Here is a 72,089-nt window from a genome sequence, read left to right as displayed (position 1 = left end):
AAGGTGAAGAAACACAGAAAAGGAATCATTTATTCTACTAATAGAGCTGCAGGGAAAACAAGAAAAGTTACAAACCATATGTCTCAGTTGTGATAACGGCAACACAGACTCTTTAATTCCAATACAGGAAGTATTTACTCATTGTTGCAATGCAACAGAGTCTTCAGCCCTGATTCAGAGCGAATTGGAACGTGTCCAGCTCTTCTTGAAAAGTGAGTTTCACATGATCAAATCTGAAATAGAACAAGACAGCCATAAAAAGCCCCCCTGCACCCTTGGATGTGGTCTGTTTCTCTGCTGCTGTGGAAGAATCTCATGTCTCCAGTTCTGATGATTTGTATGTCTTATTCTAAAGGGATAATTCAACATTTATGTCCATTTTGGGCCTAGAAATGTCAGAATCAAAGATGAGAAAGACAGCACAAAAGTCAAACTGGACTGGATTTTCCAACCCCCAGCAAAGCGAATCTTTTCTTTTTTCCCACCGATACATGTTTTTCATCTGACAGCAGAGACATGCCCCTTGCTATGGCCATTACCTGAGAAGTGTAACCTCTCCTCTCTCCTGGCCAAAATCCACTTTTATACCAACTTATAGCTGATTTTAAGGACTCAATACTATCAAAGAAAAGCTGTAAATGTCCCTTAAGAGCAAATGCCTTTCTGTGACATTTCAGGAGGGCGATTACACCTGGTAAAACAATTTAAAGCCTTGAAGGATCATTGAGCATCAAACGATTCTGGGCCAGGAGTTCATTTTTCCATGCTGGAGGGCCTATAAGGGAAGCTTTCAAACAGCCAGTCCTTCCAGTGCTATCCTGCAAAGCTCATCCCACTTTGAATAGGAAGATGATAGGTTTGAGGGACCGTGGCGTGCTGTGGGTTTGTCTCGTCACAGAGCACAGACCTGTCAAAATCAATGTCTCCCAGACTCAAGTGCTGCAGTGGGAAAACAAGACAAGACAATGACCACACACACACACACACACACACACACACACACACACACACACACACACCATCCCCCAACCTGGTCATGCCTTCTTCACTCCACCATCAAGACATTAAGACGACAGCGGCACCAACATCACCACACCACCACATGAGAAAGAGAGAGGCCTGGTGATTAGCAAAGGTCTCACAGCCCCACCTTGTGTTCAAAGGCAGGAAGTGACCCACACACACACACACACACACATCCACAAACACACACACACACACTCATCAGGGTGGATGAGAAAGAAAGAGAGAGGGAGAGAATGCTATCCCTCACAGAGCCAGAAAAACTGATTGTTCAGGCGATGAATACACAGCAACACATTTACAAGGTAGTAAAGCAGACTGACACACACAAAAATGCACACTCATAAAGCTGCAACAGATGCTTATTGTTATGTTCAAGTAATTTATTTATATTGTGTTTTTTTAGTCTACCTTTTATTTAACACTTATGCCAGTAAAGCATACTGAATTAAATTGAAATGACTTGCTGAGTGACAAGTGCACCTGTTCTGCAAATGATAACTGTTTTCTGCTGGCAGTGCATTGTCAGTCGGTTGGCAATCTCCCATCCTCCATGACGTTCACATTAATGGTTTTAAGTGAAATGTAATGACATTTGCTTCAGGCACTTGTGTTTCCCTCAGGTTGTATTCATCCAACACTCTGGCCTGGTTTACCAAATACCTGAAAAAATGACATTCCCATCAGCCTCAGATGTACTTTTGTGCTAATAACCAACTGTTAATATGCCAATAAATGGTGATTTATTATATTACCTGCTCAACATTACAGCTTTAAACGAGCACTGCACTTCTGTAACATTGTCAAATGAACAATTCTTAAAAAGGATCAAAACTGATGCAGCAGAACCATAAATACCCTCTTCTACTTCATGCATTTTTGCTCCTTGTCAAAATCTGGTGGCTACATTAGCCACAACCATTAATCAGAGATTGTGTTATGCTTATGTAGTGGCTACTGTGGGAGTGTATCTGTATTCCCAAGGTCCTGTTTTCTCCAGTTCAATATTCTGTCAACACACATTTGTGTTCAGGTCAAATGTGACCAGCATCAGATTAAAGTTTCAAGTTCCCTGAAATGTTGGTATGTTATTGGGAGCCATATGCCGGTGCTGGGGAACAGAAAACAAACAAACCCCTTTGATAAGTTCCTGCAATAGCCAATGTCATGCTAAACAAATACAGAGCTGGGGAACATCTTTTCCAGGTTCCAGTTATGCGCTGTGCAGACATGGGGAACACAGGAGCCTTTGTCATGTTCCATTATGTGCCTAACATAGGAATAACTCTGCTAATGTAGCCTTGATCTGTTAGTCTGGTGCACTGTTGAGGAGCAGGATACAGAGATCTGGTAAACTTATTTCTTTCTGACTCCACACCCCCAGATTTTATTTCATTTTCAACCTTGTAGTCTTTAGCTCCAAATGACGCTGACTCAAGTTACGCCACTTAAGACTTTTTATCTTATACTTTGTGCATCCAAGTGCAGCTCCCTCTGGAGCCACAAAAGGCTTCACACAGCTTTTTTCCCATATGCAGAAGTATTCCCTAAGACTGGTAAACAGACACTGATGTGTAAAATCAGTGGAGTTTCCCTGTAACATTGTCACTGTAAGCATTTTAGCATTTAAGCACCGCAAAGCTGCTAACATGGCTGTAACCTCTTGGTCTTGTTTTTTACCGCCTGCTTCTAAAGCAGATCATGTCCTTGGTTTTTTAAAATGTGCCATTAAACAGTAAACAGTCAGTTTTACAGATCATAGCCTGGAAATCAGATTGCACGCTGCTGTGCAGAACAGAGGATGAGATCATGGTGAATCAGCAGAACAGCACAACAGATGAATTCTGCTCTTGGCATGAAAAACATTACAGCAAGCCAAGTGACGTGGAACAGATTTACTTTAATACGAACAGAAAGTATGTATAGTGTGTAGAATGGTATATTTGCTGTGGTCTGATTTTTCGCTCCCTGCAGCAAACGGATCAGGGCAGATTGGGGAGTGACAATAATAAACTTTCCCCTCTCAGGGGAACTCAGGGCGAGTTGATCCCATGATTTTTGACTGAAGCCTGTTTCCATGTTCCCGAGTTGTACTCTCAAGTGAGTCATCTTGGCACCAAGATGATTGGAGCTTATCAAAAATTACATGCTTTTCTTTTTTGTTGTTGTTGGCTGAATTTCAGCACAAAAGTCAATTGCACATGTACCGATCATTCATGCACATTATTACAGATGGATTTCATTCTCTCTCTCTCTGTTTCCTCCCTCCAACCACCCCCCCTTCTCTCTTTCGCTGCAACATCTGTGTCAAATCTAAAGAATACAATGTCACCCCACTCAAGCACACTTCACACTTATCCATCCAATCTGCAGGCAGGTCCAATAACAGGGATCTGCCACGGGACTTGCAGCCTATTGCTTCTGGATTGGAGCAAGGGTGACGGTGGGGCGGGGGGCTAGCGAACATGCAGGACCAGGTTTTGGATTGTTCTAGGGGTTAAACTTTATCCACAGGATTTCCATCACAAAAGCCTCCTCAGCAGTGAGCAGACGTGACCTTGGGGCCTGCCAGGGACAAACTGAGGAAGTGAATTCACTGAAGCGTCCCCCATTCACGTGTAGGCCTAATAGGTCGCTGTCTATCACACCAAGTACCCGACCTTCTCCCCACCTCCCCCTCCTCTTACACTGGCCAGAGTCCCTTTATTATGCTGATCTAATGACTGTGGAGGGTAATCCAAAAGACCTTCATTAGAATGAGGGTGGCGTGTTACGCACTCAGCCAGATCTGAACTGACACTGGACGCTATACCTGCCAACTTGGGTGAGCTTAAAAAGCAGCAGCATTAGTATCAGAACCTTTTTTTAAAAAAATATAATTTTTCAGTTGATTTACTTCAATCTGACAGTGTGAAATTTCTTTATCATCTCCAGAGATACAAACAGAAATCAATATACTGCCCACACAGAAAGACAGAGGCAGTAGCACACAGGAAACATGCGCCGCACAGAGATAACATGTCACTGGAAGGCTGCTTTACAGAAGATGTCTTAGCTGATAAGTATGTATAGCTACTGTAGATTGTTCCTCCCCATTCTGTCTTCAACAACCCTGTGTCTTTTGCCTGTTTTTGTAGAGTTGTTGATCATGGTGCACACTTTCAGACAGCATTTCCTCGAAGGCACTCATGATGTTTCACTTGTTGTGAAAAGTCACAGAAATAGTTGTATGAAGAATGACAAAACACAGAGCTTGAGAGAGGCGTTTAAATCCTGTATTTTTCTCAGCTCCACACAGATCAAATCATTTTGTGAAGTGGGTGTGATTGCCGATCCCAGAAAGTTCCAAAAATTGTCTGAAAGGTGTGAGAGGAGTGGATTTCAGACATTGTTTGATGTTCTGAGAAGCACTTCATTTGAAGCATACTCACACCTTCACACAGTAATTGGGCAGGTGTGTGAAGGTGTGAAAGGACAGGTTTTCCATGTGAGTGCAACACTGTGAATGCCCTCAAGGAGCGACTGTCTCAAACTGTGCACTGTTATCCCTGTTTGTACTATTAGTTTTATCAACACTACAAAGAAAGGAGACAGTGTGATGAAACCAGGAGGCAGCTACGATGGTAGACTTTGTGCATCATCTTCGAGTGTGGCCGTTCAGAAAAGGCAGTTCTTATCGCATCTTGTAATTTTATTTCAAAGTATTTCATTCTGGTTGGTCCATCCACCATTTTGCCCCAGGCTGAAATATCATGACAGCTATTAAATGGGTTTCCCAGACATTTTGAACAAAGATTTCGAACATAATAAAGATTATAAATTAACATGCTAACATTATCTCTGTGTGCATTTAGCTCAAAGCACTGCTGTGTCTCACGGTCCCACTAGCGTAGCTGTAGACTCTTAGTCTTGTTTAATTAATAGTCAGACATCTGCCCTTCACAACTGAGTACTCTCTGAGTGTTAAACCTCTTCAGCATAAAAGACCATGTGGTAGTGTAGGTCTAATATTACAAACTCATGTTGTGCAGACATGAGTTGATGATCAAACCCAGAGCATAATTTTTAATTCTAGTCTAGATCCCAAAGTTTCCCAGAATACCAAATATGTTAGTCTGAATTACAGGGGAATGTGATTTATAATGATGCAGTAGATGTCTAAAATGTTCTGTGTAATGCAATGCTGCAGCCACAAAAACAAATTTTCCCATATTAAGCAGTACATGAAATATCTTATAATATCTTTAAAGGATGAAAACAATAAATAAAGAATATACATGTATTCTATTTGATGTTTTTTACATCTGAGTTATAATTTATTTATATATAAATTCATGGAAATATGAGGTTCCATAGATTTGGTCAGAAAATGGAGGTTTTCTGCCTCTGAGAAATGTCAAATCAGTGAAAAGTGGGGATAAGAGATAAAGTAGAGCTTTATGGGCAGGGCTGTATTATCAGCTGTGCAAAGTTAAACTTCCCCAGAGGTTCCAGACCCTGACAAGTCTTCATATGCATTTGTGGTTGTTTGATTAATTGTCAATTTATCTGTCAATTATGTATGCACCACTCAATCACAGGATTGACTCAAAAGACAAAGCTAAGTCAAAATGTTTCATATTCCTAAATAAATTTTTGCTTCATCAAAGTACCACATACATGGGGTCTTTGAGGGCCCACAGAACATGTTTACCCTGGGGCTGCTATTGTTGTGAAATTAGGCCAAGAAAAATGAGTCAAGTTTGTGATCAAGAGATGTTCTGTGGTGGAAAAGTCCCAGTGTGGCAAAATGAAATACTAATTCTGGCAAAGTATGTGAGCGATCCACATGATGCTGTTTCCATGGTTGTTTGCCACATTTATTTCTTGTGCCAGGACCAGTGATCTGTAAGGACATAAAGTTACTTTAACCTGATGAGTGTCCAATCCCAAACTTTCTCAAAGGAGACTCGAGGCTGGAAAACTTATCTCTCTGAGAAACCATTCATGTTACTTTTTCTTCACCTTCCGCCTCTCTTTACCCACACTTGATCGTTTTCTCAGCTGGCACCCAATCTTTTTCTTGTCTCAAAACCTGCTTTTATATCTTTAAGTGCAGCACTTTAAGTATTTATTCTTAGGCAGTGCATATTTCTGGGTACTGTGGGTTTTTTTCCTCCTGTGCTTCTTGTGTCATTTACTGCATAAAAAGAAGTAAAATGTAAGGGGCTAATGTCACCATTCTTACCACGTTCTGGACTTTGTTTTACAAACATCTACATCAAAATTCTGATTATAGTGTTGAGTTTGGACTAACATGGAGTATGGAACTTATTGTAAACGCACTAAATTACACCTTGTTTAAACAAAACAAATACAAACACACCTTTTACAGCCTCCAACCTGTTGTTGCCACACATTGTCAGACCTTGTAGCAAATTCTCAGGCTATAAATTTCACACGTCTAATAAATCTCTATGTAAACAAATCAAGAATAGCATTCTGCAGTCACAGACAGAGCCGTTATGTGTTTTATTGATCTCTGGAACAATCATTCCACAAGGACTTGAGACTGTGAAGCATATTGAACAATTGTGATTTATTATTTTTCTTTATTTATCTAGTGTTTAAATGAATAATATTTATTTATACTGACATATTCCACTCGGGAGGGCTTAGTTGCACATCATGTGCCGGCTTTGGAGCCAGTTATAGGAAAATATATTCCTTGTAGTTTACGACTGAGTTTCCCCCTCCAGGCACTGCCACAGATCTCGAGTGGATTGACTCTGGAGAAGGCAGAAGAAAAGAACAGTGCTTCCTGTGAGCCATTACCTCTGAATATAGGGTTATTAATCCAGACAATAAAGACTTTAGCTCTCACAGTAACCCATGTTTTACATTTACAGTGTGGGCTTTTAGCTCCAGAGACAGAGTTACAACCATTATGCAGGAAAATGGTTCTGTGTTTTACTCAGAAACAATTTAAGTAACAATGTGTGGTAACTATATATCTTATTAACCACTGGTGGAGAAAGTATTCACATCCTTTACCAGTGGTTTAAAGTGCTGTACTTAAGTACAATTTTGATGCACTTGTATATTTCCAATTATTTGACACTGTGTAACCGCTACCTCCTTTCATCTCAGAGGGAAATGTTGTAATTTTATTTGAAGATTTTGATGACAACACCAAATACATGGATACAAGTTTCACTACCAGTACCATCATATTTTCATAAAAATCTGATATTTCATATGATATTTTATGAGCTCATCATATATTTGTGCGTAAAATCTTCAACTGTGAAGTCACTGAAGCAGTGAGATAAACACAGAGGAGTAAACAGTGCAAGATCATCCATCATTATCACATCAAAGATTCACAAAAGTGCAAGAAAACAGTAACATTTATTATTTCAAATTGTTTACATTTTGCTCTCATTTCCAACAATCATGTGTCGTTAAAGGTGCCAAATTCTTCTGATTTATTTTTTCTGTCTTGTAACCTAAACAACATCTGAACATCTAAAGTGCTTTTACATTCCTCTGCTGTAGTTCAGAGACCCTGTAAAGCACGACTCAATCTGGATTGGCAGTCATATGGTTGCAGTTATCCTTGTTTTAGCTGTTTTGTATTAAGCGTAATAAGGGCCATCAAATGCCAGTAAATGCGAGATACCACTTGTAGCAGACCCTCCGCTGAGGACTATTCACATGTGACAGGATAACAATTACGTGTAAATCAGACTGGTAAGGAATGTAAAAGCTAAAAGAAATGCGCTGGATTAGATCAGAAGAAACTTTAACAATCCCTGTGGGGATATTTGGGCCATTTCATTCGCAAGATGGAGCATCAAAGATTAATACAAGACAAGAAGTAAACACCACTAGAGCACATGTTCGGGGTAGTAGATAGTCAAGATGGTAGTTACAGTTTATTGTTTTCATTTCACACTTTTCTAGCATGAGGTCTGTGTCAGTTTTGAGTAAGTCATTGGCAAATTACAGCATGTTCAGCATGTATAGTGTGTTTATTTTGCTTAATCCATTGTCTGTATTTTTAAATGCGGTAGTAATCATCTGCATTTCAAATCACTCATGTTTAGAAATGGGATTGATAAAAACTTACAAAACTCAAACTGGAAAAAGTGACTTTACTATATCATTTATTATTCAGCAAAGTTGTATTTCCTACACAGATTTTAAACAGGAGACTATTAGGCCATGCATAGTTTTAACAGCCAGTTAACACTATAAAGGTAGCACCTGAAAGCTGTAATTTGATTTAATAATAAGAGATGTGTCTAGTAATTCGCCAGTAAATTGAAGCGTGGAGGTGTGTTTGAACTAAGATTAGACAACAGACACAGATTTTCTGAAGAGTGTAATTATATACACATCACTGTACAGTAGCTTTAAAGTCAGCAAAAGACAAGAATAAACGGCTGCAGACTGGATCTGTTCTCGTTTGGCAGACCATTTAACCCGAAGAAAAGCATGGATTGGAACTGGTGTTAGAGATACAGTAGAGTAAGTGTTTCAGCGTTTTGTGAGCACTTGGCTGAATGGATGAGAGAGTGTACACACAGTTTCAGAGCGAGTGAGACTACACTTAGTTTAAATATTCCATGAAAGTGCTGCAGCAGCACAGTGTTATTTGAACTAAGAGAATCATTGAACAAAGTATTTAATTCATGCTCTGACTTTTCCACCACAGTGAAGAAATTCACAGAGATGTTTCTACAGTTCTCCAGCCTCTAGCTGGTCAATAGTGTTGTTTCGCCTTGTGTTTTGTTACACCAAAACAGACAATGTTGTTGTGTTTCAGCACTGCAGGTATTGATGGATGAAGTACTTTAATTGAGTTCAGTGAAAATATCACAAACCACTCTGTCAAAAACACACACATGAACCCCATCCATTGACAGACTTCATTAGTGGGCCATTTAAATTTTGTGCAGATGAGCTCAAGTGTAATGTTTCGTGTTAATGATGTCCTCTGGCTTTTTAAAGCTGATTTTTTTAAGTGACGATTGTCAGGCTGGTAATTACAGTTTCACTGGCACTATGAGGAAATTCAGTTCTCCACACCCTCTGCAAAAGAATAAAAATCACCTCCATGAGGGAGGAGTTTCAGTTCCTCTTTCTAAGTCTCAGGAGGTGTAAAAGGCCTTGAATGTGACTAATTCACAGCCCATGTTTTCTGCGGGCTTTGAACAGTTTTAACAAAGTTTAACACCAGTCATGGAAGAAAAGTAGTCATCTCAACTCAAGGCTTAGTTAATAGATTTTTTCACACCTCACATTTTCTGTAGCTCACAAGTATCTGTGTATGTGTCTCACTCTAGCTGTTTGGAGTTTGCAGCACTGCAGTCTTCTTCACAGCTGGTAAATGAACCTTTGGAGCTTTAGATTGTTTTGTTGGACTTAAACTCCATTTGTTTTCCTCTCGCTCCTGTTACTTCTGCACAATCATGAAGTGGAGCCGAACTCCTCAGAATAAAGCGGTAATTCTTAGTAACACTTGAGACATTTTCAACTCCAGTGGACATATCTTCATGTGAATTGGCCCCATGTAGAGCAAATCTGTTACTGTTTGTTTGCACGCATCCTCAAAGCTCAATGATTTTCACTTCATGTTCAGCCTCAAAGCACATTAAGTCTCAGTGCACATACTGTGGACCTAAGTGCTAAGCATTGATTACCAGTTTCAGATTTGTAAACTCAGTTCATGTCAACATTCAGCTCTGATGGATCCAAGGCTGCACTTAATGATAATAAAGTGCCTGAATACCAAACAAACATGGATGCCTCAAGTCTGCCAAAGTCCCTCATTCAAGGTAAATAAACCCAAATGTAATAGACATAGTGTATATGGACAATATATGACATGAGCGCTTGCAAGTCATAAACATAGGAATCTTTACCATCTCCAGCCATCCATTCTTAAAAGATGAGAGCTTGGCAGTGCAGGAGAGTGTGAACTCATGTTACCTGAACAAGGGAATTTCTGTGGACAGTTCAGTGAATTTCCCCTGTGGGGATCAATAAAGTTTCATCTTATCTTTAGTGTGAGGCTGGTATTTTCACACTGTATGTAGTTCAATGAACTGGGGAGAAATTATTATTTGTTCCCTGTTTATACACTCAATAGAACTAAAGGTTAGTAACATGTATATTTATACTTAATTTTCTCATGCCAGCTTTTTTTTTACAACCCTGCATCACACTGTCATCACTGTTTTAACGTCACAGTGCTGCGCATTGTGTCTGATTCCCTCGAGCAAAGTCTGCAGACTTGTGGACTTCATGGAAAATGTGCGTAAAGGCCATTTCAGCTTCTGACCACACTCACTCACTTTACTGTCATGGCAATACCTCATTCTGACTGACTGTCTTGCATTTTCAGTACCAACTGCAGGGGCAAATTAAACATGTTAAGATGGGATAGGTTAAAAAGAAAAGAGGACGGTTAAAATGTTTCATCACAATGAACTAACTTGTACTTGACATTCGCCATTGTTGGACCATTTGTTTGACATGTTGTCTGACTGCATCAGCTGAGAGTTAAAAGTGTTGTTTTCTGAAGGTGCTGAAGTGAAAAGCTGGAAGTCATAGAATATATTCATGCAATATTGTACTGTGTTACAAAAAGTGACAGAAATAGTTGTGTTATGTTTTCACCAGTGTCTGTTTGCTTTTTTGGTTAGTTGTCAGCAGGATTGTGCAAGAAGTACTGAACCAATTTGTACCAATCTTGGTTCAGAGATGCAGCATGGGTCAGGGAAGAACCCAGTGAATTTTGGCACAGGGGGCCAGATCCAGGAGGTTTTTCTTTTTTCTTTATCACTTTCCTTAACATTGCGAGATCAAGCATTTTTAGATCAAGCAGTTTCTCAGGAAATAATGTTTTGACCTTGGTGTAAAAAATTAGACGAGTTTGGACTTGTGTAGGACTGTTTGGCCTTGGCGGAGCTATGTGCTCTACTGACTGGTTTTCTGAAGCTGTTCTTCAGTCCAGCGAGCAGTTCTGATGTAGTATACTGGTGCCTTAAAGCCCGCTTCCATCAGAAGTGGGTGTCGGATGATTGGAAAGCTTCAGAAACCCCCTCCCCTATACCTTCTTCTACTTCTTAAAGCTGGGCCCATGGTGCCTCTGTGCTTTGTGCATTAGAAGAAGGAGGTAGAAGTAAATGCAGGAGGGGGTTGGGGGGGGCAACATTTCCTGCACATGTGGACCCCATAATTTGTAGCCACGCCCCCTCGTGTGCATTTTATAAACAACGTCAATGTATCTGTAAACAGGATCAACGTTGTTGGTTTTTTTTTATTTTTAGCGGGATATTTTAATTAATTCATTAAGCTATGATTGCCCTGGCCTCGCGCAGGCTACTTCTCCCTACTAATGCAGCCAACGAGCACGAGCGGTGCGCGCAGGTCGGGAGCGCGCATGGAGGCGGTCCGGGGCTGCCTCAGTTTTCTGTAATCGCTTTTCTGCTGCTACCTCCAGTTAAATAGCAAGGACACGGGAGCGAGCAGACGGCCGTGTGAGGATATACTTTTTTCGGTACCTTGGGATTACGACGCGGAATTACAGCATCGACGGCCAGCCGCCAGGTAATATCGACACACGCCTTCGGCCGCCCCTCGTAGATCCGCGAAAAGTAAGTAAATGTCCCGTGAAAAGTGTCGTTTTCCAGTGAAGAAGGAGGAGGAGGAGGTGGAGGAAAAGAGAGAGAGAAGGGGGAGGAGGTGGCGGCGGTGGTGGTGGATGTGTGGGACGAGCCTCCCTTTGTGCCGAGGCAGGGTCACTGCTCTCCACCGCACAATGTGGACACTCCAGAAAACGCCGAGGATCCGCACATTCTCTCCGCCCGCCCCCCTCCCCGGACCTAGCCGCTCCGCTGGCCGCTACCGCTGACCGTCCTCCATCAGCCCCCGCCGTCGGCTGTTTGGGACGAGCCCGGCAGAAACGCCTCCTTCTATGCGTATTTTCACTGAGTTTTAAACACAGAGGCCTGTTCTCCCTCTCCTTTTTCTTCTTTTAAATATCCCCTCGGCGGTAATGTAACGCACCCTACTTTCCGCCACCGACCCCCCGCCCCCGGCCTCGTAACGTTAGCTAGCTCCCCATACTGTTTATGATCGCTTTTGTAGGACGGCTCGGTTTCAGTCCCCGACTCGACCCCTATTGTGTTTTTCATGCCCGCTAATGTTGACCTACCCGGGCTCACCAAGCAATTAAGTGCCGTCTGATAACACACAAACATCTTAACTTGTCCCTGTTGTTATGTTTTTGAGGAGGAGGGGGCTATAATATCTCCGCATCGACTCTGGCATCTCAAACGGTTATTGAACCGGGTACATTTCAGCCGTTGATGTCCTTATCATCACCATGAAACGCCCCCCGGGAAAGGCGAGCTGCCCGCCACTCCACTCCATCGTTTTGATTAACTTCATATCAGATAGCTCAGTATATCTGTATTTCATTTCAAGTGCAACATCTTTATTGTAACCTTGTCTTTGTCGTCTGCAAAAAGGGGGGGTTTGAATTATGTTAAACAAAACCGGGGGTGGGTGGGAGGGGGCAACGCTCTTCTTCACGGATGGTCTCCTCATTTTCAAGTGTCTCTTTCGATCTGTCATGGATTATAAGTTTATTGCTTTTTGACAAAAATCACTGTGCAGGCCTGTTAAGAGCCATTTTATCCATCTGTCGGGTCATAACATTGACCCATTAACGGTATTACTCCCTGTAAAGAAAAGAGAAAATCATGGCACAGGGCAGCAATAAGTCTGCTTTATAAATCAAGGCCAGTAAAGCCGCTCATAAAGTCTTAACCTGTGCTGTACAACCTCTACTAGCTCATTAGGTGAATGTCTTATTATATTCTTTTAAACAAGGGCCCTGTATATCTGTATTCACAGAGCTGTAGGCTTTGACAAATGTCTTTTCATCAGCTCACAGTTTGCACATCCCTGCCCACTCGCAACCCTCATCCTGATCCAGTTTCAGATTTATTAAATTAAACCCTCAAAGAGGTGGCACACGCAAGCCGTTTGATCTTATATTGTCTTTATGAGTCCTCCAGAGTGGAAAACTTTCTTTGGTCATGGTATGCATGACATTGCTTGCCGTTCTCACCTTTGTTTTTCTCCTTTCCTTTTTTTTCCTCAGGGCCCACGATGTCCAGCGAAGTGCAGAGACCGGACGACAGCCCCAGCACCAGCGGGGGAAGCTCAGATATTGAACAAAGGGAATCGGTACCACCTGAGCAGGAGCGAGAGCAAGCACAGCCCAAAAAGAAGGAGACCAAGATCTCGAGTAAAACCGCTGCTAAACTTTCAACTAGTGCCAAGAGGTAAAAAAAAAAAAAAAGAAGAAGAAAACAAAAAACAAAAAAGCCTGATTCTGGCTCTGGAGAGCAGCATTTACACAGGGGTTGTTTGTTAAACTAAAGGCCTCTCCCCTTGTGTCCCGGGGGTGTGAAGTTATATAAAAAGACTATAGTCCCACAGGCATTGTCATTTCAAACATCCACGCTATTCATTGTGACACTAAACCCACAGAAAGGAGGTAACTCACACACAGCTCGGCGCTGGAGTGTCATTGCTGTCATTTGAGAGAGATATTCCCATCCCAGGCTGTTTGTTTGAATGGATTTGCCTCACGCTCCGCAGCGTTCTTCCCTCTCCTACACCGCCAACACCACCACCAACACTTACCTCCACCAGCCTTAGCACTTATTCCCAAAAAAAGACAGGCGATGACAGAATTATGCAACCAGTTGAGTGAAGGGTTGGCTGAGGCCGTCGAGTCTTTTTTTAACAGCGACTGATGTTATGAACATCTCCCTCTTTTTTTTTTGTATGTCTGTGCTTCACTTTAAAAGCAGCAGTCTCTTTGAGTCAACAAGGGCTGTAACATGGAGAGGCTTCGCTGTTGTCTGAAGTACTGTGTTTATGTGAACGTGAGTCTAGTAGCAGCGCTTGCACTCAGTCGCCCTTCACAGTCTGAATCATCATTTTGCATGGTTATCTGCTGCAAATTATCAAAGCTGGCGTATTTTACCCTCATGCTTGATGTTGCTTTTAATTTTGTTTGCGCAACTCAGACACATGACAACAGTGAAACGGATAATACAAAGTTAAAACTTACTCTACTTCATTTATATTACATTTAAACTAAAATCATAAGAAAACAAACTCAAGCCGTGACACCCGTTTGCAACCTGCACTGTTAAAAATTGTATTGTGCCTCACCTCCTCACACTGGCTACATGTGTTTGTTCTTTCTGCTTTTATCTGCCCTTCCAAACATAGGTACTAACCATCAATTCCTTCTCTTTCAGGATTCAGAAAGAGCTTGCAGAAATAACACTAGACCCACCTCCAAACTGCAGGTAAGAAGGTGTTATCTTTTCAAACCATTTCTCTGATAACTCATAAGCCTGTATGTTCAGATGCTGAGTAGTAATGGATGTAGACAGCAGACATGTGCTCCTTTCAAGGTTTTTTGTCTCTTGAAAAAAGGAAAGGGCACGCTGTGATGCGCTCGTTTTGTCTCTGCTCCCATAATGCTGTTGTTTGTGGTGGGTGGGGGTTTTTTGTTTGTTTGTTTAAGATGGTAATCTCAGGTGAATTAGAGCAAACGTAGTCCGTTCTGTCGTGGCTGTTGCTGCATAATGCATGCTGCAGCCGTTTGTTGAAAACGTAGCCATTTAGATTACAGTGTCATTGTTGTGTTGAAATGGTGGAAAATGAGCGGCAGTGTGACTTTAAAACCTGTTTCGGTTCTTGTGTGGTTCCCCCCCCTCCTCGCTCTGCTGGGGATTTACCACAGACAATGGTTATTGTGTGCTACTGCCGCGGCTCTCAGCCCTTTGAGGAAGAGATATGGTCGCGAGCGAGTGGCAGACCACATGTGCATCAGTCTCTCTTGACATGACAAAAGGCATGCCTCTGGGATGTGGTGCAGAAGCCAGCTTTTATTAACTTAAATAATACAAAGTGACACTGTCATTGATTATGACTCTGTTTATTACGATACAATAATTACTCTCTGAATCAGCACTCTGGTGCAATTTAAGAAAGAAAATGGAAGCCAGTCTTTGTGAGATTGAGGACACTTGTGGGAGATGCTGATTTTTTTTTCTGACCATTCGGAATTGGCCATATTCGTTCATAGACACCTGCTTAAAATGATTAAGGAAAACGGCTTTGTATGACTCATCTGGCGATTTCAAATTACTACACCCCAGACAGCCTTGTTTATTGCATGAATTAATCACCCCTGCTGGGTCTCATCAGAGCCCCACCATCATTAACGATAAACATTGAGCTAACCTTTTCATTCCAGCTCACAGCCCAGTTTTGTTATTGTACTGGGGCTAAAAGAGATGTTGTTTTCCTCGAGGACTCTAATCTATTTCAGACCCCCTCCTCCCACCTCCCCAAAAAAACTAGGTTGGCTCACATGAAGGATTTAGCTGGAGGACACGAGTAAGTCATTTGAAAGTAAAATAATCGCTAGCGGAAATTTCACAGTCATCGTCTTAGTGGGGAACTAGTTGCCTGGGAAACAATTAAGCTTCTTCAAGATAATCCTTTTCTGTGTGTGTGTGTGTTCCCTTTTTATACTCTTAACATGATATCAAAATCTAATAATGTGGTTTTCTCTGATGCACCCAAATAGATTAGCTGTCTGCTAACAATGACATGGAAGGGGTGGGGTGGGGGGGTCATATGCATCCTCCACCAAATTTCTCACGCAAAAACGATCACAGCACCATTTCCATTCTCGCATGAATGAGCGCACGCTGCAGCAGCAGCATAGCTAGTGTCGTCATTTGTATGCCACACGCTCCCTGCTCCCGGCCAGGTTAGCCTGAAAGGTTATTCATTTCATCCCCAGCGACAAATGGAGTCACAGACTGTTGGCCCCCTTCAGGAGGCAGACAGAGAGTTGTGTTAAAAGAGATTCACTTCGGTACGTTCAGCAAACGCAGCGCTGGGAGGCCAGTTGATGTATGTCATCTCATCTGTCTCGCGGCTTGAGGAGCCCCCTCAGACTCCCTCGCCACTTTGTCCCGGTCAGAGCGAATTTGCCATCCTCATCATGTAGTTAAAATCTGCAGTCTCCTTCGTATCACCTACAAGTCTCTTCAGTGTAGCCTTCAGGGCTGCGGAAAGGGTTCCTGCTGCGTCTCTCTGTAAAATGGAGAACCCCGATTTGTGTCTTTCATTGTAGATTTGAGCTAAAATTTACCATGTAATGCCATGAAAGTGTTGGGGATCTAATTTAGTGAAACATCAGTGGCAGGAGGTGACCACATGATGAGTCTAATAAAACACCCACGCCTTTTCTTGTAGTATCCATCTAAGGTTACTGTGTTAACCCTCAGCTGTGGTTAAAAGCACAAACTGTTGTTCCAATAACCCATCTGTGTAAATAAATCACTCACTCGCTGATGCTATCTGGCTCTCTGTGACAGGGAAGAGTCTGTAATATTAAAGCTTATGTAGTTTTAAAAAAATCAATTTTCACGCAGTGTGAAGAAAACAGTTCTACTTTTAGTGCTATGTCACTTCTTGGAAAACACAAGCGAGTATTTAAATTCGTCTCCAAGCTTTATCTCATTCTCAGCTTTGTGACAGCTCGCTTGTCACCTTGGCAGTTGTCATGCATTAAACCAACAGGAACATGTTGAAGCCCAAGAGGATTTGACATGGCAATTATTCTCACTGTCATACACTTCAAGTATATTGTACAGGCAGCCTGTGCTTTTACACCAAGCGATGCAAATGAAGTGACTTTTGAAAGGAATAGTGTTTTCCTGCCTCCAAGTTGCACAAATATTGCAATGATCTGACTAGGAAAAAAACATGATAGGCTTATGAGTATTACTGAATTCTTCAGCCCCTGTCATCATCTAAAAGTGTTGTGCTTCTCCATTTACAGTGAATACTGTGTGTGACTCTGAGGGTGTGTCAGTGTAGATAAGAAATTTGTCTTTCTTTGAGTATTTGTCTAGTACCTAGAAAGGTCATCTGGCTGTTGCTCACCTTGCTAAATTTTTCTGATACATTATCTATGGGGAGGCTTTACACTGCAGCAGCCACTGTGTCTGTCTTCACTGTGCTTGTTTTGCTTTGCTTGTCACATTTGGGAAACTGGAAGCAGAAAATTTTGCTTAAAAAAGACTGAAATGATCCCGTGATTATCAAATTACTTGCTGCGGCTCTTCAACTGATGTTTATTTCATTGACCTGCTGTCTATAAGATGTCAGATAATAGTAAAATTATGCCTGTTTTGATTTCTTAAAGCACAAGGTGATGTCCTCAAACTGCTGCTTTTGTTTGATCAGTCGTTTATATTTCCTCTCTCATTATATTTCCTTGCCACTGAATCGCAGGAATTGTTTCAGCTGCATTTGTTATTGCGGTGGTGTGGCTGTGACTGTTGTGAGTTGTTACTATTCTTCCTTCCTTGTAATGTTGATCCACAGACGCCAACGTTTCAAGCAGAAATCCAAACACAGGCACCTTGGCGTTGTTAAAATAAGCCACTGGTGATGTACCTTGCAGTTCTGGAAAACTGTGCTGTTTGACACCTCTCTCCTCTTCTCACAGATGGTCAAACAAACATTACATCTACAATGGAGTGAGAGCAGAACAATGTTCAGCTGTCTAAAACATAATAATAAATGTCAGGTTTTGGTGTCAATCCATTTAAATCCAAAGAGAAGGGCATGGTTTTTTCAAAAGGCTGTGTTCACAGCAGAATTATCTTTTGCAGAAGAGACAGAGATACCAATTTCTTCTCCTGAGGCAGCTCAGATAGATCAAATGCAATGCAGCCGCAAACCCACGGTGCATTTTGAGTAACAAGTTCACCCCCTTCTTCTGTCAGGTTGTCACAAGTCATTCTGCAAAATGTAAGAAACCACTAACTGAAGTGGAAGCAGATATGGCTGAGGCAGAGGTGATACAGAAAGCAAGTAATTTACAAAACTTGATCACAGAATAGTTTCCTGTAGTGTTTGAGCATTACAAACTGAAAGCTCTTTACAGTGAATATTTCAGCCAGCAGCTACTGATCTTTGCTGGCTAAAATGACAGCTGTTACTAGCAGATTTTATCTCTGTTAGCTCCGTGGTTGAAATACATACTGTCTGCGGCTAGCTTTTTGTTTCCAGCTGACTCTATTTAAAACAATAGCCCTGTGAAAGTGCCTTTAAATATCCACCTGACTGATAACTGACAGCTTCATACATCAGCCAAAGAGTCACCATCCACACCAGTTAACAATCCAAGCTGAAGACATGGAAATAAAGCCCTAGCATTATAAGTATGATGACGATTAATATAGGTATTTGCATTTATATTCAGCATCCAAAGCCACTTACAAATGAGGGATAACACTCCAGCTTCACTACAGTAGGAGACCTTGGAGTAAGCACTAAGTATTAAATCTGTGTAAAGAAGTTAAGATATCTTACATACTAGGAAAAATGTAAGCCGTCTAACAGACTGTTGGTCAGACGAAACAAGACATTTGTAGATGCCACCATGTGCTTAAAGACATGATTTTTTTTTATTAATGTCTGAAATAGTCCTCGGTTGCAGTCCTAGTTAAAGCTTTGTCACTTGGTTGGAGGATCGGCCGACTATCAAATGTCAGTCCTCTTTTTAGCATAGCTGTATTACATGGCTGGCCTTTGGAACAAATAGCCTTCTTTGGTCCCCTGAATTTTCCCAGTGTGATGTAATGCCCCCATGATGCCCAAAACAGAGCTGTCACTCCCTGATGATATCATGCGAGCTGTAGGGAAACACTCTTTTCACGACACACACACACACACACACACACACACAGCTGGTCAGTCCATCACATGCTCACTTGGCTTAAAGCCTTGACATGAATATGTATCTCCATCATCATCATCCAGTCTCACTAAGAATCGAAGCTCTCTTCATTGTAGGTTCTGACCTCTAATTCTCTCCTCGCTGATGGGATCATCTTCATGTCTGTGATGGCTGCATATTAGTTTTGTGCCATGCCCCTGGGGGATTACACCCGGCATAATTTTTCACAGTGTTACCATTAAGCACAGCAGGGGAGGGTTATCAATATTCATGAGGGGGCGTGGGGCCAGGGCTGGAGGAAAGGAGGGATGAGCTGCAGGAATACCTCCCGGGCATTTGAATCGATCACTGTATTGAGGCGTAGCAACTTCAATGTATTATCTTGGGCAGCGTCTTTGGGATGTGATGTCAGTTTGAAGCGAGTATAAACAATGACAGCTACATTTGACCTTGGATGAATCAGCCCTAATCGATTTTCTTGTTCCATAATAATCACTGCCTTTATAAATATTGATGAATTATAGGCAGCCATCTGTGTCTGACGCTGGCGTGCTCCTGACCTTTCAGAGAAAGTCCTGTCTGTCGACTGCAGAATCTGAGAACCTTCATGAAGGCACCACTTCAGAATTAGAATCGCTTTGTTCACAGAGACAGCAGAATAAAGAAAACAGGGTCTTCTTGGCAGTGGTGGCGCTAACATTTACATAGGCACAAGGCAGAGGTCAGAGACTAATGAGGGGGCGTGGGCAAAATTGACCTTTTTAAGTTGATGAAATGAAGAATGGGGGGAGCAGATACTAATTGTAAAGAAGTTCTTACAGAATGTAACATTTTTTTTCTGTTAGTCATCATATATACATGGAAGCAAAGAAAGGCTACATTCATTAAAAAATGTAAAGCAAATGAATGCTTAATTACCAAAAATAATTCCGAAAACCTAACTACAATTTAAATATAATTGAATCAAGAGTATTAAAATATTTATTTTTATAATAGGGGCTGCAGCTAATCAGTATTGATTAATCTGTCACTTATTTTTCTCAGTTAATGGAATAATTATTTAGTGTTATTTAGTCACATGTCTTGTTTTTGTTTGTTTAGCAGAGTAAAACAGATGTTTTTCACAATGGAGAAGCTGAAACCAGAGAACATTTTTACTTTTAAAAAAATGACTGTGTTGGTTATTTTTGTTAATTCTCTTATAGCCTTACTTTGAACATTGAAGGAGTGAAAGGAGGTGGACTGGTTGGAGACAGTTGTTTATTTGTCAGCGTGAACTGTAAATGTACGCTCTAGGTAAATAAAAATGCTCTCAATTGGACCACAAGACAGGAAGCAATATGCTGTCTTACCTAAAGATAAATAAAGATGTCTTAAGCCTTGTACTAGAGCAGAAGGAGCATACAGATGGACTATGCCAGACTGGATTCTGCTGATTTGTTATGGCCGGCGTTCTCCTTGTGCACCTATGAAACATCTGCTGAAAATAATTTTCTTACCGAGCAAACCAATCTGCCTCTCATCGTGTTTCTCCTCTCAACCAAGTTTTGAGTGGAAAATAAATAAATTTGCCCCTATAGAACGGCAGCAGCATATGCTCTCCCTCTCTGACACAGGCCTGAGTTTAATTTATCCTTAATGTTTTCCACTGCGGCACTTGTTTGACAGGGAACACGGCCTGCCTTGATTCATGTGTGTCATTGAATTCTCAATGTCCTCATTTGTGAGGTAGTTTTCTGGCAAACATTTGTCCACAGTGTTATTAATGGGTTTGCGGGGAAGCCGAGCATGAAGCACAGCGTGTGGACATTTTGTGGTGGAGCGTTGCCTTTGCAGTGCCTGTTTTCACAGAGAAGCAGCTCAGGTCATAGAGAATGACTGACTGACAATGTGAGGCCGACAGGAGCGCAAACAGAAGAATCTGTTGGCAAGCGAACAAATACAGTAACTCACTCAAGTAAACAATCGCTCTGAGATCCCATTACCCTTGTGACTGGGATCTCAAAATCTAATGGATTTCCCTCTGAAGTCACAAATTATACTGTTGCTCCTGCCAAGACGATTTAAAGTGTCTTAATGACATATTTGCGGTCTGGGGGATGAAATGTTAACACTCCTAACATTCTGTTAAGTGATGAAATGAATAATAACCAGTAAATAACATCCCAGATGAATGCCCTTTTCTCTGTGCTGATTTAACCCAAGGCTTAAAAATCTTGTTACATTTCTCTACCTGCAAAACCTCAGGGCTAATACCATGTCATGGGAATAGACCAACAGAGTATCAGGCTCCACAGCAGATCTGGCAGCTCAGCTTGTTCTGATCACTGACCTTTTGGTAATAAGTCCAATCCCACGGCCATCACAGGGCCAAATGGCTGCCCAGAGTGCTTTTGTGGAGGGAGCAGGGAAGGCTGGGGAGACTGTCTCTAATTATGGCTGAATACACTTTTGGTGCAGGGCTGCAAAATTAAAAGTATTAACATCGTACTCTTGACTAATTTAGTTCATAAATTGCAAGAGGCTGCAGTTTTGTCTTGGAGGCAAATCTGTTTTTTAGGCAGTTTCCTTTCCTGAAGGCAGTTGTTCCTGTGAGTCCCTGGCCTGCAAAACCGATTTACATGTCAGCACAAATTCTAACTTGTTTTATTCAAGCAAAGCAAATGTGTATAATTACCCCTCGACAGACATGCACACACACATATTCTTACTTTTATGTTGCAGAAATAATTAGAAAAAGCTACTGCAAACTACCACATGAACTCTGATTAATATCTAGGACATTATATTCTTCAAATGCTTATTTTCTGCTGAAATTGTGCAACTTTGGATTGAGGGCCATGAGGTCTCTGTTTATGGAACTAAAGTTTTTTTTTTTCACTATTAGTTGTTGTGTCATCCTTCACCCTGGGTACACAGCAATGCTTTGTTAGCTAAGTGATATTTTTATGACTCATGATGTTGCGCTGTTTCCTTTATGCAGTGCCTGTGTATTATGGTAATGATATATGCTCTGCATTATTCATTTTTAGCCAGAGGCAAACATTTGCACTGCATCAGACTCTGGCTGCATGCAGCGGCTCAGATACGGAGGAGAAGAAAAATGCTTACCGCACCAAAATCTCTGCTGTACCTCAGAAGAGTCTTTGCTGAATTAGAAAGGAAGGCTGAGGATAATAAACAGATCCTCTGCTTTATTTACAGCTTTGTTAACATGACTTAAAACCCCAGCGAGGACAAACTTCCTGAGTGAAAAGCCAGTTCTTCAAACCTCTCTTTCAAAGTATACTTCCTCAGTTCAATAGTGACTGCTGTTTACATTGATTGAGCCCAGCATGTGAGGTTGCCTTCCTGTGAGACTAAAATTGTATTATTCCTTTTGACTTGGAAAGCATGCAACCACCTACTCAACCATTTCCCTTGCTGCTGGATAAACCGTCCGGTCAGTAATTGCAGTATTCATTGTACAGATGAACAATAAAAGGCTTGATTAAAAAAAAAACAAACCATGTCATTTGAGACAATAAAGACAAGAGAACAGAGGAAGGAGGTGTCACCTCGCCTGTTGTGCTGCTCAGTAATTGGTCTTGGAGCTCTTTCACGGTCGGGGGGGAAGAAGATTGCTTCATTAACGTTCCTCTTCTGATAACCACAGCAGCCACACTGATAGAAAAGAAGATCTTAACTGAATGACGGTGCCATTAGGAAAAAAAGCACCTGTGGGGAATGAACTGGAACGGCGAAAAATGCAGATAATGGCCTTATTTGTGCTTTGCGGTATTCACAAGCTCCAAAACATACTGATTCACATTCAATTATTGGTTTACTTTCCTGTTTTATTTATCAGCCCCTTGGTGCAGTTTTTGGCTGAGACGGCTTTTTACCTGCTACTGTAAACAGCTCGCTGTGTGACAGGCTGCATTAGGAACACACTGCTTCTGTGTTTGGTGGGACTGTTGAAGTGTTTCCACCACGAACAGTGTGATTGTGGTTATTTTATGTTTGCACATTTTGTTTTCCTGTCTTTTATGTTGTTAGGATAACTGGTATTTTCAAACCTGGGTCTTACTTTCCCATGTTTTGGGGTGTAAATGAGTCGGTACAGCATTAGACATGAACAGGATACCTGGCAACCACAAACAGCTACTGCAATGTAATCCAATGGGCAGTTGTGTCTGACAACATCATGGATGAGATTCCTATAGAGATAGACCTTTTTATTAAAGAATACATTTACCAGGAGAACATCAGTACACATCGCTGCCAGACTCCATGTGACTTTCAGTGGTGAAAGGAGTATTCAGATCCTTCAGTGACAGTACCACACAATAACACAAACAAACTGACCAAGGCAGTAGTATTCCAGCAGTTCCTGTTTTCTACTGTCTAAGTCTGGTAGCAATATAAAGTGATTTTCCTGGTTAAGCAAAAATGATCTTACTCTTTAATTAAAAGCTCTGTCTCTGTAGGAAACCTGCCCATAATGTTGTCAAACACTTATAATAACAATCTGAGCCTGTCAGTGGCAAAAACAAGCAATTACCCATTGGATAACATTGCACCAGCTGCTGTTCCTGCTCTATACTGCACCGATTCCAAAGATTTATGCCCCTATCATTTTTTTACACTGAAAAACATGGGAAAATAAAGCCAAGGTTCAAATAGTTATCAGAGTGCCAGAGTTATCCTTTAAAGTGATATTCTACCCGTTTGATATTTTAAATGTAACCTAATCTTTTGAGTATTAAAGACTCAGTCCCTTTAGACTTGAAAGGTGGCTGTGAAAGAAGTGTGTTGTTTCTCCTTTCATGGAGCACACCAGCTGTGGTCAGCTTGGATTCATGCTGTTTACAATGGATTCCTGACCAGTTTTTATGGCGGTATTAACAAAAGAAATCCATAAAAACTTTTCATACCACTGCTGCAGCCACCGTCCACAGCAGGAACATACTTGGAATATGCCATGCTCAGAACCAAAAATTACTAGATACACTGCTCACAAATAGGTACATCCATTATAGCAATCTTCAGAGATATTTGTCAGTGGCACTAAATTCATCCTAACAGTCTTGTTTGTGAAATCAGTATCAGTACCAGCTGCAAGAGGTGAAGAAAACATTTCTTTGGAAGGGAGTTAATGTTTCTTGACAGTTTTCTGAGAAAAAAGGTGGAAGAACGACATTTTACATCATTTTCACTTTGTGGTTTCCTTATAAGGCCTGAAATTTCACAGATTACCCAACACCAGGAGAACTTCTCACGTGGCTCTGTTGCGTGGTTAGTTTTCTATGACTGAACTACACATAATGATTTAAAAACGAACATCCTCCTCATTTTCCTTACAGTGAAACCTACCCTGAATTGGCTGTTGCCAGTCTGCTTTTAGAGCTTTGGATAGCCTGGCACGAACATGGCAAGCAACAGCGAGGCATGACTGGTCTTTGAAGCCTTACCAGTGTACTCTTAGTTTGGAGCTGTTTCTTTGACAGCGCTTTGCTACCACACACAGTCATTTTTAAGCACACAACACTGTTTGTTCCTGCTGTTTCCCTGCAACTGTGGTTTTGACTCCCGCGTTCTTTAATAGTGGTTGCTTACAGTGTTTTCTTTGATGTAGGAATTTAAGTTTATTCTCGTCTGTCATTTCAATTTGCTCTGGGGTTGCCCAAAGTAAATGGATAGCTGAGATTGTTTAACAGATTTCACATAAAGAAAATATTTATATATATATATATATATATATATATATATATATATATATATATATATATGTGTGTGTGTGTGTGTGTGTGTGTGTGTATGTTTTTTTCCCCTTTAAGTATAATTAGAGTAGACAAATTTGCCTGTGAGAGGCACATCTGATGACTGCATCTCTTTCATCAACTTAACCTGGACCCTGATGTCTGTGGGAATTGGCTCCAGGTGACAATAACTGTGAGATAGGTTAGCGATTTTGTAGAGATTAGCCTAGCTGTCATGCTGCAAGATAAAGGTTATCTTTTGGCATTGGCACCAATCTGCAGATTGCCCCATCTACGAAATAAGGCAATGTGGATGATTAAATGGGCAAAGGACACCCTGGTCTCACATACTGCACTGTATCGTGGGAAGGAAAGGTCATTCAATATATATGGAAATCATTACTGCTGTCTGTGATTATGAGGCACAGCTGGGATAGTTTTCAGGAACTGAGAATGAAAGGTAAAAATGACGAAGTAGGCCTGTGGTACAGTGTCCTCTTTATATTCCACGAAGAAACTGTTTTCTTAATCCTCCTACTCTGAAAACTCAGAGGAGTCTCTGGGTTTTAAGGCGTCCAATCTTTTCTCAGCCCTATGTGCAGTGATGAGGTTTTTGTCGAGGTGAAGCACTGAACAAGGTCAGTGTGAGATGCAATTACTCTCGCTCCCTCACAGGTCCCACAAACACGACTTTATGACTGAATCATGCTGACAATACAAGCTGATGTTGATCCTGCGTTTAGCAAACTGTTATTTCTATTGATAAAAAAACTTCAGAATAAGGAACAAACCTCAGAGAAAGACAGCAGTGCAAATCTGTGGTTAAACACTATTTTGGTGCTCTGTTGCAGAGGAAGCAGCCCAGCTGTCAAAGTGGGTTCCTACATGAGCGTAATGTCGGAGGACAGGGCAGTGGCAAGATTATCACGGACACCCGCACACTAATGTATCCCAGACCCCTGAAACAAATGACCCAAATACTCAGTGAATCAAGGCATTTGGCTGACAGTGCACTGCAGATGTAGTGTTACTTACACAGAGGTTATTATTATTGCAGCCTACAACAAAGCCCATAAGCAGCACTGTTACACCAGTTAACGTCATGTGTTTGTGCAAGAGAGATCTGTCTGCTCAAACAGAAGATTATTTTTCTGAAGGGAGGAAGAAAAAGACAGGAGTGACATGTAATATTTATCTGGCTGTCGCTCTCGGTTTTAGGGCTGGGTGTTGGATTATTGTAGGTTTGCTCTTCTTAACGCCTTCTCTGACTACACATTGATTCAGTAATACTGGTTTATACTAGCAGTTTGCAGCCATGTGTTACCAGACAGAACCTTGACTTGAAGAAATGAGCCTGTTGGTTTTAAGTTGCATTTGCAGAATTGTAAATTTATTATTACCCAATAATGACTATGAATTGAATTTGTCAGCTGCAGAGCATAATATTCAGCAAAGCTATTAACCAGGGTCAAGGAATCATAAGCCATTAGCTCCTGACATTAACTGCACATTAATTAAAGCCTGGTGAATTGGATCTCATGCAAACATTCACTGATAGGAGGAATCCTGCAGATGACTTGGAACGGCTCAGCCCGAGCTCCTTGCGACGGCCACACCGTTCACCTCTCCCAAAAATTAATGGCCGAGTGAGAGACTGTCAGATCCTGAATGAGCTGGCCGTCAACCAGCTGCAACAAAGCACCACAGGAACGCCCAAGCCGGTGGGGGGAGGAGGTCTCCAAGCAACAGCCAGTGGTGGCATGCACATTCAGCTATTGACTTAGCCTTTATCCGCAACCCTTGTGCGGTTGTCAGATCCCCTACAGAAATCTCTCTGCTGAGTGAGGACCTCTGCCATGCCTGCTCATCTCTATCTTTCCCTCATGTCTAAGTTATTATCGCTGCTACAGACTCATCAGCCTCAAAGGAAGTGAGCATCTGCTCCTGTTGGAGATGTTTGGAAATGGAATAGCCGACTCTCCCTTTCACCATAGTGCCAGGGAAGCTTTTGAATAGTGTACAGATAATGGAAGTGTTACCATGAGGTGTGTGTGTAGCACATAAAATGTTCAAAACGTAAGCACAAGTTTCACAGAGGGAAATTGCCTTGAGCAAGGAAAATAAGCTGTCTATATAGTTCTGTCAGCAGCAGGAAATAATAATGGAATAGGAGAATGGTCAGGTTCAGTCATCAGCCACATTTGAAAAGACCTACAGTATCAATCGAACAATCAATCAGTCCAGCTCACACTGCCTAATTACAAGACGAAAAGGACTCGTAATCAAAAGCCACACAGACTCTCAAGTAAAGGAGGGTTATGCTCAAAATGAATGAGTTTGTATGGCGTGTCATCTGACCACATCTGAAGGCAAAAGTGTTTATGGCTCTTCTGAACAGCCTCATTCAAAGACAGAGTGAAAAGCCTGCTTTCACAGAGAGAGATAATTATTTAAATATGGGGATAATATATGGTGCATACTTATGGGACTGTCTTCCTCGAAGACATGCTCCACTTATTTTTAGGTATGAAAAGTAACAAGTCAGATGTAGTTGACACCTTAAGGCTGCCCTGTCTTAGCGAGGATTCGGATCCAAGAACAGCCGTGAATTAAAACAATGCAAAGGGCAGTGTTGGTTGGGGCCGTATGCTTAAAACGTGAGAGAGACATGACAATTATCTGTGATGTCCAGGTTGAGTAGAGGATCCATGAATTTGGAGACTTATTAGGCACCAAAATAATGCACAGCAGTTTACAATACAATACAAGACAGGATTTTTACAGCTCTGGAAAGTTGGCACAGCCACAGCAATTTGATTCAAACTTGATTGAGGTATCAGTAATTATAAAACTCTATATGAAAAGTAGTCACATCTAAGGCTTCTATGCTTTGGTCTTTGATTGACTGCATTCATCTGCAGAAGGACAATAAATACTGAAGCCACATTTGGACAAATTTAGCAGAACCCCTGTGTCTGTTTGTCAGCTGGGAATTTCAAGGACAAGCAATTCGAGTAGGTCATTTAGTGGACAGGCCTTTGGCAGCCTGACATCTTGTGTCAAAACACATCCACTTTCCGTAAATGTACGGTGGATCTATTGAAACCCTCTGCTCTAAAATTTAACTTCTGCTAAATAACACAACAGACGAATGTGGGAACAGCAGCAGTTCATAATGTGGTTTGCCCTCACTTTATATTGTTATGACAGGCTTTCCAAGCACAGGCTGCTGGCTATCAGATGTCAACATCTGTCTCTGTGTGCTTATAAATCCCTTTATTTTGAGGTCATTTCCTTTAGTTGGTTCACATGTTGTTTGGAAGTGAAAGAAAACCTGTAATTTTAGGGTTATTTGGTGCCTTTAGATCATGTACAGGTAGCCTGCCAAAACAAACAAAACCAATGTCCTTAATACCCCGTAATATAAATAAACTTATACGTTTTATGTAAACATGCTCTTTAACACCTTGTCTGCCATCTGTGTCTTTTATACAAGCACTCTCCATGTGTGTGTTGGAAGTTATCAATTACTGTAGTACTGATAGTAAACAGAGATGAATGGCCGGTATGTGGCCCCTTCCTATGCACTAACAATGTCCAGCATTATCCCTCTGTGTGCTTTTCACTCTTACAAAAATAAATATGCACGATTGTCTTTGTGCCTGAAACAACAGAAGTCCAGATTGGCATGTATGAAGTAATTCCCCAGAGAAGAAGTGATCATAATTAGCTAATTAAAGAAGGCTTAAGAGAGGGACAGTGTGAAAGAGTGGCAAAGTAGATTAGTGTAAATTTGCATGTGTTGACACTGAAGAAGGAAGGAAATGTCTTATGTCTGATTTCTATTTATGGGAGAATGATCTGTTGTCAAGGGCATGCTTGGAACCAGATGCAGCTTTTTAACAAGTTTGCTGTCTGAGGCCATCACACAGTCGCTTTCAGGGACTCTCTGTCTCAGACTGTTGGTTCATCTCTTAAGTAAAAGTGAACAGTGATATCACAGCCTTGAGTGAAAGCAAAACCCTGTGTGACTGCCGTTCACATACACACATTTGTAAGCACATCTGCCAGCAGCTAAGGGTTGGCGTTAAACACAATCCCTGGTAATTACACGAAATCAGGGGGATTGTTCATTGTCCTGAGCTTTGTGATCTGGACATTGTCCCGGTCTCTTCCTGGCTCTGTGCCAACTCAGGGTCTTACCACAAACAACAGTGGGGGGAGGGGACCCTTAATAGGGAAATGGCATTAATTACTGGGCCTATACAACAGATGTGACCTTCAGCCTCCTCTCAGCATAAATACTCATCTCATGAAAAAACTGGCTTGAATATGAAATTCATTTTTGCACTGTTGGCTGATAAATATCTTTTCTTATTATGTAAAAGCCTCTCTTATTATTCACATGCTTACACTGGTTCACTGGTGTTTGTCAGTATGTCAGAAATGCTTCAGCAACTCTGCTCCCAGTAGCAGGTAATCTAATCTTCTAATCAAAAAAAATTTAAGTGATAATCTAAATCTCTTTTAAAATAGCCTTGGTCTAAAAACCCTCAAACCTCCACAGCTTCCACATTCCCCAAATCTCCTGTCATTAACTTGTCAGAAGCTAGCATTTACCGCCTCAGCTGCTCTTTTCCCCCAAAATCTGTGTCAGCCCGATGGCAGTTTGAACACCAGGCTGTCGATTCCAGTGTGCTGTGCTGATTAACATATTAAGACGTCTTTTGTTTCAATTTTCTAGCGCCGGTCCCAAAGGAGACAACATCTACGAGTGGAGGTCGACCATCCTGGGACCCCCGGGCTCCGTGTACGAGGGAGGCGTCTTCTTCCTGGACATCGCCTTCACGCCAGACTACCCCTTCAAACCCCCCAAGGTCAGCAGCCAGTAGATGGTTACTGTGAAAGAATTTGAATACTCGCTGATCAAGTATTGACTTTCTAACACAGCCTGGAAAATGGTGGAGAATGTATCTGGGTCATTTAATGATCTGGAAAAGATTGAATTAAAATTGCCCTGTAGTGATAAACACACACATGTGTAGCCACACATTTTCTTTAATTATAGACACACAGTCACTTCATGTTTTATATGTTTTTTGCAGGATAATTTGCAGTTAGATATGACCTTGTGGACTGTCCTTACCAGTAGACACAGAGTGACATGTAGTGTTCATTTGGCGTCATGTTTCAGATCATCTGATGAATCTGGAGTCTCTTTTACCTCTTGAGAAAAACACTCACTATGTTCACCAGCTAGTTGCTAATGTATCTGTCTGCTGTTTGGCGCTGTGCAGGTAGAGTACAGGAAGTAGCTGCCAGCTGCAGCCAAAAATGATGCTGGTGAGAGTGAACCAAAAGACCAGGAAACCAAAACAAGTGTGTGAAAGATGCTAAAACTCTTTGTAAAACTGAGGAGAACAGAGCTGGGTGGTAATTTCTTATGGATTTGTTACAAGGAGAGACCCATTTTACATTTTACAGTGGTGATCTGATCCATTGTTACTATGAAAATACAAGGGGGTGGTTGAAACTACACAAAGACACACATCTGGTGTCTGGTATCCTGGTTTTAGTCATATTCAGGAGGTGGCGTTCACTGGAACATGAGAGACCCAGCGATTCATATTCCTGTATACATGATATTATCCAGGTGTTTGATCATCTGTATGCAGTTGTGTCTTAATTTCTCACCATCTTGAGGTGCTCCTGCTAGCATATCCAGATTTCCCAGAAAACAGGATATGGCATTATTTAACTTTAAACCAAGATACAGAAGCTGGGTCTTTTCTTATTTTTTTTCTTTGTGGGTTCACACACCAGTAAGTTTTGGTCCAGGTGTGATCTCTCTCCCGTCACACACAGAAACCTTGATCTGAGTTAGAAAAGAGCACTCAAACACAAAAACAAAACTTAACCAAAAAAAAAAACAGAACAGAACTTTACTCTTTCATTCAGTCTTTGGTCATGGTTGTTCTGAATCAGCACTGCAGCTTTTTTCCATGGGTTCTTTACACCTTGATTTGCACATTTCTACATTTCTTTTTAACTTTTGTTCGTACTTTTGTTCCATGAAGATCTGTTGTGATTTGAGCTTGAAATCTGGGTCATGCTGAATCCGGACCTGTTCAGTGCTCGGCTGGTAGAGGACTCCTTTTCTTGTTTTATGTGGTGTGTTGTCTGCAGAGTACTTTAGTGATGTTGAGTGGATGTCATTATTGAACACGCAGACTGTCAGGGCCAATCTCCCTTTAGTTTGTGCTGCACCCGATTACCCTTTCACTTGGCCTTCATTTTCTCTCCCCTCTCTCTCTCTCTCTGTTATGCACACCCCTCCCCATGCTCGCTCGCCCTCTTCTCTCCCTCTTTCTCGTTCTTTGTGCTGTGTAACCACCAGCTCTGTGTTTGACAGCAGACTCAAACAAATCCACAGGCTCCGGCCCAGCTTTCTGTAGCCAGAGGGGCTTGAGTGTTTCCGCCCCCTTCAATACCTCCTACCCCTCCAACACACTGTGATCTGCAGCCAGACCCCCACCCCCCACCCCCCGCACATACACACACCAAACTCGTCGGCCTGTAGCTGCCATACACTCCCTTGCTATAGAAACGCTCCAGTGAAGCTCAGTTGCTGAATGCACTCAGACCTCAGGCTTGGGAATTTTGGATCCAGATCCTGACTTGCTTTTAAAATCTCAAAAAAAGGAGGAACAAGAGCCTCTCTCTCTCAGTGACAAGTTCGCCAGGTGGATGTGTTTCTGCTTCTGAACCGGGGCCAGGAGAGGAGCCCTGCGTCTCATGAGGGGCAGTGGGGGCTGGTTATTTATAACGCCCTGCCCTGAGTAATTTTTTTTTTTGGGAATGCCAAGGCTCATTAGAGGTTTCCTCCAGAGGGTCAGGGTCAGGAGGGCCAGATGTTGGTGATTGGAGCAGCGGGGCAGACAGAGGTGTCAAGTGTCAGGACCAAACAGATGTCAAGCTCAAATCCAAACCGAGGCGGACTACATAAACAGCCCAGTGGTGGGATGTTGATTGCTTGTTGAGTGTATTTTAGGAGAGAACAAATCCAGGTAACATTAGAGTGCTCAGGTCACATTTTGAGGCTGTGTGATTAGACGAGGCTGTTTACTCTCACCAGTAGAGGCATTAATTTACACTCGGGTGCTGGAGTCTGATATTCAGTGACAACAGAAGTGTTTGTTTTGTAGTAGTGCTTTGGTTTTATATCATGCTGCCCTCTGTTGGTTAGTGATTCAGTAAAAGCAAACGAATTGTCACAGGAGGTGTTTTCTCTTTAAAATAATAAAACCCAAATAATATCATTCACTGGCTTCAATAAAACGCTAACCTTTTTAGAGCTACTGTATATTTGTAGCTACAGTGTCGAACTGTCCCTCAGCGGAGCAATCAAGCACACTTATTGCACTGGAACTGATGCTGATACATCAGTGTTAATGTGAATGAAGGAGAAATGGGAGGTGAAAGGCTCACAGCAGCTTTTAACTGTCCTCCATGTCTCACCTATTATAACTCCCAGTTATGAAAAGCTTCTCAGCCTGGAAGACTGTACAGCATATTGTCTGTGAGGGCTTTAAAACTCATCTCCTCATCTCCCTTTAACTCATCAACTGCTAACATGTTGTTACAGTATCTGTGGTTGTAACAGATGATTCAAAGCAGTGGTCCTGACCATTGAACTCATTACTGTTGGCCGCTTAAAATGTGTGGAATCAATTAAAGCCTTTTCATCACTGTGTTTATTATAAGCTGCTCTGAAAGGCCATCAGCAAATGGAGAAAAATGTAACTTCACCAAGCCACTTTTTAAAAGATCATATCACCAGACAAATGGGAGGCCATTGTGGTTAAAATGGTGGTAGCTTCTCTGACAAAGTGGAAAAAACATTTGGTTAAAACACCAGCTGAAGCCAAAACTCTGCTGCTGCCCTTTAAAATACACAGAAACACACCTGAACCATTAATCAAGAAAATAGCTACACAGTCAGGGAATAAATTAGAGTTGAAACAATAAGTTAAACAGCTGAAATTAATCAGCAGCCGCCTTGATTATCAAGTAATTGATTAAATCTTTTTTTGCTAAATGCCATTTGGATATCTCATCCTGAGATCCATTTTCCCCAATTTCTGACATTTTATAGACCAAACAATTCATCTATGAATTCAGAAAAGAGATTATTATTTCTTTTTATTATTATTTAATGATTTTTCCCCCTCATGGATTAATCCCATGATTATTTTCTGAATTAATCAGTTTGATTGTTTGGTGTGCAAAATGATTAGAAAATAATCTGCTACACCCTAAAATACTGTAGCTTCTTTTGTCCTGACCAACTGTCCAAAACTCAGTTATTCTCTTTAAAAGACTAAACATAGTGTATGAGACAATGATCTGTCGTCATATAGTATATTAATCATTGAATTTCTTGTCATTTGATAAATCAGTTGACTGGCTAATTGTTTCAGTTGATCATTGATTATATCTTGTGTCTTTTGATTTGTATAATTTGTAAGAGTTGGCCGGGATTGCACAGCAGGAAGATATTTCTGCTGCTGAAATACATTTTAAAATCAATTGCACTGAACTAACTACAGCTAACACATATTTTCATTATGATTCATGATTATTCTTTGTCCATAGTGAATAGTGATGGTTTATAATTTCCCACAAACCATGGGGACATCTTTGTTTGTCCAAACATATTCAGTTTTCTATCATGGGTGGCATCAAATCCTCATATTTAAGAAGCTAGATTAAGCAGAAATTTGACATTTTTGAAGAAATGACAGATAAAGTAACTCAGTTATCTAAATAGTTGTCAGTTAGTTCTGACTGATTAATCAACTAATCGCTGCAGCTCTAATTTCAGCCTGGATGAACAAAGACAAACAGCACTTTTACATGCAGCAGTAGCTCTGTTTGTTTGTCTGTGTGCTGGAGAATCTACGTTAGAAAATGGGAAGCTTTAACCCTGCCTGAACTCTGAAACAACATTTTCACTTCCTCAAAGTTCAAACTCATGGCACAATCACATTATGTGTAAAGCTGGTCTCTTATTAAAGGTCAATAAAGCAGATATGGTTCATTTAATGTCGGGTGAGGACATCACAGGCTTCATTCTTGACTTAAAAGGTCGTCAGCTTCAGGGTCAAACCAGCCAAAGATCAGTGAACTTTGGACTGCAACAATTTCATGGTCATTTTGAGTAAACTGTGACACCAAAGTTAGTGTTACCTTTGATGGCAAAGGTTTGGGTGACAGAGCTGTTTTGTGTCAGTCTTAAATATTAAGCTGAAGCCAGAATGTGGTGGAGGATTTTGTTACCTACCTAATGCTAAGCTAAGCTAACCTTCTGGCTCTAACTAACATAACAGACAGGCATGAGAGTGATATTGATGTTCTCATCTAACTCTTACAAGACAGTAAAATTTTGAACTATTCCTTTAATGTAATAGCTATACAAGACTAAACTGACAGATTCTTTTATCTACTTGTTTCTTGGTCATTTTAAAACATTTATTGGCTCATACAAAGTCATCATTTATGCAGTGTAATATTCCCTTTGTTAGGTTTCTTTTAGGCTACAGCTCTTTTGCTGAATAAATTATAATGCACATCTTAGCAACAAGTCAAATGAGAGAAAATTTAATCTGCAAGTACTTTAGTAATCAATTAGTGATTTAAGTCATGTTTCAAGTGTAAATGCCTAAAGCTCTTGCTTCTCACTTGTGAGGATTTGCTGCATTTTCTATCTGATGTCATAATACTCTAAACAAACAAACAAAACAAGATGTTTGAATACGTCCTCTTAGACTCTGGGATATTTTCCACGGTTTTCTGACATTTCATAGACCAAACTTAACATATTAATCCAGAAAGCAAAAAAAGCAAAAAGCATTTTGTGTCTGTTCCTAAACTGTGTTATTTGTGTGTCTGCAGGTAACATTTCGTACGAGGATCTATCACTGCAACATCAACAGTCAGGGGGTGATCTGTCTGGACATCCTGAAAGACAACTGGAGCCCTGCCCTCACCATCTCCAAGGTGCTGCTGTCCATCTGCTCCCTGCTCACAGACTGTAACCCAGGTACGGCCACCATCTAAATGCTCAGCTGTTTCACATTTGTTTAATGGTATTTATGATGAGATTTGTATGTAAAGTAGACACTGCTGGAGTGACTGAGAAGTAAGTGGGAGCAGTAGTTCTATGTCACAGATCAAACTCCCTTTTGTTTCTCTGCTTTGAATGTAATGTTTATTTTAACTCAAGGCCAAATCTCAAGTTGACACGCAGTCAGAATTTATGTTTCCAGACTATTAACGATGTATTAAGTAAGCAATGACCAATTCAAACTCTCATTGTTTCCCAAGGCCAACTTAATGCTGACAGATCTCTGGCACAGTCTGTGGTTTGAAGTTATAAATAATAAAACCACAGTTTCACAGCAGAGAGGAGCGAGTGACCCACAATGGGTGCAGAGTGAAAAACCTATATTATCATGTAAGATGGAGTAAAAATAACAATACAGATTTGTCATTTACTTTCTTGGCTTGAGAACAAATCGTTGCGCGCTGCTCCTCGCTCTCTCCATCATGAAGCAGTGTGAGTAGTGGAGGAGTTTGAGTGTAGGCGGAAAACAAGAAAACTCAAGACCTGGCAGGGGAACTGTTGGGTCAATAGTCCAGTTTTAAAAAAATGTAAAATGGCTATTTTGTGATGTCTCGCTTGTCGCAGTTTTAAGTTGAATATGATGTATGTGAGCATAATGGAAGTGGGCCAAGTACAGAAAATTAAGCTGCGACGACGGCGGTTTTATAGTCGTTTTACACGTTTCTTCGACTCTGCTCATTGATATGGCTGAAGTTTGAGACCATGTAATTAAGTCTACTGAAGGTCAGTATAATAAAATGGAAGCTACAGCTGTCCCCCAGGCAAATCTTTTTAAAGTCTGAAACATACAGTCTATCAGCCACAGTGAATCTGGTGGACGGCTTTAATGATGTGAAATGAAACGGTTAGTGTGAATAGAAAATGTGGGGAATCACTTGTCAGTTTTAATTCTGGTGCAGTAAAAAGTGAGTGATGACTGAGAGACTTAAGAAACTGTCAAAAGGGAAAATACACAAAGCTCTAACACTTGTAGAAATACTGAGCTGTATGTAAATCCTGATTGTCCATGTATCGTCATCATAATAATCAGCAATTAAGTAACCTTTCAGCCTAAACGACAAATTCAAGCGTGCGTTTCTTGTTTTGGTGCGATGTCGGACTCGCTCGGGCAGATTCACAGGTCAGAGTTCACCTTTGTTCAACTTTAACCAGGCAGATGTGTGTTTGGGTGATAGAAACGCTGCTGCACTGTGTTTGGAAAAGTTACTATTCAAGCATGTTTTAACACTATTATCACATTTTAGTTTGTGATTGCTCTGATCAATATTTATTTATTTGCGACATCAGAAACAAGACATCAGGTCTTTTTCAGGGCAGAGTGTGGGGGTACATTTCTTGAAATGGGAGTGAGAAAAATCCTTGACAATGTGGCCACACTGTGCAGATCAGATCAGATCCAGAATGTGATCCAGCTGATCTGATCACAGTGTGTTCATTTACACATGCACTGACATGTGTTTTCCTTTTCCACATAGAATATCCAGATACAGATCACATTGTGATTACAGGTGTAAATGGGGCCTTAGTGTAATCACAACACAGAATGTCAGCCATCCAGGACCTGGCATCAACACAATCAGTTACAGCAGAACGCCGCCCCAGCCCCGCCCACTGTGCATGTTTGGCTTGTACACAAACTGATGGGTGTATCTCTCTGCCAATACACATAGCAATAGCCCAGGGCCTGTATTTATCAAACTTCTATGAATGACTCTACAAAGTGCTCGAAAATATTAACACAAGAGTAAAAGCAATAAGACATATTTATCAAGCTGCTTCAGAAAAGAGAAAAAAAAGAGTAAAGCTCTCAGGTGAATTGCTCAGAGGAATAACCTCTACACATCATTTTATTGTGTAAAATCTTTTCATCTCCAGGAATAATTAACATGGGAAATTAGAATAGCGCTCAGTAGAGCACAGTCAATCCTACAAATGTCTGTCAGCTTATAATAGAAAATAAAAGGGGAAAAAGGAAGTAGTCTGATAAATGATTTATTTGTCATATCCGCCCCTTTAACTGGATCTGCACCAAAACTTAATAGGTTCCTCCCGGCTCCATGCCCCATCCATCCACCAAGTTTGGTGTAAATCAGTTCTGTTGTTTTTGTGTCATCCTGCTGCTGACATATAAACAAAAAAACAGACACAGCCTCCTTGGCTGAGGTAATGAACAACAATCTAATATATTAATACATTTATTATGATGAAATAAAAGGAAAATGGCTGAAATGGAAACTAAATTCTGCTGTTGGTAGACGAGGTAAACCAGTACCAGATTTATTCTTGTTTGTTTGCACCTCTGATAAATGCCAAAAAAAACCAACTTGTGTCGAGGACTGTTTTTGGTTATGTGTACAAATTGAATAAATTTGCCAGAATAATGACAAACACTGCTGTGTCTTGGCACCGTCGAATAGATCCAGCAGAAATTTGATCCTTTTTTGAGATATGACACGTCCTGTGTTGCACAAACATTTACATAATCAGGGCCAGAGAGGATAAAAATGTTGGGGACACTGCAAACTTTCTCACCAGTCTGTGTTTACAGTAGATACAAGGTTTGTGATTCTACTTAATATCTTACATCTTTCTCTCTCTTTGTACCTTTCAGCCGACCCTCTGGTGGGAAGCATCGCCACACAGTACCTGACCAACAGAACAGAGCATGATAGAATAGCCAAACAATGGACGAAGAGATACGCTACATAGACTCCCTGCCGTGAACCCCACCCCCCTCCTTTACCTCCCTCACCCTTCACTGTACCTCTCTCTACCTCTTCTCTCACCCTTAGTCTGTCAAAGCACATTCACTAAGTGCAACGGTATACCTGCCCTCCTATCACCCTCCTCCTCCTCCTCTTCCTCCCCCCTTCTCCCCCAAACATTTTATCTACCTTTTCTGTGTAAAAAAGAAAAAACAAAAACAAACAAAAAAAAAAGTCAAACAACAACAACAAAAAAATGTCCTCTGTTCCTTGTTGACTTGAAAGCTTCTTTTTTATACAAAGAATAGATTGGGATTTTTATTTTCCAATATCTGAATGTTGGAAGTATTGTATTGGAGAAAAAACACAGAATATTATAATTATCATACGCATTGTCCTCCAGCTCTACAGTATGTATTCTCATTTTCTTAGTGGCACCTGGAACAAACATGCAGAATATATGCTTTGACTTTGTTTTCCTTGTTTTTGTTTTTTTGTTTGTTTTATTTTGTTTTTTTGTATTTGTCATCAATACGTTATCTGCATGGAACAGGAAGGTTTTGCGTCAATGGATCCTTCATGCTTTTTAACTTCCTCTGATTTTGTTTGTACTGTATGTATTTTTTCAAAGGCTTTTGAGGCAGACCACAAAAGTATAGGTCTGCCTGTGAAAGAGGCAGGACTTGTATATTTACTGGCTACCCGCCACCTCTGCAATTGCAGAGTGGTTTGTTGTGCACTTGTATTACTGAAGCACCCAATAAAACACACTGTGGTTGGCTTGTGAGAAAAAAAAAAAAAACGCTCGGCTCTGCCTGGGATTTGTGTTCGGCTGTGTCCTCGGATATTTACACCTTTTCAGTAATCTTCCTCAGTCCCAGGTATCACCTCGGGACTATTTTTATGTCTCACACACACACAATAATAAAACTTTACAGTCAGAAACATCAGCTCAAATATACAGTACATCTTATCAGACACTGTATCTGCTTCACTTGGGTTTGGCCCATTATGGCTCCTGGCCTGCAGCGCCTTGTAGCTTTATTACCTTTATAAAGGAGGTGCAATATTTTCATCTGTCGGTCAACATGATATCTAAGAAACTCGTGAATGGATCTCCATAAAATTTCATGGATGGACAGAGCTTTGGGCCAAGGACGAGGTGATTGTGTTTTGGCAATGATCCGTGCTCGATCACGACTGTGAGGGCGCGTTTACAAGATGATTGTGAAGGGAGTGAGACTTAACAAACTGAAGGGCTTATTACTGTAAACAGCTTTTTAATGTGGTGCCTGAGTACATTTACACTGGTAATTCTTCAGTGTGAGTCTATAGGGATGACGATGTTGACTTAACCACACAAAAATATCTCAACTATTAGATGGACTGCCACAACATTTTGAACATGTATTCATGGTTTCCAGATATCTAGTGACATATCTCAGCATCAACTGGATGCTTTTGTATGAATCTTGGTGCAGATATTCCAGGCTGTAGACTCTTATTCCCATTAAATATTTATTTAAGAAGCAGCAGCAGATATAAACAAGTAAAGACACGAGACAAAATCCCTCCCTGGGTTACAATACACATATACATATACCTGAACATACTGTATATGCAGACACATACATACATATGTCGACATTTATTTAAAATGAAGCTTTAACTTTTTCTGACGTTTTAGACTAAATTTCAGTGTTTTCTGCCTCCCTCCCTTATCCTAAATAAATAATATCCAACCAGGAACGTAACAAATGTCTTTAGACAACATGCAGTATGAGTGTTTCCTCAGAGAAGCAGGCAATTTTTGCTGCTTTGTTGTAACTGTGATAAATTAAGCAAAGAATCATCATTTAGAAGTAGCACAGCTTGGAAACCAGGAACGTTCTTACCTGAAATATTAGATATAATAGATGTAGTAGATATTAGATTCGACTTCTTGGCAAAACCTTGTGATAATAGGTATGAAATGACTAATCTTAGGTAAAATTAGAGTGAAAATTAAGTCTCTCTCTGCTGGTTGAATAAAGGATATTCAGTATTTCACAGGGGAAAAATAATAAGTGCTTGAATAAGAACCTGGTTTTTAAAAGAGTAGGTGATTTTGGGTAAGAATATTAAAAGTATTCAAAACAGAGGGAAATGAAAAGGTGTAAAAAGCCTTTTGTAGTAGGACTTACTCGTACTGGTTTCACTGAACACAACATGTTTTGGCAGTGCGCCATTTTGGCATTATAAATTAGTCATACGACAAAAGCTTTTAAGCCTTTTCAACTGAGTGACAGCTGATTCAGTCCTTCGGCCTGTTAGGATTCTGGAGTAAATAGCATTACAAAAACCTGCTCTAGAATTTAATGAAGGTAGGGATTGGGCAGTGGTGTGCATAAATAATGAGGTGGCCATTAGCCTGTGAAACAGTGGCCAGCAGGACGCTTGCCAAGCTGGCTGACGTTGCCACACCTGCAATGATGGGAGCTGAATTAACAACACTGGATACATATTTGGCAAAGATTAGATGGAGGGATCAGGTTGATAGGTCAGGTTTGTTTAAATGACTTAGCCTTTGCTGGATCTTAAATCTATATTAAGCTGTTCTGTTATGACTTCTTTAGGTGTGTCGCCTTTGAGCAAGACGACACTGATGCTAGATCTGGTCATTTAATTGTGAATCACTCAGCTTCAGTGAAGTGTTGAAGTGTTTTTATAAATTTAAAGAAACTTTAAGGGAAGAGTGTAACGTAAGAAAAAGATTTAGGATTAGCACATGCTACTGTCAAAATATTGACACAGCAGTGTTGACAATCCTTCAAGATCACTATTAACCTTTTCAATACATGTAACTGGCAGTAGGTAACAGTACATGATGTACTACACGCCCCATTTAACTGCTGCAAAGCAGGGTTTCCACCTTACAAATCTCTTAATATGTATGTATTATCAATAATTACATCAGACGCAGTCCAGAAAAGCAGGTTTTAAAATGCTGGTTGCACTTGATGGAAGCAAAGAGTTCAGAGAATTGATGCCATTTAATACAAAACTACAAACCATCCACTTCACCTCCTCAAAGTGTGTTGACACTTTCATACAGTAAATATTTTCAGCTCGCTGATGCTGTAATAACACCTCGTTACTTATGAGTAATTTTTAGATGTATCCACAGACATGTGGTCAGTATAAGTGGTTTTTCAGTTTCTGTGGCCACTGATGCAGCAACTTAGTCATAACTGAAGCTCAGTTAAATGAACCCACCTGAGTATAGTAAACAACACATCATGTGTTTCTTCGGTGGTGACAGAGGTACTCAGATCCTGTACTGAATTAAAGGCACTAATACCACACTGTAAAAATACTCCATTACATTTGGATACACAGGCAGTAAATGTACTAAGACTTAATTCAATGCAGTAAAATATTTTCTATGAGTGTTATACAGTTATATTAAAAAAACTAAACAAAAAACAGTGAGAAATTGCTTAAATAGTGGTCAAAGTAGGTGACAAACAATTTTCTATTGACTTCTCAATTTATGACAAAGCATCATACTTTATAATCACTCCATTTGTTTTATATACACTAATCTGAAGCTGTAAAGTAATTTAAGTAATCTGATAGATGTAGGCCAAGTGGAGTGCCTCTGAAATTCAGTGGAGTAGAGGTACAAAGTAACGGAAAATATAAATATACTCATGTAAAGTAGAAGTACCTCAGATTTGCACTTGACTAAATGTACTTTCCAGCTCTGCTCTCTTCTCATGTAAATTCACTGGCGTTGGATTTTGGCCAGTAAATTGTAACTTCTACTTCTACTTTATTTAGTATATTTTGGTTGTTATTTATAATGTTATTGTGCTTAAATAAATGACCCATAACTCTAACAAGTTCGACCTCCTGTTGCAACCACATGTTCTGTCAAATTATAAGGAAGATGTAGAAAGCCTAAGGTAAAGTTATATGGATTATATTAAAGGCATTTAGGTGAAATAATCTATATAAAACACACATGGTGCAGGGCCGTGCTGTTTCCAGGGTAGGACCGGTGCTGTTCAGCCCACTGCAGCCGCGGTAGGCTACTTCCGTTCCGCAGAGGGCGACAGGCACCAGCCAGCCGAGACTGTGGCGGAGGTCCAGACACAATAGACTGGGTAAGTTTCATTAGCGAGCAAAATAGGCGATTTCAAGCCGATATTTCACCGTACGGTCAAAGTACACGGATAGGTCTGCTGCTCGTGTGTGTTTTCAGGTGAGGTCGGCGGTCGGTTTGTCGCTACACACACGGTGAAAAGACGAGAAAACAAACAAGACGGTGGTGGTTAGTTGGTTGCACGGAAAACGGGCTCCGGCTATGTAATGGAACGGAGCTGTTCTTGGCTACTGTCTGACGCGTTTAATGTCGCGTTGTCGCATTTAGCATTGAGATACATATCTGTCGGCCCGGCTTTAATACACATAGCCGCCGTGTAGAGTGTAACAACCGAGACAACCGACGTCTAAATTTGTATCACGGTTTCACTCGGCTGTCGGCTCACTCGAAAAGGATGCTTAGCAAGCAGGTTTCCCCCACCACGCTGCTCCAAGAAGTAGACTCATCCTTGAAGTCGTTGGGCCTGAGTATTGGGAGTTGGAGGGGGACAACGGTTGACTGGCAGCACTAGCTTTGCGTATTGGGGGGGTCATCATCATGACAAACAAAATAATAATGCACATTTATTAGCATTTCATTAAGACATGGCTTGAGTTGTGAAATGATTAACTGTGCACGTAGCTAGCTCCTCGGCTAACGGCAGTTCGTTCACCGTCACGGAAACGTTAGCTAACGTTAACAGCTTTGTTAGCGCCCCTTCCCACACATACAGTAGAACAGATGATTATGAGTAAAAATGACCAGGTAATGTTTAAATATTGACATTAAATATGCACCTAATGTTGACACATAATATTGATAATAATCACTTACCCTTCAGTCAAATACTTGAAGTAAACACGCACATTTCAGAGTCTGTTATCACAAAAAAACTTAATACCACAAAGAGTGCAATTTAATGCCTCTTTACAGACCAAAGTACGACTGATATGAATGAAAATCAGGAGAGAAGATAAGCCTAGAATTTTGTAATTTATTGACATTTATATATCATCAAGTAGTCATTAAACATAGCCTGGACCTGGATAAGCAGGAGGAAATTGGAGTAAAAGGATGGAAAAAATTACAATAAGCTAGGTCCATTTGAATTTTATATAACAGCAGAGACTGGAGCAGTGGTACTGGAGATTTTCTGTACAGTTGTTGCGTAAATCGCACCCATAACACTGTATAAGTAACGTTTAGCCCAGTGCCCATTGTAATGTACTACATTCCCAGTAAGTGTCTTCACATGACTTGTTTTGTCCGATTATTGGCCCAAAACCTAAAGACTGCCAAAGATTCCCACAACATTGCACAGATAAAAATAAATGTCAGCAGATTCTTGATGCTGTCATGCAGTCAGTCAGCAAACTGACACTAAAAACAGGCTGGCTTCTACAGGACAATGATCCCAAACAATCATCAAAATCCACCACGATCTACTTCAAAAACACTGAAGCTTTTGGAACATCGCTGAAAGTCTGCGGGTAGATCTTAAACATGCTGTGTATGCAGTAGGCTTACACCGATTGGAGATTGGATCATCTATTGACAAAACGCTTGTTTGTTTTCAGTCAGCGACCACTGTTAAACCCTGTATCTCCATTACACATATACTTGCTGCTGCTGTTTTAGACTAGCTGGAATGAGCTTTGAGTGACTGTGGCTCTTTTCTCTGTGCTGGTGTAACTTTATGACAGTTAGATCCTGATTAAAGCAGCTGTAAGTGTTTAGAAACTGGGTGATGCATCTTAAACAGGCTGTGATCAGTTTTTTTCTTTTTTTGCTGCAGGGGCCCGGCTCATATCTCTATCTGAAGCCTGAAATTCACTTATGAGTGTATATTCTATAAAAGACTGCAATTACCGACAGTTGACTTAAAATTGTTTTTCAGTTAAGCACAGTATGCTGTGTAATTACACACACACACACAGAGGGAGAGACAGAGGTACTCACAGGAAACCAAAGCTGTTGTTGCAGACACACTGTATATTTTAATTATCACTACATTGTCTGTTAAAATCAACCAAAATATGGGTTAATGGCAGCAGCTGTGAGATGTGATAGACTATATTGACATTTAAAATGTGTGATGAGAAAGTTACACCCCCACCCCCATCCTACCACCAGAGGAGATCAGATGGTCTATCAGCAATCATTGATAAAAACAAATATGAAAACACAGACAATTATGCAGCTTAGTGTGCAGCAAAAATATGCCAGAACTAACAGAGATCTACAGGAAGAGTGGGTGAAAATTCCAACATCAAACAGAATGACTCCTTTTCTAGCGGGTTACTAAGTACTGACTTTGAAGGGTGCCCAAATTTTGCACGTCACAATTAACGTCTAATGTTTTTTCGGTTTTTAAGATCATGAAATAGAAAGTAACAGTACATGAACTGTTTGCTGCAGGGCATGTATTTACTTTTTTCACTCAAAAATCAAAATATGTTTTGTTTCCCCAACTCTACGAGCTGCTGTGGCAGGAAACCAGCAGTTGCTTATGAAAACAAATGTTTATAAATAGTGAAAGTTGCTTGTCAGTTACAAAACCACTTGGAGGGCAAAGCTAGCTTCTGCTTTGGTTATAAATCATTCTGAAACCGGGCCACACCTCTTGCAGCCACGGCGTTGACGTAGATAATTGAATTTGCTGTGTTGATTTCTGCCTCAGGTTCCGGCTCTTCTTCAATCCAAACCGGTATGTCGGATGAGGATTCTCGTGCCAGCACCAGCTCTTCCTCGTCGCCACCTTCCTCCAGCCAAACCAGACAGAGGGACACGCCTTGCAAGAAGAAACGGGAGAGCAAAGCCAGCATGAGCAAGACCTCCAAGCTGCTTTCCACCAGCGCCAAAAGGTAAAAATAAAACCCTATATTTGTATAGTGATGAATCAGTTACTATAATCAGATCTCTCTTACTCTTCAGTCTGTATTTTTCTCCCAATATTTTGCTTTAATCTCATTTCTCTCTGGTAATAATTTGCTGTTTCATTTTAAAACAAATGGACATTACATAATACTACTTTGAAGAATAATGCAAACAACTATCGTTGCATTTTGTTAATTTCTTGCCTGGACAGAAATAGACAAATGTGACACCACACTGAGATGAAAGAAAAAATCAGATATCTGAACATTCAACGGTAAATTTCAGTTTTTCAGCACTTCCACCTTGCGTTATTGTTCAGCCGTCATATCGGAAAAAATTCTAATACAAATGAGGAACACATGCTAATTTCTTAGACAGCGGCTTTAGCTGTTCATCATATGCTGTGTTTGTAGTAAGCAACACAAAGCTTCCCTTTTTCTCTTCTGGAAAAATATCAGTTCTCACACTCTTGGTCTTATTATAGCTTGCTTTCACAATTGTTGTTCTCTGTTCATACAATAGCAGAACTTACAATACACACAAACTGACTGACTAACTAACTAACTGATCCACATTGTAAATCACGTATCTCAATAATGCACTGAAAAACAGAGATAGGTTACAAGTGACACAAACAGAATTTGTGTCCTTTTGGTTTCAAGTTCCATTATTTTCTTTCTCTCGTGGGCTCAGGACATCTTATGACATGTTTGTGATAATCATGTGTTTCTTGGGGGGGGGATGATGTGATTCTCCAGAGACTGATTGTGATTCTCTTTTTGTGTGCAGGATTCAGAAAGAGCTGGCTGACATTACACTGGACCCTCCGCCAAACTGCAGGCGAGTTTCACTCTTTGCTTAAAGTCTGTTAGTCATGTACTCATTAGGAATAAAACGCTGATCCCACTATTCTTCCCTGAAACCAGTTGTTGTAATACCTACACTCATCTGATACCTGTCATCCCCACTGACTGGGATCATTTGTCAGCGTGTAAAATAACATGAGCTTGTAAGCACACATTGTCAACTGTGTGTACACCAAAATAGCAAACGTGATTCCAGCACTGATGCCCGATCTGTTAAGCGAGGTCAGCATCAAGCTAGATACTTATCCACTACAACAGACTTGTACTCATATACTGGCAAGTGTGTTCAGACTAAATTATTTCCTTTTAATCCATCAAGAACTGGAAAAATAGGAGGGCTGATTAGTTTGTGGCCTAAGGTAGAAGGAGATTATTTAAACAGCTTCTCAGACAGTGCTGACTTACAATTTTCAGTGACCTGTAACAGATACACCACAAAAGTTATTGACTTCAAACTTTCTGCATCATCACTCCAAGAGTTGAACTACATGTGTATGTAAAGAGAGGTATTTAACTTATCTCCTTTTATCTTAGGCCATGAACTTAGCAGTCACCCCTCGTATCATGCAAAACATGCAGTAGAGCCCAAGAGATACAAGCTGTTTGACACCATCGATATGAGTTTAAAAACTGGTGGGTGTATTTTCTAGCAAAAATATAAACAAACATATTTGATTTGGATCCAGTAATTTTTATTATCAAAAATTGTGACTAAGAGATGTGAGAAGGGTGTTTTTGTCAGTGATCTCTGGTCCAGAATGATGGGAATATGGTTAAACATATCTCTGCCATCTCTGCTCTGCAGTTTCTTTGCTCTTATCAGCAACATAAACTCTACCATACCATATCAGTGTTTCTGTAATAAGCTTAAATTGTCTGATAATATCAACCATGCTAATGTGGGACATGCTGCTATATGAGTTGTCTTGTAACTACACATTACCCCTTAATTACATGTGCACCAAAATAATTTTAAGCACTGATCAAATTTTGATATATTGATAATAGAGCGTATTGAAGTGCATAGTTACAATTTTGTAAGAACAGAAACAAGAAATGTTTTATGTGGACTGGGGTTTAATGGGTTTAATATCAGCACCAGCACTGAGGCAGTATATCTGAGTGTGCAGCAGGTTTTTATTAATGAGACTGTAATATTTCCCCTCTAATCCATTTAGAACAGGTGGACTATTGCACACCATTAAAACTGTAAAAAAAATATTTACCTATACAGCTTCTTATCACCTCTCTCAGGAAGACATGGTGCTCACAATTGGTATGGGATGGCAGATAGATCTAGAACTAAAAGTAGAAAATTCAAAGGAGCGGGTCAGGCTTTGATTTAGAGCTGAGATGATTATTAATCAGTTCACCGATTAACTGGTTAACCAGCAATTACTCTGATAATCAAATGATCATTTTAGTCATATTTCAAGCACAGATGCAAATATTTGCAGGTTCGTTAATGAGAGTATTCGCCTCTTTCCTTTGTTTTATATGAAAATAAACAGAATATTTTTGTGTTTTGGGCAAAGCAAGCAACAATGTGTCACTCTGGGTTCTGAAAAACTGATGAGAAGTTTTCACTATGCTTTGAAATACTATAGACAAACTGGAGCCTTAAATCCATATGGTATTCAGCATGAGGACAAGTGATTAAATAGACTAACCTTAAAACTGGATGGTCTGGGATCCGTGCTCCTCCCTCCTGCAGTGGCCTGAGGCACATTATTGCAGCCCTCGCTGCTCCAGGCTGCTGTTCTGCAGCTGAGCCTGACCTCTGACCTCCCCGAGAAAGGAGAAAAGAGAAAAGAGGAGTCTCTCCCATCATGGCTCAGTAGATCAAACAAGCAACCTCAGGCCACAGACAGTCTACAAAAATGAGCACCGTCTGGATATTTGCTGTTAAATGAAAGAGAAAGAATGTGATGTTTATTCACAGTAACAGCCTTACAACTGCGCTGCTTCTGCTTTGAATTTTTGTTGTTAGCACTGCCACTTCTCCTCAGACTTTGTCTCATGTATAAAAACAACAGCTTCTCGGGCTGATTCTGGGTGGGAAAACTAGCACCAGACAAAAGCTGTTGAATTTCGTTTTGTTCTCTCTACCTGCCGCCCCACAGGCAACCAGCCTTCGTTTGAAAGTTGGTCTGTTTAGAAAATCAAGTTGTTAGTTTGCTGCAGGGAAGCACCTGGCATGAACAAATGTTTTAGTTTACAACATAGCAAGCTTAGAAATGTGCGTTTCAGTAATTGTATCATTTTAGTAATTGTAAATTAGAGAATTTGAGTAGTCTCCAAGAAAATAATTTTTTAATACAGCAGTTACTTAAAGGATAACTCATTATTTTACCATGTTTTTGGGTGTGAATGATTGATAGCTGCAGTGTAACCCAACAGGCAATTGTCCATGAAAAACATCCACTAAAGTTTACCTCTGACAGGCTCAGATTGTTATTATCAGAGTCTTAAAGCATTATGGATAGGAATCCTACAGAGATATACCTTTTCATTAAAGAGTAAGATCTTTTTTGTTTAACCAGAAACGTTGCTATATATCACTAACAGACTCCACTGACAAAATAGTAATTTTACCAAGCAGAACAATCTGAGCCTGTCAGTGAGCCCAGGTCCAAAAATACCAGAATTACCCTTTAAAACCATGTTTTTATCATTTTTCTGTTGGATTTCAGGAAAAAAGAATAGTAGCAACAGTGAAATGTATCGTTAGTATGTAGTAAGATCTATTGCAAGCTCAGTAAATTTCCTTTTTAAATGCACAGACTTTTCAATGAAGCACTGAGTGACATGGAGATGGTGATTTGTGTCTCTCTCACGACTGTATCTTGATTAAGTCTTTGGTTAAATTAATATCTTAAATCGTGGATTAAGGGTGGATGACTGCAGCTGAAAGTGACTGAAAGTTTTAGCAACAGGCTTCTGCCATTTAGGCAAATTCATAATGGACCACCTAATTACAACAGTGAAGCATGACAGCTTAAAATATAACCTGCCCCAGCACATGATGGATTAAAAGCCATGTTTAATTGAGTACCTTGTATTATATTGTAATGTGTCCGATGTAATAACTTAAATGTGGAGAATGTGAAAATACACTCAAGCTTAACTTGGTCATAAAGGGGAAGGTGGCATGGCTTTATTTTTCGTGGTATTAATAGAAGTCATGGATTCTACATTTTCTCACAGATTTTTCTGCGTATTATCCAGCTACGGTTGATTAATCTAGTAGTATATGTCTGTGAAATTATGGCTGCAATCAATAATTATTTTCATTTTTGATCAGTCATCTGGGTAATTTCTTGATTAATCAACAAGAAAACAGTCAAAAATCCCATTATAATTCCCCAGAGCCTGAAGTCTTCAGGTGTCTCGTTTTGGATCAGAGATATTCAGGTTACAGTGATACAAGACAGAGAAAAGCAGTAAAATAACCTGAAACAATTCATCTAAATACTTGCTGGTTAATTTTCCATAGATCAACTAGATAATTAATCAGCTTTATATGAAATTAATCCATCTCATTAAATGAAAACATCCTTTCTTTAAAAGCTTGTTGTAGTAATTTCTGTATTGTAATAAGCTCAGAAAATCCACTCCTGAAACCTCTCGAGATTCAGACGTTACACTTAGTGTTTCTGCTGTTCAAGTCTCCATCTTGAATTTATCTCATAGTGCAGACATGACTGCTGTCCAGTCGGGTGACGGCAATTTTTTGATAAGGGTTTCACAACAGATCATAAATCTTAGTCTCCAGATGTAAGGGAACATGCTTGTTTGGCACAGACCCCATCAAAAATCACACTGTTTGCATTTTTATATATATTTTTTTTCAGTGCAAATGAAATAAAAACTTGAAGCTAGGATCATGACTCATAACAGTCAGATTTTTATTTTTGCATACCGTTCAGCCCTTCTGTCCAGGTATGTTGAGATTATGCACCACACTGTTTTAACTGTTTTAAAGGTTTCTATCATAGCTGTAACTGATGAACATCAAACAACATTTACCCTTTATGATATCAAGATGAACTGATCCTCCCTTTACTGGCTGATCATAAATGCAGATAAAGTGAGATCTGTCACATTTCAGTCATATCTTTTAACACCCAGTTAATTAGCTCTCTGAATCCATTTTCCATGCCGTAGTTCGTCCTGAAACTGTGCCAAACATCCGTGTTAACGTTGATCAAAAACGCACAACACAACAATGTAACATCTGCCCCCACGAGTTTCCAATCAATACTATAATATCTTGTACTCATGGCCCCCCAAGGGCTTCAAGACCACATGTTCTGCATGTAAGAGGGATAAAGGCTGGGCTGCTTTGAGGAAAAATCAATACAGATTACAGATCATGACGCATAGACACATCACTGGGGATTTGCTTTGAAGTGAAGCTTCTGAATCATGCACAAGGGAGAGGGAACTTTCACCACTTCACATTTAAAGGGAAAATATACTGTAACTGTCAGAGTCACAGGGAATTTAATTGTTACAGATGCTTTTCCCTCGATCCTTTAAGTGGAAATGTTTCATACAGCATCTACCCCTGTCGAGTGTTACGTATATATTTTAGTGGAATTTCCCCTAAATGTTGAAGAGGTTTTGAATGGTGGTTTTTTTTTATTTGTGGTCAGTTTTAGTTCAGCTTTTACTGAAGAAAGAAAGCTTTATACACACAGTGCATGAAGGAGTATGTGACTTTCATACTGTAGTACTCACTGCATTGATTACTCCATTGATGTAGATTCAGTTGCTTTTATTTGGAGGAACAGCAGCACATAATCTACAGTGATGTATTGACAGACTTCCTCCTTTTGTCCTTTGTTTTTTGTGTTTGTAGATGAGATTTACTTCATGTTGGTTTTCCCTGGTGTTATTTTTCCTCCTCAGCATTATTGATGAGACACTCTGATCCGGCATGTAAATACGGATTAACAAACAAAGACAACAACAATCACTGATTCTTTGAGATATGCAGTCTGAACCATGGTGCACAGTAGCAAATGAATCTTTAATATTTTTAAGGAAAATAACACAGAAATGCACTAAATTTACATTGACATCTTAGGCTGTGCTCAGTCCTTCTGTATGAATATGTTACATTACCCAGTAGCTCAGTATTTACATTTTTTACAAGTGATTGTGCATTTGTTAATTGTTAAGAGAAAATAATCTCTCTGTCTTGCAGTGCTGGCCCAAAAGGAGACAACATCTATGAGTGGAGGTCGACCATCCTGGGACCACCGGGCTCCGTGTATGAGGGAGGCGTCTTCTTCCTGGACATCGCCTTCACACCTGACTACCCCTTCAAACCCCCCAAGGTAACCGGCATTAATACCACACTTTTAGCTCTTCCTACACAGCCCTGTGTAAGTAACAGATTTTGAAGGCTTATCAGACCCTAAAACACTGCACAGTGGTTTATCATACCATGAGGCAGGATTTTACAACTGCAAAGTACCCATGTATCCTGACTTAGCTCTAAAACAATAAGCAGACCAGAAAATAGGAGACAACCTGATAAAACGTTACAGTTGTACTTGGCAGCTTAATACAGCTTCATCAGAGGTAACTATTCAGAAGAAAATGTAACTATATTGTAGAAAAATCCTTGAAACATACTTTAGTAAAGTGTACAAAGCTGATTTATTTTGAGTAATTATACTGCATATGAAAGTGTCACTGAAGTTTTTTTTGTATTTTTGCCATCAAGGTCTGCTTTGAAAAACATTACTTAAAGGATATTTATAATATATTTTATTGTCAACAAATCCCTTTAAGAGACCAGAGGCCAAGAATGTGACTTTCAGTACCATCTGACTTACCTACATCTGTGACACTCAGGGTATACAAGGGTATAGTAGTCACACGCCCTTTGCAGCATCAACAGGAGTAACGTGTCACACTAGTATTTGTTGGGGGCTATTTTAAGCTGTGGATTTAGCGCTCTTGTGAGTATTTACAGCAGCCTGACAGTGAACGTGGTATCAGCTTAAAATAAACTTAAGTGCCCATGTTAATGATAATGAACAAACACAGTTCATCAGTGTGACTCATTCATGTGTTTTTAATTGTTAATTGACAACAATAGCGCACAGAGGAATAACAGTTCATTGTTGGTTTTAGTCTTTTCATGGGATTTGCAGACAAGAAGGAAAATATAGCATATCACCAGACTTGGAAAAGAAATGTTCTCAGACAAAATTAGCTTCTGCCAAATTATTTGCAGTTAACTAATAGCTATAGATAGCACATGTATTGGAGCAGAAACAAAATGCTTTCTTTTTACTGAGCCTCTCCTGCTTTGTTAAACCAGCTCATAATCACATCGCATTGAATGAGATTTTTTACACTTTTGAACTGTAGTTTCCAGTGCAGGTCTATAGAAGATGTGATATAAAGCTACTTATCAGACATTAGAATCTGATTTATTAGTTTTGCCCTGGGTTGTTGGTGACTGGTACAGCAAACAATATACACAGACAGAGTATGTACAGACTATACACAATATACAAGCAATACAGATTATGAACAAGACAAGCAATATACATGAAGTTGCAAGTATGACTGGCAGTGCAGACAACAATAATATGCATCACTTATGGGAATGAAATTGTGATGTATGAGTATTTTTAGATGTGAAATAGAGTGTGATAACTATCTGAATATAAAAAGATGGCTATGACAGAGCAGGTGATACTGATGAGCTGTTTAAGAGGGTGATGGCAAGAGGAAAGAAACTGCTCCTGTGTAGTTTTGGTAAACGTGGTTCTCTAAGAGAGAAGGAGTTTAAAAAGGTTGAGTTAATCAGTTTATCCTTTTTATTGTTGCCAATTGCAGGGTGTCTGCAGGTCTTTAAAAGTCTCAAAAAAGGATTGCATTCAGATTTCAGTTCAGGCTATTAAAAGTCTTGAAATGTATTTACAAAAGTATTAAATATTTTTCTTGCCTACTGTAGACAGTAACATTAGTTATTAGTTACAGCTTAATATATGCACATGCAGTTCAGCTCTTTGAATGCATATGTAGAGTATGCAGAAAGTTTGAAGGTGGGGAATTTCTGTTTCTGGTAATAAAATAAAAATTATAAGTCAGCACTACCCGAGAAAAATTCAAATTCAAGAATCAATCAGCCCTCATATAATTATATTAGAAAGAATTCTTGTTATATACAATTGGAAAGTACTGACAAAAAATGATTTTAATGTTAGTAAATTCACTATGACAAATAATTAATAAACAATTGTAGGCTGTATTGTTAAATTAAATTCTGTGTCTTAATAAAAAGTCTTAAATTTAAGCTGGTAAACTGCAGAAACCTTGTAATTGATGTCTTGGATTTTCACCTTCATAATAAGAAATTAACTTATTTTTTTCAGCTCATTGCTGCTTTGTCTGTATACTGCAGTTAGACATAGAGTCCACTGTATCTTCCACAGTCTATACAAATAACTAGATGGATAGTGGGTCATTTGTTTGTTCCCACAGGATTATTTGGACCAATTAAGAGATATTGCGTAACAAATCTGGTCATTATGGTGGCAATGAAAATGCAGACCCTGATGGTAAAAACAGTTTTTATTAAGGCTCATTTCCACTGGGATCAACTAGTGAATGTAATAAAAATACAGATATTAGTATAAACAACATTAAAAAACGGGGATGAAAAAACAACCTTACATTATGTATTTATGACAGGATACATATTTGGTCGTGTGTGTGTATGAATGGAAAGTTTGGTTTACCGTGAAAACCTCAGCAGGAAATAGCCTTGTGAAGTTAGAGAGGGAAAGAAGAAATTCAAAAATACCCATACAAGCCACTTTTCTGTGAGAATCAAAGCTGCATGTGAAACGCTGCCTCTTCCAAAAGTACCTGCTGCTTTGATGCCTCACATAGATCTCCGTCTGGCACATTTAAAAATATCAAACTTCAAGCTGAGGTTTTCCACAGCTCACTTTTTCCAAAATAATTCTGCTTTCAGTGTTGCATCAGTGCATTTACTGTAAATACATCACACGCTTTCACTTCCGGTCAATGTTTTGATAACTCAATGAGAAGCTCATGCCTCTTAGTCATCTTCTTGTGAAATTAAAAATCACATCATCTGAGAGAAGAGATCTTTTCATGATAGGGTTTCCTGGCATTTCAAAGTTCCTCTTTTCAGCCACTAGAGGGCTTCTGTCTCCTGCAGAACAAAAAGAGAAGTAAATCAGTGACTGCAGGTTTAATACTGTAGGTCCAAGTTCAGTGTTTTTGCATGACTGAACCAAACACAGTAAAATATTGACTAAAATTCTCAGAGTAACTTAATTTTTCATGTAAGATTTTACATTAATAACCCTCTGTAGCTGAAATGTGCTTTAAGTTAATAAATTAATTGTTTATATAAAGATTTTCCAAACGTAGAACTGCCTGTCAGGTAGTTGTAATATACTGCAACAATAAGAAACAATATGCATCATATCTGACTTTTGTTTGCTTTTATTTACAACTTTAACAACTGGCAAATCCAAACAAAATTAACCACAACTGTTTTTCTCGGTCTTACACTGTGGAAAATTGAAGGTTTTGGGGGTTGTGAACTGTTGAGGAGACCTCATCTTGTGCTCTGACTGAGCTGTGTGGTTTGTGTGTCTGCAGGTAACATTTCGTACGAGGATCTATCACTGCAACATCAACAGTCAGGGGGTGATCTGTCTGGACATCCTGAAGGACAACTGGAGCCCTGCCCTCACCATCTCCAAGGTGCTGCTGTCCATCTGCTCCCTGCTCACAGACTGCAACCCAGGTACGACAACAACCCCCCTCCTCCACTCTCCGTCTCATTTCTCTCTATATATATCTCTCTCTCTCTCTCTCAGATGTCAGTGAAGCCTGGTTAGTTGTACTAGTTAGAGCACTTTCACAGTGACTGAGCTGTTGGCTAAAAGTTGTGTTAACACAGTTGAGTTGTGGACTGTTCCAGGTTTAATGTTAAACTTAGATTTTCTGTGATCAGCAGTTCTGACTCGTCTATCAGAAAGCAGAGCCTGTAATTTCTGTGCTACTTTTTGCAGCGTTAAACACAAGAGCACAAGAGACTCAGGGAGTGGAAGGAGAAGAGTCATTTTAATGTTAGGTGTATTTTTTAGAGATGTGATTTGAATCACCTTTCTCATTAAATGGCACCCACACTGCATTTCCAGAGTTTTACCAGAGAACAGGGATCTGAACCTTATACCTCGTAACTGCTGGTAACTTTTGTCAGTGCTAACACCTTGACAGGAAACCTGGCGTCATCTGGACGTCCTATTCTAGTGTATAAATGTACTTGGCTCGTAAGAGTGAAAGTCACCAGGGAGTTTTTTTTTTTTTGCATTTTACTAGTCACTTGGGGCCAAAGATAAAAGTTAGTTTTTGACACCAGTGTCTCGCTTCACATGCTTCATTTGTTCTGACATCTGAGTTTCTATCTGCTATATCTCCTTCTCTCTCTGTCTTGCTCCCTCCATCTCTCCCACATGATCTTTCTCTATCTCTGTCACTCTCCCTTTCTTTCTACCCCCTTTCTGTCTCCATCTCTCCCTCTCACCGTCTCTCTGTCTTTGTCTCTCATTCTCTATTCCTCTCTCTTTCCTTGTCTGTTTATTTCTTTCTCCCTCCCTCTGTCCCTTTCTCTCTCTATCCCTACCCCTCTCCCTTTTACTATCCTTCTCTCTCTCTCCCTTTCAATCCCTGTATCTCTGCTCCTCTCTCTACCCCTCTCTCGACCTTTCTCTATCTTGCTCTCTATTCATCTATGTTTTTCTCTCCGTCCCTGTATCTCTGTCCCTCCTACATCTTTCTCTATCCCCCGTCTCTCTGTTTATTCCTCTCCATCTCTCCCTCCTCTCTCGTTCTCCTTCTGCCCCCCCCCCTTGTTTGTCCATCTATCTGTTCCCCTTTTTCTTCCTCTCTGTCCTGTCTCAATGCCCCCCATCCCTCTCACTCTCTATTTCTCTCTTCCACTCCCCTTTTCTGTCTCCCGTCTCGCTCATTTATTCCACTCTATCCCTCATCCTCTCTCCCTCCTTCCCTCTGTCTCTTCCATTTCACTCCCTCTTCCTCTCCCCCATGCCATCTACTCCTGTCCCTCTCTCTATCCCTCTACCTCCCCTTCTCCCTGTGTCTCCCTCCGTCTCTCTCTCCTTTCATCACTGTCTTCCCCCTTTTTCTTTCTCTCCCCCATACTATCTCTCTCTCACCCTTGATCCTTATTTCCCTTTCTCTCTTCCTCCTTCTCTCTCTATACTTACCCCTCTCCCTTTTGCTCTCTACCACCCCTCATTTCTCCCCCTTTTTCTCTCCCTCCTACATCTCTCTCTATCCCCCTCTCTCACTACCGCTCTTTATGTATCTCTCTCTCCCTTTCTCTACCCCTCGTCTCTGTCTTTCTCTCCATCTTGCTCCCTCATGATCATTCTCTCTCTGTCACTCTCCCTCTATCCCTTACTCTCTCCCCCTTAGCCTCCTTCTCTCTCCATCCCTCATTCTCTATCCCTCTCTCTTTCCTTGTCTATTTATTTCGTTCTCTCTCTCCCTCTGTCCCTTTCCCTATCTATCCCTCTGTCTCTCTACCACCCCCCATTTCTCCCTCTTTCTTTCCTCTCTCTCCCTCTCCATCCCTGTATCTCTCTCTCCTACATTTTTCTCTATCCCCCTCTCTATGTATCTCTTTCTCTCCCTTCCTCTCCCCCCTGTCCCCTCGTCTCTCTGTCTATCCTCTCCATCTCTCCCTCTCTATCCCTCTCCCGACCCTTCTCCCTTCTCTGCCCCCCCCAAGTCTGTCCATCTATCTATTCCCCCTTTTTCTTCCTCTCTGTCCTGTCTCAATGCCCCCCATCTCTCTCCTCCTCCCCCAATTCTATAGCTAACCATTCCACTCTCTCTATCCCTCTTCCTCTCTCTCCCTCCTTCCCTCCCCACCTGTCTTTCCATCTATCTCTGTATATCTCTCCCTTCATCACTGTCTTCCTCTCCCCCATACTATCCCCCTCCCTCTGTCCCTCTCTCACCCTTGATCCTTTTCTGTTTATCTCCCTTTCTATCTTCCTCTTCCTCTCTATCCTTACCCCTCTCCCTTTTGCTATCCATCTCTCTCTCTCTACCTCATCCTCTATCCCTCTTTCCTTGTCCGTTTCGTTCTCTCTCTCCCTATCTTCCTCTCTATTCATCTATGTTTCTCTCTCCTACCCTCCATTTCTCCCCCTTTTTCTCTCCCTCTCCATCCCTGTATCTCTGTCCCTCCTACATCTTTCTCTCTCCCCCTTTCTCACTACTGCTCTTTATGTATCTCTCTCCCTTCCTGTCCCCCTCGTCTCTCTGTCTATTCCTCTCGATCTCTCCCTCTTTTCCCTAGCTATCCCTTCTCCCTTGTTCTCTTCCTGTGTCTCCTTCCTTCCTTCTGTCCCCCCAATGCCCCCATCCCTCTCACTACACTATCCCTCTACTTCTCTCCTCTCCCCTTTTGTCTCCCCTGTCTCTCTCATTCTGTATCTATCCATTCCACTCTCTCTATCCCTCATCCTGTCCCCCCCTTCCTCTCTCTCCCTCCTTCCCTCTGTCTCTTCTATTTCACTCCCTCTTCCTCTCCCCCATTCTATCCCTGTCCCTCTCTCTATCCCTCTACCTACCCTTCTCCCTGTGTCTCCCTCCTTCCGTCTCTCTCCCTTCATCACTGTCTTCCCCTTTTTCTTCCTCTCTGTCCTGTCTCAATGCCCCCCCCCATCCCTCTCACTTTCTCTTCCTGCCCCTCCTTCCCTCTGTCCATTTCACTCCCTCTTCCTCTAGCTAGATATCTAGCTTTCCATCCCCCCTCTCAGTCTGTTCATCTCTGTCTCTCTCTCCCTTCATCACTGTCTTCCCTCTTTTTCTTCCTTGTTCACCTCCCTTTCTCTCTTCCTCTCTCTCTTTCTCTCCCTCTCCATCCCTGTATCTCTGTCCCTCCTACATCTTTCTCTATCCCCTCTCCCCTTCTCCCTCGTTCTCTTCCTGTGTCTCCCTCCTTCCTTCTGTCCCCCTTTTTCTTCCTCTCTGTCCTGTCTCAATGCCCCCCCATCCCTTTCACTCTCTACTTCTCTCTTCCTCTCCCCCGTCTCTCTCTATCCCTCCTTCCCTCTGTCTCTCTCACCCTTCATCACTGTCTTCCCCTTTTTCTTCCTCTCTCCCCATCCCTCTCTCTATATCTCACCCTCCTATTCCCTATCAAGCCCTTTCACTCTCTCTCTATCCCTCTACCTACCCTTCATCACTGTCTTCCCCCTTTTTCTTCCTCTCCCCCATACTGTCCCTCTCCCTCTGTCCCTCTCTGTTTATCTCCCTTTCTCTCTTCCTCCTTCTCTCTATCCTTACCCCTCTCCCTTTTGCTATTCTTCTGTCTCTCTCTACCCCTCGTTCTGTCTCTATCCCTCTACTTACCCCTTCTCCCCCTCTCTCTTTCTCTTCCTCTCTCTCCATCTCAGTTTGAACCTGTCAGAACAAAAACAAACACATTAGTGGACAGTTGCAGTATTTCATCAATACATTTATACACAGGTTCAAAAATACTGAAGTTATCCATTGACATTCTTTGTTAACTTGAAACCAATTAATTCTCTTTTTTTTCCTTCCTGTCAGCTGATCCCCTGGTGGGAAGCATTGCCACCCAGTACACGACTAACAGAGCGGAACATGACCGAACAGCCAAACAGTGGACAAAGCGATACGCCACATAAACCCACAGAGGACGGCAGTGGGAGGAGGGGTGGGGGAAGAGGGGTGGTTTGTGTTGGGGGGGTTATTTCTATCTCAGATTTTTAGTACTTTATTGTCTGGTATATTTTTTGCTTCCTGATTAAGTTATCTCCGCAAATATGGTAATAAAGGAACACAATGGAAAGGAAGTCTTGTCTGCCTCGTGTTTTTTTTCTCTTACTTCGTTAATTGAAGGAAATCCAACATGATCACATATACACCTGCTGCATGAATTAAAGCTAATGCTGAAAACACATTTACAAATAACTGCAATGTTTTAAATATCATGTTAATGAGTTAGGTACATTTAGAGTCCTATTTGATAATATGATAACACTTAACTTTAGCACTTACAAGCAGTATATAGAACATTTAACAAATGTAGGTTTTTCTTGTGGAAACCAATTAGTACAAGCTGCTGTATAAACAGATAAATTATAATATTAGTCCTTACACTTACTTCTAATTCAATTCTGTTGTGTTATAAACCATTTATTAAACATTTATGAACCTTAACTACAGAGTACCAACAAGAGAAGCTCTTCCTCTACCCTTCTATATCTATAGATACTTTCCAGTATCATTACACAGTATGTCGTGGCAAACATATATATAGTTGTAACTACATTTTCCAGATAAATTTTTAGTTAATATGAGCCATCACCTCACACGGCTCAGCTGTCTCACAAAGCAGGATTAACTCATTTAGCTGAATAACTGGTAACCAGGTAACAACCAGCAACAGCTCTGTACTTCACTGTGATATGTTCCAGTTTCAGCCAGAAGCCACATAACATCATAATCCTTGTTTGTGACCCCTTTCACACAGGCATCAGTGAAGGTATTGGATTTAATGATTGAGAGATACTTAATCAAACACGTCACCTTTCCTACATCATCATGTAGGGCAGCCGAGGCGATAAAAGACTGTTTTCTGAATCTGTTGGCAAACGCCTGCCCTTTCTGTCTGACTACACTGGACTCACAAGGTATACAAGAAACAGACTCACCTGTCCTCAGATGACATGGGTTGGTGGATCCTCTGCACTGGGAAACCTGCATTCAAGAGAAAAGGAAATTAATGGTCAGTATTGGGAGGCAATAACAATAACCCATGACCCCTCAAAGTGCCCTCTTCCTGTTGACTTGATGCTGTCGATTTGGTACGACCCAGGATAATTGCCAGGAAATGTATTGTTAAGATCACTGACGCAGCACTTTTATATAAACTCAGCACAGAAAGATCAAGATTAACAGCTGAGAACAGGTAGATCTGCATATTAATTCACACAGAGAAATTACAGCAACATACAGAGCAGATAAATCAACTGCTGTTACACATACCACATTTTTAAAGACAATAGATTTTGATAAATTGAAAAAAAAAATTGAGCTAAACACACACACACATATGTACTTAAGTGTATACTGTGTGAGTAAATACATTTTAAGAGAAACCATCTGAGGACTGCGATGTAGCTTAAGTCTCAGAGCAGCTGGGGATATAAAGTGTGGGAGGGTGATCTATAGGAGGCTCTGTGGTGTGAAAATGGTGAATAAAGCCAAATGTTGCTCATTCAATCCCAATTAAATGAACATTATATGTAATACATTTATGCACTGGATTCTCTGCTCTCTGAATCTTAATAAATGGTATATAATGATATTCTAGATTTTTGTTATTGTCGACAAACCTCATGAAAAGAAACAAAACTAACAATGAACAGTTACTGTCAATGTTTCCAAAGCCTGCTGCAGCTTATTCCTCTGTGACAGAGCTCCATTGTTGTGCAAACACTGATAACACACCAATGAGTCACGCAGCTATGCTTCATTATGAAGAACATGGGCTCTGGGGTTTATTTTGGATCAATCCACAAAGACCGTCCCCACTGCTGCTTTAAATATCCACCAGAACACCAAATCTGAGGCTGAAAATAGTCCCCGACAAAAACACAACATACTCCTGATCGAGTAACGTTTGCCAAAAACCACAGTGCCAAGCTCTTTGAGAACATTAGTAAACCATTTTTAACAACAGTTTAACAACATATTCATGACCTGTTTTTAAGATCCTCACTGGGGATTAATTGTCTGTGGACTAGGTGCTGCAGAGACTGACTAACATAAAATACTGCTAGCCTTATGCTTTTAAAGAATAGTAGAATTTGTGACCTGGTCAAGAGGGCATCAAAAACATTTTACAACAATAAAAACAACATAAACAATCTAAGTCATACACTACAAAACATGTATTTAAGCTAATCTCTGTCCTGGCACAGCAGGCGACCACACATGAAATAATATGCATGGATAATTCCATGACAGGAAGTTTGTTTAAATTAAGCATTTATCAGAACAATTAAAAACATCTGTAATATTTTGAATCCAACATGTTCAGGCTTTTGTTATGCACTGACTTGTAATATTAATTCTCTAAAACTGTGTTTCAGTGTTTGGCTCTTAAAATATTTCTGACATGGTCTCAGTGATCTTAATGTCCTGCCAAGACTGAACTACTCCACTGAGGCTTGAACTCAGGCCACACAGCTGAATGTGGGAAACAAATACACTCTCACTCTGGGCAACTGTTAGTAACAGTGACGAAAGGATTTCTGGCTCTTGATTTCTTATACTCCTCTCATAAATGGGCTTCTTTTTAAAAAAAAAAAAAGAAAGAAAAAAAGAAAAAGAAAAGAAAAAAGAAGCCAGTATATCCTCAGGCTTAGGAAAACAGAAAGCAGCCCAAGTTAATAGCTCAATACTTTTCAAAACAGAGTTGGTGTTGTACACGTGCAGTAACTAATCTCAAACATCCTAAAACAATTCCTTTAGTCAGCAAGTGTAAATGTTAATGATTTACATTTAAATCACTCATTCACATTCCAGATACAGTATGTAGTTTAGCCTGTGAGATCTACAATAGCCAAGAGATTTATGATAGTAAATATAATAAATGTCAATTTATCACAGTTAATTAAAATGAAGCAGCATAAATGCCAAGTACATGGTGTTCTAACCATCTATTATAGGTACTAAAAAGAGATGAGTTGGAGTGGTCATGAATCTTGTTCTGATGGTAATCTCATTGGTACAGCTCTGTGGTTAGCATTATTTGGCAGGTCAAAAGATGTCAAGGTCCAAACAGTCATAACTTTGGTCAAAATGTTTTTCAAGACATTTTATCTAGTCTGTTGTTTCATCTAAGTCATGTTTCCGAGACTATATTTCAACACAGTATTAGGATCAAAGTGAAAGTATTAATACATTGTACATAATTTCTGTAAAGTGTTAGAATATACATAAATATATCCTGTCGAATGTCATTTGGGGCAACAGTAAGAAGAGTCTGAGGCCATGTTAAGGCCTTTGGGGGTATTAAACCAAAGTAATGGACGGATTAAAACTGTGACCTGATGATGGCTAATTATACATGAAAGGTTTGGGGGTTATTACAATCATCAGTCATTACAATTCTTTGGAAGCCAAATTTCACTATTCATAATCAAAATCTGAGGGATTTGATCAGATCCCTTTTGTCTTGTACTAACACCCCACCCACATATTGCTTAAAGCTCTAGCTGCAGTTTCACTGTGACTTTTAAGTGTTTAAACCCGTTGTCTAAAAACAGCCTAATTTTTCACCTTAACACCTGAACATCCTTTGACCTGCAAATCAACTATTTGATCAGTGGGGGAGTTTTGGGGACTTTCATGGGACTTGAGAAAATGACAAACAATGAAACTTCATTATGACTTCACTCCTTCGAGGCTGAAGTGTAAAAAGAGGACAATTTACGTGCAGATCAATGTCAGTCCCATATTTCTGTGTAGGTGTCATCTATTATCAACGCAGATACATTCAAAGGAACAGGGGGGAGTTGCACAGGAAAAGCAAGCCACACAATGCCAGCTGTTTTGGATCGGTAATAGAAGAAGTACTTTTGAGTAAATGCAGCAATACCAAACTTTAAAAATAATATTGCCATCCTGCATATAATATCCTAAATATTCATTGATTTCTAAGTTAAAATAAATAATAAAAAATGAAAACAGAAATGTAACCAAGTGGCCAGAGAAATAAAGAGCAGTGACTGTAAAGATGTGACATTTATCAGGCGTGCCTTTGTAAAAAAAGTATAAAGTATATATCTGCATGAGTGACCACAGTGTATATATTGTAATAGACTAGTATTACTAGTATTACTATATTTTCATCAGTGGTGGAATGCAACAAGTACATTACTCAAGTACAATTTAAAAAAAGACAAACTTCTGCTTCACTACAGTTCAGAGGCAACTATTGTACTTTTTACTGCAGTTCATATATGTGACAGCTAGTTACTTTGTAGATTTTTATTTTACTTGTAAAATGTATGAAGTGTTTATAAAATATGATGCTTTGTTATAGATTAAATTACACAACAACCTGAGCTGAAATAATAATTTAGTTGACAAAACATTAACTGGCAGCTATTGCATTTGTACTTGAGTACATGTATTTATTTATACAGTCCTACTGTTCACACTTCAACTGAAGCTGTACTGAATAAATACAGAATAAACAAACTGAATGATTTATCATGCACACAAAACATTTTTCTGAATGTACATACTCCTGCTGAGACCATTTTAAAGTTTTATAATATTTAGTTTTTCTCCTTGTTCATGTAAGGCATCTGTCAGTGTCCTGAAAAGTGTATTATTACGAAGTACAAGTGTTGTATTTCAAAACAAAGCCCTCATTGTGCTGAATGGCAGGTCAGTGTGTAGTTACATATTATAAAAGGTTTACTGTATGACTGATGAAGTAGGCAGCTCTTTTAATGTTGCAGCTGGTTTAGAATGGAGTTCCATTTTGTAGATGTGAATTTGTATCATTTATAAGCAGATGATACAGTTTATATAACTGGAACTGGAGGGTTTGATTTTATCTTTTATGCTGAGATTTTGCTTTTATTGTGCTGCCCTGTTTCAAGTACTACTTTTGAGAAAGCTCAAAGGCTACTGTTTGTTTGTTTGTTTTGTCTGTTGTTTTTCTTGAATCTGTAATGTAACTACTAAAGGTTATTAAAATAAATACAGTGGACTACAAAGTCCATTTCCCTCTCAAACAGGAGTTACTGGTATGAAGTGGGGGCCTGCTGCCGCTTGTTAGTATCTGACTACTGCGGAAAAAATGCTGTTGCTGAATAAAACTTGAATGACTTGACGATCCAGCAGCGGGATGTGTGTGCTGCACGCAGCATGACTGTACCGAGCTGCTCGGGCTTCACCCTGCACGTTGTGCTGTGCAACGTGACCGCTGTGTTACCATTCCTGTGTTACGTCGACGGAACGCTTGGCTCCGCCTCTCCGGTGTCCTGAAAGTGTGTCACTGGGTTAAAGTGGCTCGAGCGGCCGGGCGGAGAGGCGTGGCCGACAAATGGGTCACATGGGCGAGCCCACTATTGAGAACATTTAGTTCTCTTGACTAACCCGCAGTCACACACAACAAGGGGGGAGTTCCTGCGAATCGCACTCGACTCTGTTCTCATTCGGAGAGTAAACGCTGGATGGGTCTCTCTCTCATGAGTCACCCGCTTGGACCTGCAGCTTATTTCCAGAAATAGATTCCTGATATGAGCTTCAGCACCGTCTGTAAACTCGTTTTACTTGCACACAATCGACAAGTTTAGTCTCCGTCGTTTTCGTGACAAGTAGCAGAAGTCGTGACAGGCAGTTGAGTTTAGTTAAATATCCGCTGGAGGTTTTCCTTTCCCTCATTCGGAGATGCCTGAGGACGTTGGGACAGCCAAGCCTGGTAAGAGGACAATGTTTCATCTTTGCTGCATTTAGTAGAGGGAATGCCAGGTTGTGAATCCATTGCATGCACCGTGCAGGGGCTTTAGATGCAGTGCTGGTGATAAGAATAATGGAAAAGATGTAGATGCCTCATCTATCCTTAAATACTGAGTCATACAAATGATAGAAAGTGTTATTATGCCTTTTCTTGCTCTCTGTGGTATTAGTGACCAGGAAGTCCACTGAAGTAGTCTGTGTCACACAGTTATAAAATACTGTACTATAAAATATATTTGTGGCTTGAATATATATTGGATGCATTATAATATAATAAGTGTTTATCAAGTAGATCCAGGATGATAAAGTGTTTTAGGATGAATGAACACAAATGAATGGTGTTCTAAAAAAAGTATCAGATGAATTCTTGCTCTACTGCAGCATCATAGTCGTTGACTAGGTGTCAGAATTTTTCTATACATGTTTAAAAATGATTTTATTACATTGCCTTGTAGGTACAGTGTCATAAAAGGGGACTCTAGCACTGTTGCCGTGTTTTCAAACGGGGTTAGGAGTGCCAGTGCGGCGCTGCGTCGACGCTACATTTACATTTGACACAACAACAGTGTTCCACTTCCCCGGTCCCGCTCACATGGACAGCGTAGCCTAGCCATGTGTCTCTGTGTACACGCTCTCTGGAACACTCCTCTGATTGGTCGCGGGGCGTTCCATTCCGCGCGTACGCATCAGTGAAACTCTTCTCCGATTGGCCGGAGCGCAGCCCGTGACGCAGAACATTGCATAATCCGGTCTGTACACAGCACTCCCGGCGCGAGGCTGGACTGCAAGGTACACGTGAGACGGGGAGAGACAGCAGCGGCTGACCTAGATTTTTTTTCTCCTCCTCGCGCTTGGCTTTCACAGAAATACATGACAGGTCCACGTGTGGGTGGGCCGTGAAAGAGAACAGTCATGGCTGGGGTTAGGTAATCATCTGCTTTGGCCTCTAGATTTAGAGTTTTTTGGGGGGAGTTAATGAAGAAAAACACATTTAAGCTTTTCTACAAATATTCCAACAAAGAAGCACAGATTCACTCATTTCTAACCTGAATGTTATTTTTGTTCAGAAGTCGACTAAGCATATTAGAGACTTTAAACTGCACCGCTGTACAACTTCATTCAGTTTAACAACGTCACACTGGTTAGTCACTAGAGCAGTTTGTCAAATGCTAATGCCTTGCCCAAAGACACTTAAGTTAATATATGACTGATACTATCAGTAGTTGGTGATTATTATTCTGGTGATCAAAAAGGTGAAGTCAAAAAGCTAATAAAACATGTTTTCTGCATTTGGTCACTTGATATGTCTCAGAGTTTTTTTTTAAAAGATCTTTCTCAGTTCCTCAGTTTCGTATCATTGCTGCAGACTCTTGTCCTTTCTAGCTGTGCATCCACCAAACTTTCAATTCCAAACTCTTGTGACAAAACTGGTCACCAGATCAGTTTTCTGGCCAAACATATCATTATATAACCCAATGCTGGATTGTTATAGCTTTCCTTTGATCCTACAACTGTTATGTTGCTCTAGTGCTTCAGTGACCCTGTCTGCTCGTCAAATCAGCAGAGCACACTCCCATACCATACAGACCCAGGCGTGTTATGTAACAGTGTTATCCAACCAGCAAGTACTGGAGGTGATAAAGCAGGTCAATCACAGCAGTGAATAAACCAACCAGGAAACACACACACACACACACTCTGCTGGGCGTGTCACAGGCACCTGTACTTGCTGTACTGCCAAGAGTTTGTTTATTTGGCATACAACGCAATTTTTTTCATGACTGTGGTTTACACTTTAACTCCAGTTATTGTCTCTGGCTCACATTAACTTTGGCAGGCTCGATGCGTAGTAGAGTTAAAAAACAATTTCATATCTTGATGTGGTTGTTGCTATGGTTGTGTGTTCCATTTCTTAGACACAGATTTACATGAAAAGGACACGAACACACAGCACAGGATAGCAAATTTTGCATTGTGTGTTTTCTCAGTGCTGAGGTTCATTTTCATACTGGAACAATAGCAGCAGGATGAGTCTAAATGTCTGAAGTCACCCCACTCTATGCAAATTAATACAAAGTTCAGAGCTACTGGATGTAGCAAATACCAGGTATGCAGTTACACTGTAAGAGCCTTTAATTAAACCCGCCCCCTCTCTCCACAGGTGGCGTTATTGCCTACATTTCCTCTGGCTCTGCCTCCAGCCCAGAGTCCTGTATGAGCAGCAGCCCCAGCAGCGGCTACCTGGCAACATCACCCACTCTGTCTCGCCCCTCACTGCCCAGCAGGGCCGTGGGCATGGTGGTGGATATCGCTCCACCAGCCAAGAACGGGCACCAGCGTGGTCACGGCATGGAGAAGGCCGGGCGCTCCTCCACATCGGCCAAGAGCAGCATCACCAGTAAGATCAACATCAGGGTCTTGCCATTATTGAAACACACTGCTTTTGAGAAGTACGTTGCATGTGTGATCTGGTGCACATGAATCACTGCTTATCTTGATTTCCGCAGAAATCAACGGCATGGTGCTGTTGTGCAAGGTGTGCGGCGATGTGGCCTCGGGCTTCCACTATGGCGTGCATGCTTGTGAGGGCTGCAAGGTGAGACAAGTTCCTGGAACAAAGCGTTGACTCTCTTGCAAGTTTGATTCATATCCTCACACTGAGGTTTCACGCTCAAATGGCTGATGTTCCTTGTGTGGATTTTGTGGTTCTTTAGGGCTTCTTCAGGAGAAGCATTCAGCAGAATATCCAGTACAAGAAGTGTCTTAAGATGGAGAACTGCACCATCATGAGGATCAACAGGAACCGCTGCCAGCAGTGTCGGTTCAAGAAGTGTCTGGCAGTGGGCATGTCCAGAGACGGTGAGCATTTAGATGAGCTTTAAAAAGCAAACGACATCTACTGATTGGAGTTCTGCCCAAAGTGATACATTTAATCGAAAGGTTCTTCTGTTTTGGTGCTCATTATTGAGTAATGATAATCTTAATGTGTCATTTTTTACTCTCAGCTGTCCGGTTTGGCCGCATCCCAAAGAGGGAAAAGCAGAGGATGCTGCTGGAGATGCAGAACGCAATGAACAACATGATGAGCAACAACAGCCAGCTGCACAGCATGCTGCACGGCCACCAGAGCCCCACGCTGCCCATGGAGACCATGACCAGCGATGCCAGCTCCTCGTCCTCCTCGTCCTCCTCCTCTGCTTCTGATTCCCTGTCGTGCTCCAACCCCTCGTCGCCGCAGTGCCCCCAGGACTCAGAGTCTGTGGTTTCCATGGACACCAACTCCAGCTCTGCCTCCTCCTGCGCATCAGACAGCGGCGAGGACGAGGCAGTTGTCGCGACGAGCCGGCAGCACCAAGATGCCTTAGCGTTCAGCCAACAGAGGTCAGCGAGACGAGGCCAGGTCTCGCCCTCGCCGGTCACAGTTGCCCTGGAGACGGGGTGCGACAGCCGCATGGAGGAGCAACAAGAGGGCTGGAACTGCTGGAACAACAATGCAGTTGTGGGAGGGTACCAGCACAGTCCTAACAGTAACAGCCACCACATCACCAACACTGCTTACAGAGAGGAGAGGGGAGTTTACCAGCATCAGCCTCAGCAGCAGCTCAACAGCGCCCCTAGCTGTGAACCGTCAGAAGACAGCCAAAGACAGCATGAATTTTACACACAAACTGCCTCAAATGGTTATAACGGACCAACCAGCCATGTGAATAGTAGAGCACACTTGGTGAGTAGTTCATCTTTTCCATTTTTATAATTCATACTATAATTCCAGAGAGCCAGTGAAAGCTAAAAGCTGTAAAGCCATTTGATCACCCTCCCTGATTGACCCTCTGTCCTCATGTGTGTCCAGGTCTGTCCGATGAACACCTCGCCCTACGTTGACCCCTACAAACCAAGCCAGGAGATCTGGGAGGAGTTCTCCTTGAGCTTCACCCCCGCGGTGCGCGAGGTGGTCGAGTTCGCCAAGAGGATCCCAGGCTTCCGTGACCTCCCCGAGCACGACCAAGTCAGCCTCCTGAAAGCTGGAACTTTCGAGGTGAGTGGGCAAACAGGCAAAATATAAATACCTCATGTTAGCTTGTGCTCACTTTGAAGTCAAACATGGCGAGCTCTTCAAAAACCAGAATACAGGATCTACTGTGGTGCTGGCAAACAGAGCAGACTGTCAGCTGTGTGTGCTAATATTTGCTCTGATAACAGTTGGAATGGAAATGAAAGAGACTTCACAAATTCTCTATGGGTCTCTATGAGTCTGACAGAAATTGTGTAACATGACACTCCTATGGGGAAAGCTGAGACACACGCTGTTTCCTAATCGGACTACTTGATGTACGCAAGTTTGGATGGGTTTATGCCAACCCTTGGTTTCTTTTATCAAAAGAAAAAGTTGCCTCCTGTGACTGTAGATACAGTGCACTGCCTTAATCAAATTATTTTTAGGATGACGCCATAGAGTTTGAATTGGCAACCTGGCCCTCAGAACATTTAGAAATTGGACAATTCTGCATCAAAGACGTCAGTGAGAGATTGAAAATCAGTGTCTGAATTATTACAGAGTTTTTGTCTTTGTTGAGCCACCTGCTCATATCAAACAAAAAACTTAAAATCCTCTCTCCCTCTCCTCCCGACTCCCAGGTGCTGATGGTCCGATTTGCTTCTCTGTTCAACGTGGTCGAGCGGACGGTCACCTTCCTGAGTGGCAAGCGCTACAGTCTCGACACGCTACGCTCGCTGGGCGCCGGCGAGCTGCTCAACTCCATGTGCGAGTTCAGCGAGAAGCTGGCAGCGCTGCGGCTCGACGCAGACGAAATGAGTCTCTTCACCGCCGTGGTGCTCGTATCAGCCGGTAAGAACACTTCACCTGTAATATACTGATGTATGCAAGCACACTGGAAAAGCTGGTGCGTTTTGTCCTCCAGTGTTAACATTCCCCCCTCTCTCTGACTCAGATCGCTCAGGGATCCAGGACCTGAACTCAGTGGAGGCCCTGCAGGACAAACTGATCCGGGCTCTGCGAAACCTGATTATGCAGAACCACGGCGACGAGGCAGCCACCACTTTCACCAAACTGCTGCTCAAACTTCCCGAGCTGCGTTCACTCAACAACATGCACTCAGAGGAACTGCTCTCTTTCAAAGTGCACCCTTGAAAAGCTTCCTAACGGGGCACATCCACGCCCTTCACCTCCTCCACACACCTCCACCTCCACCAGGACCTGCCTCTTAGTGCACCCCTCGCCCTCTGTATCCGACCAGCCCCAGTTGTGTGTTTGTTTCTAGAATGTATTAAAAGTTATTTTTTATTCTGTTTTTGTAAGGTAGACCATGTGGGGGTCTAAAGAGAGAGGAATATAAAATGTACTGTATTTAAAGAGAGAGCTTACGCTTGTTGCACACAAACACAAGTGCATATGTGTCTCAGTTTTGCAAAATTGGAGGCACTTTTCTATTTACAAGAGAGAAGAGTACTTAACTGGCTTTATGAAATGATAGAATAGAAACTAATTAGTATGATTTTTTTTTTATTTTGAGCATTTATGTTTTCTCCAAAAGCCATTTAATTCCAAAGTGTATTCTCTGATGAGTGGGTGAATGTGAGAAACAATATATATACCGCGTGTTTGTGTGGTCCAGTATTTTGACTGATACATGTTGGCAAGAAAAGGCAAGCTATCAGGAAATGTATCAAAGAATGTGTGATGATTGCTGCTAATGCATGGCTGTACTTAATGCAAACAACTATTACTTGGATCTTCTCCCCTCGCCTCAGAAAGCATCAGTTCATTGTTTCATTGTGTTTAGTGATGTATGTTTTCTTTTCTTTTTATTTAAGTCCTTGTCAATTGCCTGTACACTGCCTGGTGATTTCTGGGGGAGTCGATGACGCCACTGTCAGTTTCAGCGACACTACATTTGCACAAGTTTTGGAGCAGAAACCCAAGTAATGCAAAATCCACAGCGCAGCATCATGCAAAGCTATGTGTAAATTTAATCACACCCAAGTGTTTCTGCTGTTTTCTCCTGATTTCCGGTTTTTATGACACTTTTGGGGAGATTTTTTTTTTTTTTTTTAAATCAGACTTTGTGTGCTTTCAGTATGGCACTGAATTTGACTCTTGTTTTTGTCATCCATTTTGTTGAAATATCTGTTTCTTCTACTGGCAACACTGCCATCTGTAAATATCTATATATAAATATATATATATATATATATAAATATATATATAAATATCTGATGAACATAGAATATAAATATGATATAGTATGAATAAATACAAGAGAAGAGAACTCTGTGTAGTTTGTGTTTTTATTAATATCCAACTATTCTGAATGAATGAATTTGCTGCCAGGGGAGGAGCACTACTGAATCATCTGCGTTGCGGTATTTGTGGTTCTCCACACTGTGGAGCTGTTTACTCACACCATCGTGATTTAAACTGCCACAACATGGAAGCTTGATGCAGAACAGGTGCATAGATTTAAAGCCAAAACTACAAAGTCCTAAAACTTATGAATCATCTACAGAACTGGCTGCAGAACACACTCACACAGACAATAAATATAGTCTATAGTATGTACAAGCACCAGGTTATATTTTTGATGTTAATAGCCAGAGCCAAATATCAATAATCAGTGAACAGGTAAAACAAATTGTGCTTTGAAGTTACTAAAACAGCAGAGGATACAGAGGAAGCATTACACTATTACACAACTACAACTTGTTTTTATCTTTTAAGGTCAGCAGCCATTTCTTTTCCACAAAGGTTTGATGTTTTAAGATGAGGAGATTGTATTTGTATTCAAAGCTCTTCAAATGTAAATTGCTGCATATATTAACGAGCTTTAAGCCCAATGACCCATGAGCAGCCTGAAGAACGATGTTCTATTCTAATTCACCTGCAAAGTTCAAAGTTTTAAAGTTTTTAAAATTAAATCCAGCAGCTGGTTAGTTTTGCATAGCATGAAAAAATTAGCCTGGCTATACAATAAGATGGAACATGTTAATTAGTGAGCGTTAGAAGTGCTGGTAGGCATGTTTTTGAACTTTAGACGGAGCCAGACTAGCTGCCACATTTACCATAAAGACATGGGAGTGATATCATTCATTTCCACCATCATCAGATCTGAGTGGATGTTGACTCTGTGCAGTCAGATTTGAATAAATCATCTGTGGCGCTTTGAATGCAAATTTCAGTATCTGAAGTTTAGAACTTATCTGACTGTATTTTCAGTGACCGTGACCGATCACACAAAGCACAATCAATACGCAGATACGCTGTGTAGTTTTTTGTAGTGAGTAACATTAAACTTAAATACAATCTCTGGCATCTTCCACTCATAAAATCACTCAACCTTTCAAATCAGGTCCCTTAAGACAATTATATGCTCATTATTTAGTTACATTAACTGTATTTTGTGCAAATAATATAATTTCATTCCCACCACATTTATGATGCAAACCATCAGACTGGAGATTCATGTTTACCAGTGTTTTTCCAGTACCTTTACTCTGTGTTCACCACACTTTCCACCATCATCAGATCTGAGTGGATGTTTACACTATGTGGTCACCTGGATTTGAATGAACATCTGGAGAGCTTTGAATGTAAAGATGATTAATTCATGTTAAGCAGTGTGAGCACTCTGCAGCCATTCGTCCTGGTGATTTCAAAGATTTAAGATTTATTTTAAAGGTGTGTAGTAAACCTGTTCTACATCAAAATGATTGCACTTAACACTGGGATGTCGCCCTCTGTTGCCTTCACACTGAACTATAAACACATCTCATTATATTACATGTAAAATGAAGCGCACCGTTTATAAACCTATTTTAAACTATTACATTTTAAGTCTCTACAGTGAGAACAATCACTCTCAGTCAATATTTACCTGTTTATAATTCATATGGGTTTGATAAAGCATCTAAAAGCCTATGACTCTCTGTGGGGTTTTTTTTTAGCCGGCGAGGGAGTGTCACAGTTTTCTTGTCCAGTCTGTCTCAGTCAAACCTCATCAGTCAAACTGCAGATCATTACCGATTTGCATTATCATACAGGAACAACCTCAAACAGAGAAGTTAAACACTGAAGGGGAGAG

The 72,089-nt window shown here is 40.7% G+C and overlaps 3 protein-coding genes and 2 long non-coding RNA genes across 5 annotated transcripts; 3 read left to right on the top strand and 2 right to left on the bottom strand.

Annotated features, from left to right (window-relative positions):
• Positions 1-13,191: 13,191 nt before the first annotated feature.
• Positions 13,192-38,325, top strand: ube2e2 (ubiquitin-conjugating enzyme E2E 2). The gene is made up of 5 exons (XM_018685595.2): positions 13,192-13,367; positions 14,358-14,408; positions 29,360-29,492; positions 34,570-34,717; positions 37,413-38,325. Exons 1-5 carry the CDS (start codon positions 13,192-13,194, stop codon positions 37,508-37,510), a joined length of 606 nt encoding a protein of 201 aa, XP_018541111.1. The 3' UTR covers positions 37,511-38,325.
• Positions 38,326-41,499: 3,174 nt separating this feature from the next.
• Positions 41,500-58,301, top strand: LOC108889222 (ubiquitin-conjugating enzyme E2 E1). Its single transcript, XM_018685587.2, has 6 exons — positions 41,500-41,654; positions 44,313-44,496; positions 45,299-45,349; positions 50,588-50,720; positions 54,043-54,190; positions 58,036-58,301. Exons 2-6 carry the CDS (start codon positions 44,342-44,344, stop codon positions 58,131-58,133), a joined length of 585 nt encoding a protein of 194 aa, XP_018541103.1. The 5' UTR covers positions 41,500-41,654; positions 44,313-44,341; the 3' UTR covers positions 58,134-58,301.
• Positions 52,990-54,057, bottom strand: LOC108889223 (uncharacterized). Its single transcript, XR_001961940.2, has 2 exons — positions 53,951-54,057; positions 52,990-53,587 (listed from the first exon to the last, which is right to left on the bottom strand). It is a non-coding gene; the product is annotated as an uncharacterized LOC108889223 (long non-coding RNA).
• Positions 57,709-59,568, bottom strand: LOC127143365 (uncharacterized). The gene is made up of 2 exons (XR_007814736.1): positions 59,163-59,568; positions 57,709-57,888 (listed from the first exon to the last, which is right to left on the bottom strand). It is a non-coding gene; the product is annotated as an uncharacterized LOC127143365 (long non-coding RNA).
• Positions 59,569-63,617: 4,049 nt separating this feature from the next.
• On the top strand, positions 63,618-70,280 carry nr1d2a (nuclear receptor subfamily 1, group D, member 2a). Its single transcript, XM_018685586.2, has 8 exons — positions 63,618-63,955; positions 66,155-66,391; positions 66,501-66,589; positions 66,708-66,852; positions 66,999-67,717; positions 67,844-68,029; positions 68,629-68,839; positions 68,943-70,280. The coding sequence occupies exons 1-8, from the start codon at positions 63,925-63,927 to the stop codon at positions 69,140-69,142; spliced, it is 1,818 nt and encodes a 605-aa protein (XP_018541102.1). The 5' UTR covers positions 63,618-63,924; the 3' UTR covers positions 69,143-70,280.
• The last annotated feature ends 1,809 nt before the right edge of the window (positions 70,281-72,089 follow it).

Source organism: Lates calcarifer, linkage group LG15 (genome assembly GCF_001640805.2).
Source record: "Lates calcarifer isolate ASB-BC8 linkage group LG15, TLL_Latcal_v3, whole genome shotgun sequence".
NCBI lineage: Eukaryota > Metazoa > Chordata > Actinopteri > Centropomidae > Lates > Lates calcarifer.
The sequence above is the reverse complement of the archived record's forward strand: the minus strand, read 5'-3'. Positions and strand labels throughout refer to the sequence as shown.

Excerpts from the sequence above, each read along its gene's own strand:
- nr1d2a (XM_018685586.2), top strand. The coding sequence starts at position 63,925 with ATGCCTGAGGACGTTGGGACAGCCAAGCCTG. Across the intron at positions 63,956-66,154 it reads CGTTGGGACAGCCAAGCCTG|GTGGCGTTATTGCCTACATT; the intron begins GTAAGAGGACAA and ends CTCTCTCCACAG. Across the intron at positions 66,853-66,998 it reads AGTGGGCATGTCCAGAGACG|CTGTCCGGTTTGGCCGCATC; the intron begins GTGAGCATTTAG and ends TTTTACTCTCAG.
- ube2e2 (XM_018685595.2), top strand. The coding sequence starts at position 13,192 with ATGTCCAGCGAAGTGCAGAGACCGGACGACAGCCCCAGCACCAGCGGG. Across the intron at positions 13,368-14,357 it reads CTTTCAACTAGTGCCAAGAG|GATTCAGAAAGAGCTTGCAG; the intron begins GTAAAAAAAAAA and ends CTTCTCTTTCAG. Across the intron at positions 34,718-37,412 it reads GCTCACAGACTGTAACCCAG|CCGACCCTCTGGTGGGAAGC; the intron begins GTACGGCCACCA and ends TGTACCTTTCAG.
- LOC108889222 (XM_018685587.2), top strand. The coding sequence starts at position 44,342 with ATGTCGGATGAGGATTCTCGTGCCAGCACCAGCTCTTCCTCGTCGCCA. Across the intron at positions 45,350-50,587 it reads GACCCTCCGCCAAACTGCAG|TGCTGGCCCAAAAGGAGACA; the intron begins GCGAGTTTCACT and ends TCTGTCTTGCAG. Across the intron at positions 50,721-54,042 it reads ACCCCTTCAAACCCCCCAAG|GTAACATTTCGTACGAGGAT; the intron begins GTAACCGGCATT and ends GTGTGTCTGCAG.